At 60.1% G+C, this 66990-nt stretch overlaps 3 protein-coding genes and 2 long non-coding RNA genes across 11 annotated transcripts in view; 2 read left to right on the top strand and 3 right to left on the bottom strand.

Moving 5' to 3' along the window:
* Positions 1-4055: 4055 nt before the first annotated feature.
* LOC144377975 (uncharacterized) lies at positions 4056-14027 on the bottom strand. 5 transcript variants are annotated; one of them, XM_078051053.1, is made up of 7 exons: positions 13447-14027; positions 12124-12262; positions 10697-11788; positions 9741-9906; positions 8816-8894; positions 6432-6563; positions 4056-5787 (listed from the first exon to the last, which is right to left on the bottom strand). In XM_078051053.1, exons 3-7 carry the CDS (start codon positions 10717-10719, stop codon positions 5501-5503), a joined length of 687 nt encoding a protein of 228 aa, XP_077907179.1. In that variant the 5' UTR covers positions 10720-11788; positions 12124-12262; positions 13447-14027; the 3' UTR covers positions 4056-5500. The 5 variants fall into 5 exon arrangements, 2 of the variants coding, with proteins under 2 accessions (XP_077907179.1, XP_077907178.1); XR_013439359.1 differs by having other exon boundaries at positions 8816-9906; positions 11446-11788; positions 13447-13997; XR_013439358.1 differs by having other exon boundaries at positions 8816-9906; positions 10736-11788; positions 13447-13997.
* A 425-nt stretch (positions 14028-14452) lies between these two features.
* Positions 14453-26811, top strand: LOC144377976 (uncharacterized). The gene is made up of 2 exons (XR_013439361.1): positions 14453-14742; positions 16659-26811. It is a non-coding gene; the product is annotated as an uncharacterized LOC144377976 (long non-coding RNA).
* A 4887-nt stretch (positions 26812-31698) lies between these two features.
* On the bottom strand, positions 31699-52740 carry Jag2 (jagged canonical Notch ligand 2). 3 transcript variants are annotated; one of them, XM_078051054.1, is made up of 26 exons: positions 52630-52740; positions 52061-52411; positions 45383-45440; positions 43732-43983; positions 43590-43650; positions 40604-40734; positions 40386-40505; positions 40126-40239; positions 39823-39936; positions 39570-39683; positions 39444-39490; positions 39173-39346; positions 38275-38425; positions 38036-38188; positions 37856-37969; positions 37609-37722; positions 37418-37531; positions 37210-37326; positions 36808-36835; positions 36649-36734; positions 35989-36102; positions 35800-35915; positions 35175-35423; positions 34537-34668; positions 33342-33498; positions 31699-33189 (listed from the first exon to the last, which is right to left on the bottom strand). In XM_078051054.1, the coding sequence occupies exons 1-26, from the start codon at positions 52687-52689 to the stop codon at positions 32699-32701; spliced, it is 3732 nt and encodes a 1243-aa protein (XP_077907180.1). In that variant the 5' UTR covers positions 52690-52740; the 3' UTR covers positions 31699-32698. The 3 variants fall into 3 exon arrangements, with proteins under 3 accessions (XP_077907180.1, XP_077907181.1, XP_077907182.1); XM_078051055.1 differs by lacking the exon at positions 39570-39683; XM_078051056.1 differs by lacking the exon at positions 52630-52740 and having other exon boundaries at positions 36808-36958; positions 52272-52396.
* Positions 52741-58089: 5349 nt separating this feature from the next.
* Nudt14 (nudix hydrolase 14) lies at positions 58090-65399 on the bottom strand. The gene is made up of 5 exons (XM_005334631.4): positions 65264-65399; positions 62435-62478; positions 61746-61810; positions 61338-61575; positions 58090-58422 (listed from the first exon to the last, which is right to left on the bottom strand). Exons 1-5 carry the CDS (start codon positions 65342-65344, stop codon positions 58182-58184), a joined length of 669 nt encoding a protein of 222 aa, XP_005334688.2. The 5' UTR covers positions 65345-65399; the 3' UTR covers positions 58090-58181.
* Positions 65400-65500: 101 nt separating this feature from the next.
* The window catches only part of LOC120886471 (uncharacterized), a 7951-nt gene continuing 6461 nt past the window's right edge, over positions 65501-66990 (top strand). Inside the window, exons 1-2 of the long non-coding RNA XR_005729435.2 lie at positions 65501-65625; positions 66370-66990. The exon at positions 66370-66990 is cut by the window's right edge and continues 6461 nt beyond it. This is a non-coding gene — a long non-coding RNA (uncharacterized LOC120886471). The remainder of the gene's footprint in view (positions 65626-66369) is intronic.

Genomic DNA, 66990 nt, shown 5'->3' on the forward strand with positions numbered 1-66990 from the left:
GCGGGGCCGCGCGCATACCGGCGAGGCCAGGGCGCTGCCCCCCGGGGAACAAGGGTCCCTTCGGGGGCGTGGACCCTGCCCGGAGCCCCTGTGGCTGCTGCAACCCCCGGCTTGCTGGGGTGGGTCGCAGAACCCCAGAAAGTGACTTGGCTGGCCTGGGGCTGGGGGTGAGGCGTCCCCAGTTGAGCCCGCAGAGTGTGTGGGGGAGCTTCCGCACCACGCCTAGAAAGACCTAGGAAGGGCTCCTGTGTTCCTGCCCTTCCTCCTGGCCTGTCACCCTGCCTCAGCCCTTCAGTCATTCAACAAAACAACCCCAGGTGTGCGAGGACACCCTGAGAGCCCTCCAGGGGCTGGAACCTTGGCCCATGCCCACTCCTGCAGGGCCACTCCCGTTCGCAGGGCCTCCTGGCTCCCTTGCACTGACCCCTCTGCACCCCACCCTGGTCTGGCATAGGACAGACCACCACTCCTTAGGAGATGAAAAACAAGAGGTACAGATGGGAGCACGCGCATGGAGGGCACAGAGGAGGAAGAAGCAGGAAGTGAGCGTGTGGGGGGGAAGAGGGGGGTGGAGTGAGGGGCTCTGGATTCAGTCCTGAAGGGGTCGGGTGTTCCAGGCAGAAGGCACCCGGAAGCAAAGGTGGACTGGTGAGAATCACCTGGTGAGAGCCTCAGCGGCTGGGAGAGAAGGCTGAAGGGAGAGGCCCCTGGGCCCCAGCATGGCCAGCAGGGCAGTGGGGAGCCATGGAAGGTGTCTGAGCAGGGCAGCAGCATGGTCAGGTTTAAATTAGGGAAACATCACCACAGCGGACACGGTGAGCATGATTCATAGTCTGTAGAATGACCCATCTTCAGGCTGGACCTATAGCTACTTAATAAGTTCTCTATTGCTGGCATTAATATGGTTTCTAGGTTTGTGCTTAGAGATGATTCTTCATGAGAATCACATTGATTTCTTGCACATTGACACATTAAAACCAATTTCTAGGAAAAAGGAGTTTTTTGTTTTGTTTTTTCTGGGTACTGAGGATTGAATCCAGGGTGCTCTACCACTGAGCTACATCTCCAGCCCTTTTTATTTTGGGACAGGGGTTCACTAAGTTGTCCAGGCTGGCCTTGAACTTACAATCCACAGCTTCCCAAGTTGTTGGGCCACTGCACCTGGCTGGAGCAAGGACTCTTGGTGTGTGTCCTCAGGAGCTGACCAAAGAAGCTGGACCCTCTTCATTCTCATGGGCAAACACAGACCTACTAATATGGTTGCGCCGACTGACTTTTAAAATGGTGCTTATCTTTAAAAATTTCTTTGAAAAACAGTGAGACCAATGTCTTCTGGGTATGTATTAGCCCTTTGGACCTCTCTTGCGATTTGCCCAGAGCCCCAGGGAGGCTCTGGTTCATGTCCCTGATGAGCATGGAGCCCCTTGCCCAGGCCCATTGCTGTTCCAGCCACCGAGAGACCAGGGGTGTGCTAAGCCCTGAGGAGTCGGCACACCCCTATCTGTCCTGTCACTGCTGGAGGTGACCCCTCTGAGAGGGAAGGGTCCTGGGCCCTGTGTGTCCACTTGCTAGAGGGCTGCTGTCTACAACTCGTTTCCCAACTTCCTCAGGCTCAAGCTGTTGGCCTTCTGTCCTGGGGCTGCAGCTGCAGGTTTCTAACTAACTGATCAGCTAACTCCCACTGCCATGCAGGCTGCCCACCGTGGCCGGCTGCACCTGCTCCCCTGGGTGCTGGGAGTTTGCACGGAGGGGTCCCAGCCAGCTGTGTGCAGGTGGCTCTGCCAGCTTTCCTTTTGTGGCTTCTTCTTCTGGTTCCTTTGTGATCTCTCTCAATATTTTTTTAGTTGTAGATGGACACAATGCCTTCATTTTATTTATCTTTATGCAGTGCAGAGGATGGAACCCAGTGCCCGACACGTGCCAGGCAAGCGCTCTACCACTGAGCCCCAGCCCCTGGGATCTCTCTTTTGGTGCTTGGTAAATCCTCAACTTTCATATCCACACCTTCCCGTGGACTTAGCAGACATTGAGTTCTTTAACAACCCACCTGCAGTCCAGATGGAAGGAAGGTGCAGGTGTGAGCCCCAACCCTGGCCCTGTGTGCCAGTCCTTCCTTGGATGGGGATAAAAATGTCCATCACAGAGCAGCAAGAGGGTTTATCTGGGCAGCAGGCGCCACGACAGGTTGCTGTATTTGTCAGCTTCCCAGAGGCAGACCCAGGGCCCCTGCATGGGCCCCAGCTCCCCCTGGGCGGCCCTGACCCTGCTCCCCCAGGGTCTGCCAGGCTCCTGTGCTACCTGGGCTTCGAGTGTCTTCCTGGCCTCTTGCCTTTCCCATGGCCACATCTCTCCTCCTGGGTCTCCTCGTAGATGCCCCAGCTCTGCCCTCCGTCTCGGTGCTGCTGACTCCCACACCTCTGCTCCCAGCCCGAACCCTTCTGAGCACCAGCGAGGGTCTCCAGCAGGTCTGCAGACTCTTCCCTAGCCACAACCCCTCCGTCAAGCGCTCATCCCCTGAGCCCAGGCTAGGGGATGCCCCTTCCTCTCCCCATGGTCATATCCACCTCCTAGACCTCTGTCCACCAAGCACAGAGCACCACCTAGTCCCAGCTGTCCCCGCCCTACTGCATTCCAGACTCCTAGTCACCTGCATTCCAGCTGCCAATGGAGCCTCTCAGATACATTTGAATGCCCCTCCTTTGCTTTAGAGGCCACCATAGGGGCTTGCGCGCGCGCGCACACACACACACACACACACACACACACAAACACACACCCCTGCCTAAGGACCACCCCCTGCTCCTGCTGGGCCACAGCCTCAATGGGGCCTTGCTCCATCCCACTGCCCTCTGTGCCTGGCTGCTGAGGTGCTGGCCTGGTGTTGAGAGTGAGCTCTGCTGAATCGCACACTGTCCCCCTGTCTCTCCTCCAAGTGCTACAGGCCCTATGTCCCTGTGACATGCTCCTGGTGTGCTGTCCCAGCCCCATGCACTCCTCTCCCCCCACCAGCCTGAGTGCCTGGACATCAGCTGAGAAGCCCTTGCCTCCGCCTACCCTGGCTCTATCCCAGGCCCCTGACCATCTTTGTCTCCCAGCCCCAATCCCAGGCCAGACCCTGTGTCTCCCCTACCCATGGCAAAAAGAGCCCTCAGGAATGTCCTGCAGAATGAGAGCTGGGGCAGGGCCAGGGCCTGTGGCTGGCTTGATGTCACATAGCATATGCAGAGATAGGTGGCTGAGTGGAAGGGAGGACCCCTGGGCCTGATCCCTCCAGCTTCCCATCTCCTGGCACAGCAAGGGCTGGCTCTTCACTCTGTCTGGCCCCCTCCTTCACACACGCATGCACACACACAAACCAAGCCGTTCGGCTGAGCCAGGCAGCTGGCATGCTCCGGCATGCCCTGGCATTCCCACTTCATGGGCTGGGAAGAACACAGGCAAGGCTGGTCACCACCCGTTGTCTTAGGAGCTCAGGCCATGGAAGGCCGGGCAGAGAATACCAATTTAGCCCACTGACCTGTGACCAAGCATGCAAGAGAGGGTCCAGGGTATCCTGTCCTCTGAGCCACAAAGTTCAGCATGGGAAGGGTGTTCTGGGGGAATGCCAGGTCTCAGCACCTCAGATGGCGGGGCCTAGGCCTAACATGCAGGGCTCTGGGGGCCACAGCAGCTCCCTCCAGTGGGATCAGCTGGGGTCAAAGGCAATCCCAGCGGGGCTGGGTGCTCACACTCTCAGGGCCCCGTTGCTCAGCGCCTCTTCCAGGCCTCCAAAGCCACAGGAATTTGGGCAGCAGAACCCAGCATGCATGGCCAAGGTAACCCTGGCCCAGAGTGCACCAGCCGTGCCTTCCCAGCTGGGCCCCCAGCCAGCAGCAGGGCAGAAGCTGCTGTCTACTCCCGCCTTCTGTTGAGGCTTGTAGAGAGGTTTCTGGTTGTTTGTTTTGTTTTCTCCCATTAAGGACTTGTGGATTCCATACTTAATTCCCAAATATTTTATGATTTTTGTTCTTTTTGAAAATAGCATCTCTTCCCATTAGATATTAAGTAGCTTAAAAGAAGGTCATTAACTTTTTTTATTGGGCAATCTTGCTGATTGACCTCTGATTAGTTCTGATTATTGATTGATCTGGTGATTATTTGGATATTTCAAAGAAAGTTATCACGTTACCTAAAAAGGAATGGCCATACAATTTTGTCTTCCTTCCTCTGCTAAACTCCCGATTTCTTTTTCTTGTCTTGTTACATTGGCCAGGATGATGCTGAATAGTGAGCATGAGCATTTTCCAATCTTAACAGGAACTCATGACAGTGTCCCTGTGACAGTGGCCAGTTTTACAGGAAGTAGACCTTCTTAAGTTGAAAAACTCCTTCTGGTTCTCATTCTCTAAGTTGTTTTTTTTTAAGTCATGGGTGTGGATTAAACTTCACCAAATACTTCATCCTGCGTCAATGTAATGATTATGTGACTTTTCTTCTTGAACCCAGTGAGTTTCTGTATTAAAATTTCTGATTTAAATTCTCCTGGCATTCCTGAGATAAACTTATGTGACCTTAGCACTGTCTTGGATTTTAGGCAGCTAACACTTTAAGATTTTTGAATTCATGCTTAAGTTGAAACTGGTTTCCAATTTACCAGTTTCCTTTCCTAGCTCCCTGGGAGCCCTGTGAAGTGGTCAGATGCTTTCCTTCCAGATACTTCTCTTTGTGGAATGACTCATCTCTCCTGTGGATTATCTGCTCTCAGAGGGTTTGACAAGTGGAACCTGGGACTTTTGATGGGTGGGGGCTTTGGGAAGTGTGTGTGTGTGTGTGAGAGAGAGAGAGAGTGTGTGTGTCCCAGTCTGTCCATCCCAAGGGGATTCAGTTTCTACTTTAACTTCTTTTATATATATATAATTTTAGTTGTAGATGGACAGGATATCTTTATTTATCTTTTTTAATGGTGCTGAGGAGCAAACCCCGTGCCTCACTAGCTACAGCCAGCCCTCTATGTGAACTTCTGAAGTGGTCAGACGCCTGGTTTGTCTTTTCTTGTCTCCATTTCTTAATTTTCTGACAGTCTATGCATTTTGCCTAGGTTTTCAAAGTATTCCTTCATGCTTATGTTCTAGAACCATCGGCACCTCTGTCTCGTGGGCTGGACAGGTGGGAGGAGGAGGGTCTTGCTTTTCGGGACCTTGCTTGTCCTCAGATGGGACTGAGCGCTCCCTGCCCTCCAGCGCGCCATCTGCCAGGTGGCCTGGCCGCCGGAGCCTGCCCTGGAACTGCCCCTCCGGAAGCCTTCTAAAGCGGCCTTCCTTTTCCTTTCATCACGTTTCTTTTGAATGTTCTTTGATCTCCAGTTGTTTGGAGTCTCTTCTTCCTCAGCAGCCGGCTTGGCTGCTCTTGCGGCCAGGGGCTGTGCGTAGTGGGACTCCGCCCTTTTCGCTGGGTTTGACAAGTGGAACTTGGGACTTTTGATGGGTGGGGGCTTTGGGATCCATGACCGTGGTGTGGTGCATCAGGCGGTGGCAGGACGCGGGGCGGGCGACCGCGGTTCCCGGGGAGCAGGACGCAGGGCGGGCGACCGTGGTTCCCGGCTTGCAGGGCCGAGCTCAGAGCCCAGAAGAGGCTCCTCACAGCAGCCCCAGCGGCGCTCCGTGCTGTGGGACCGTGTGAGCCACAGTCGGGCCCCAGCTCCTGCTTCTGCTCCTGCGTCTGATCGGGTGGCAGGGCCTTCTCGTGTCCCACCCTGTGGCACCTCTGCCGTTGTCCTGATGCCCATCCCCGACGCTGGATGGAAAGGACCTGGTGACATTAAAACACATAAACCTGCTATACTGCCTGCTCTGGGGGCAGTTGCTTCCCTCCCCTTTATCCTGTAATTTGTAATGCACTTTTTAGACAATCAGCTTGAATTTTCTTCACCATTTCCATTTTTTCTTTTTGCTCTCGATTTTCCTCTATTTTTGTTATTTTTCTCCTTTATGTTCCTGCTGATTCTATGCCTCTCTATCGCTCCTTGACAGCCTGTTTGTTTTCGGCTTTTCTTATTTTCAGATAAGCATACATATTCGAAGCTACCTAACTGTCCCCAATGCTGTCGTGAACAGATCCCAAGTGTTTCAGAGGGCAGAGGCTTCCTTACGGTTAAATGCTATGTGTTTTGTAATTCACCCTGTAAATTCCCCTTTAAAGCTTATTTAGTCCCTTTTTATAAATAAAAACAAGCTTCTGAGTGTGGCATTTTAAAAAACCCACTTCTGTTCGGATTTCTTTGTTGAACTTTCCATCTTATTAACAGAGGCGCAGTCCTACTGTGAAGTTCACCATGGCACCTCCCGCAGCAGCCACCCCCTGCAGCAGCCACCCCCTGCAGCAGCCACCCCCTGCAGCAGCGCCCTCGGGCTCCCTCCGCCCTCCCCCAGCGGCCGCCCACACCACACTCGCACTTTGCACCGCTTGGCTGCTCCAACGAAAGGCTAAGTGCTCCCTGGCTTGTGGCTCTGCCCTTCCCAGACGCTGCACCGCCCTGCGGGGTTGTGCCACAGGGGCTGCTATCTTGCAGTGAGGAGGCAGGAAGGCTGCAGGAAAAGAAAACGGAAAGAGGATGCTGAGGACGCCCCTGTGGAGAGGTTGAGTCAGGACCCCTCGTGGGCTCGTGGGGGGAAGAAGCCTGTTGGTGTCATGTTCAGCTGGATTTCTTTTACTCAAAGCCAAGTCTTCGCTAACATGGAAACTGCACACCCTCGTTTTACAAGGGTCAGGTACTGACCGTCAGCTCCTGGTTTCACTGACCACCTGTCTCCCGTGGGGTCTAGCGCTGTCTCCTGCCAAAGACGGTGCAGCCCACGATGGTAGTGCATCAGGATTTGTGTGGCCAGCCCTGCTGGCCCTTTGAGACCTTCCCATCTCTGGGTATTACCAACAGGAAGCACACTGGAGGACAATTCCTGGCCGAGGAGCCAGGAACACAGCTGTCCCACGATGGCTCAGCTCTGCTTTTCCGCCTCAGTGTCGGGCCTCCCTTTGGCTCTCACACCTCCCTCTCCAGGTTTCTTCCTGGGATTTGTAACTTTGGGTGCTAAATGGCCTCTTTTCTCATAATCCTTCCTGCTAACCCATCGACCGGTTGTGTACCTGCCAACCGTGATGTTACTTTTGTCCCAACCAAAGAATTGAGAGAGTGTTTGTGATAGAATTTAAGTTGATCCTCTTGGACTTGTAGGGATTGATCATATCATCTGTAAAACGTGATCTTGTATTTCTTCCTTTGCGTTTGGATACCTCATTTCTTTCCATTTTTCCAGTTGCATGAACATTAATAGAATACCCCCCTTGGGCTTTCCACCTAAGGGTGTGTTTCCGGCATCTTCCCCATGGGTATGGCAGAGGCTCTGGGGTCAACATAAACTATGGCATCATGTTGAGAAAGCTTTGTCAAGAATGCATGAGGACCTGGCCAGGCAGAGTAGCTGGATCTAGAGTGACCCTCCCACCATAGTCACTGCACAGCTAGCTGGCCCAGATGTGCGTGGTCATTATTTTCGGGGGTGGAGAAAGGACAGTGGAGTAAAAGTAAAGGGCCCTCTTTACCTCAGGTTTCCCTCCAAGGGAAGAGACCTGAAGCCAAAGCAGAGTTTGGGGCAGTGGCAGTAGCTGCCTTTGGCAGAGTGGGTGCTGGGATCGAGTCCCTGAGGAGTGAGGGTGTGGAAGCCTGCCTGGGGCTCCCCCCAGAGGCCCAGCTAAGGCCCAGGCTGGACGTGTGCAGGGAGCCCCTCCACCAAGCCCAACAGGCAGCAGCTGCTGTGGGCCAAGGGCTGAGGGCTGAGGAGAGAAATTACCCACGGGGAGGGCTGGTCAGCCTCACCATCCTGAAAGGCTGGTGCCGGGGTTTCTGTTCTCTCAATTAAAAGGCTCAGGGGTCACTCCAGTTGAACTGGGCTAACTGGGCTGCACAAAATAACCACACTAGAGACAAAATACCTTTTTCTTTGGGGTCGCTATGACGGCTCCTCTAACCTTAAGGATCCGCAGGAAGAGAGAGAGAGAACACACACACACACACACACACACACACACACACACACACACACGCTGACCCTTTTTACACCCATGCACGGAGACACCGACCCTCGAACCCAAGAAGGGTGGGGAAAGCTCTGCCACATTTCTGTGCCTCAGTACCCAGCCGGGGAGTGTGACTCAGTCACGTGTGAGGTTGGTCTCCCACAGGCTGGAGTGGACAGACCTGGCCAGGCCCCTTGGGTCACCAGGGGAAAGTCTAACGCCATTGTGGGGAGCAGGAATCACTTTCCAGAGTGAGGCCAAAGCCCAGGTCTAAGAGCCACCCAGAGGACTGACTTGTGTCCAGCTTGTCCCCGAGTGCTGATGGACCTGGAGGACTGAGTACAGTGAGAAGAAATGGCAACTTGATCTAGCGTGTGACTAGTCTCCAAAGCCCCCTCCCATTCAGCACTGAGCAAACTGGCAGAAGCCCAGGGACCAGGAGCAGGATGCAGCCCCCAGCAGTGCAGCTCCCTGGGTGTGGCTCAAGGTCCTGGCTGTGGGCTAGGACAGGCAGGACCTTGCATGCCCTGGAAATCCAAAGGCTGCGAAAGGCAAAGAGAGGGTGATGGAGCAGCAGGATCTTGGACTAGGCTGATTAGTGAGGGTCTTGTGCTGAATGAGATCAGTCCATTAAAAACCAAGAGTAATGAAACACACCAACATGGAAAAGCAAGGAGAATGAAGAGACAGGGAAGCAGGTTTCAGACAAAGAGATGGGAGAAATCTCTAGATATGGACTCTAATGATACAGAGTTATGTGACTTACCTGGCAGAAAACTCAAAGCAACTCTCATAAAGTTGCTCACTGAGGTCAAGAGGCCAATGTGTGAACATTGTGAGAATTTCTGCAAAGAGAAAATAGCTTAAAATACCAAACAGAAGTCATAGAGCTGAAGAACACAATAACTGGACAAAAAAGTCTGCTGGAGAGGTTCCACAGCAGAGCAGACCAACGCAGAGGAAGGACCAGGGGACCCAGGACAGGGCTCTGGCAGTGGCCATGCCTGTAATCCCAGCTGCTTGGGAGGCTGAGGCAGGAGGATTGTGAGTTCAAAGCCAGCCTCAGCAACTCAGCCTCAGGGTCCTAAGCAACTCAGTGAGACCCTGTCTCTAAATAAAATGCAAAAAAGGGCTGGGGTTGTGGCTCAGTGGTAGAGCACTCGCCCAGCATGTACACGGCCCTGGGTTCATTCGCCATCACCACATAAAAATAAATAAATAAAATAAAGATATTCGGGCTGGGGATGTGGCTCAAGCGGTATTGTGCTCGCCCTGCATGCATGCGGCCCGGGTTTGATCCTCAGCACCACATACCAACAAAGAAGTTGTGTCAGCTGAGAACTAAAAAATAAATATTAAAAAGATTCTCTCTCTCTCTCTCTCTCTCTCTCTCTCTCTCTTTCTCTTAAAAAAAATAAAGATATTCTGTCCAACTACAATCATATATATTTTTTTTCTTTTTTCTTTTTTTAAAGGGCTTTCAGCCCTCACTCCCACTGAATGAGAAGAGAGCGTGAAGCGCACTGAGAGCTGTCGGTGTCAGCCACCTCAGGCCCTCAGGCAGCATGGCCTCATCCAGCTGCACCGAGTGTCATTTCCGGTTCCTGCAGTTTGTGGAAGCCCTCCCACTGGACAGTTGGCCGATTCCACCCATTTACAGAGACAAGGATCGGATCGAGGCTATCCACGACCTCTGGCTCCAAGGGACTTTCATCGATTTCAACGCCAAGGAGATTCGCATCTTCAGCGCCCTGGCCTTTATGGCTATAATTCTCTTGTCCCCCAACCTGACCATTCCTCCTTCCTTCGTACTCGTTGTCCCTCTCCAACAGGAAGTAGCCAGACGATTTCAACACCCTGAGTCCAAACAAAAACAAGAAGGGAGGAATGCTGTGTTTTCAGGAGACCTTGACATTGGGTTTTATTTGCCCACTGGGTCTCTCCCCACTGAAGTTTCTGTCTCTGCAGAAGAATATCACACAGTCCCTGACCCCTCCACCTCTTCTCTCAAGGGCGCCAAAGTCAAAATTTTTTTTCCAAAAATTCCCTCAAGACACATTGTCCGATCACCCTTTCCTAACAAACCCCGCAGTCACCACCATTCCTGAGTCACTGCAAGTCAGCCACCGTCATGTGGCCTAAGCGACACTTCCTAAGCCAAAACTGGCTCAGGGGGCTCCTCTCTGCCTCTCCTTTTCTTCTCCTTCGGGCAGACCCCAGTAAAATCTCTCAGTTAAAAAAAAGGGGGGGGGGGCAACTGGTGGCCGCTGAGACTGTGATACAGGACAGCCAATTCCTAAGTCTCTTTGCTCTCCTCCCCTGCCCTGCCACCACTGATTCTGCCCCTAGTTACTGTCCCAAGACAAACGAAGACATGGGGCCGCAAACACCCCGCACAAGGGTGCTTGGGTGCAGCAGCTTTGCTCACAGCAGCCAAACCCTGGAAAGACTGAATGCAAGGGGGACTGAGAAGGAAAACACTCCCCAAACAAGAGGGACACCGCCCCCCCGACCCCCCCCGACCCCCCCCCCGACCCCCCCCCCCCCCCCCCCGGCCCACCAGCCCCGAGGGCCTGTGCCATGGCAGGGCTGGGTCTCAGCCGACTGGCACCGAGTGAAACTCCGCCAGACACACAAACACACGCACTTTGTAATTATACTTGAACTCATGCGTTCCTGAGCTCACCGGCAAAATGAATTTGCAGTGAGAAATATCAGAACACGGTGGCCGGCAGGGAGGGATGATCTTCCAGGGGCAAAGTACGCATCTGGAACTGCCCTGTGTCTCCGCGGGGGTTACTGGCTTGGGTGCATGCACTGGTCAAATCTCCTTGAACTGTACACTGAGAAGACACAGCCTAGTGCCCGTGACTTTTGTGAGGATTGGTCTTTGAAAACTGGTCTGCCTTATTTGGGTGCTTGGGCTTTTAAATCTCTTCAGGCATCTGTTGTTATATAATTAAGATTATTAATCATAATATGTTGTTCTTAGAAATCATCTGTTTAAGTCAGGCTTTATTTGCTTGGCATTCAAAGTGTTTACTTACAATTTTTTTCTAGGTTTTGGACTATTTTCTTCTTTTGTATACTTTAACTTTCTTCTCTCCCTTATTGGGTTATCTAAGTGTATCTCCATGTCATTTTGACTTGCCCCCAAATAATTAGCTCTTAGATTTGTCTACTAGTTCTAGCCACCCTTTGGTGTTCAAATCCAGCCATCTTTGTTTTTCTCTCTATTATCTGGTCTTTTAAAAAAATCTGTCCATTTTCCTTATTGCAACCAGGGAACCCATATTTGTATCAGCATCTCCCTCCGTATTGCTCCGTTTTCTGTCACAATGACAAAAATACCTGCACCTAGGTAACTTATAAATAAAAGAGGTATATTTGGCTCACAGTTTTAAAGCTGATGTCCAAGATTGAGCAGCCCCATTGATTTGACCTCTGGTGAGGGCCCTAAGGTCACATCCCAGCAGAGGGCCTCATGGCAGAAGCACTTGTGAGAGGGAGAGACGATGTGGCAAGACAGGAAGCTGGGGCAAAGTGCCAGGTACTGAGGGACCCCACAAGAAACACGTGAGTCCCTCCCAGGGCAGCCATGACCCCAGGACCTCCGGCAGGCCCCACCTCCTACCAGCCGGCTGAGGACCACGCTCCCGACACAGGAGCCCTTGCTCTCTCCTGTCCAGAGTGAGGCCCACTTGTATCTCCAGGGGGTTATTGGCTGCAGGTGCACACACTGGTCAAGAGAGAGGGTGAGAGAGGGGGGTGCTTTTCTCTACATGTTCCTCCAAGTTGTGGTGAGGCAAGCGACCTGGGGTCTCCTGGGGGCCCAGATAGGAAAGGAGCGGTTCCTTTCCCCTCCTCGGGCCCCCTCCCCGGCTCCCCAGCAACCAGTTTCCTGGGCTGGCCGCTGAGGCCCCAGCCAGCCAAGGGGAGAACTGGCACACCTCCAGCTCCTTGAGCTGCACCTCAGGGGCCATCCCGCCACACCCCAGGCCTGGCGCTCTAAACGACAAGACTGCAGCACTTTAGATGTGTGAGCCTTCCCTCCCCAAGTCAGGTCTTACTCACCCGGGACAAGCCAGGTCTGACTCCAACTGTGGGCTGACAGGCAGGAGGGGCGGCCTGCTCGCAAGGCAGCTGCACAGTGGGGGGGGGTCAGAATGGGGACTTCCAACAAGCCAGGGGGCCTCCGGAAGGGGACTTTCGCCTGCTCGAAGAAGGGCCATGACCTTGGGTCCCTCCCGCCCGGGCCACTCACCCGCGACAACACTGCCCACAGAGAGGACCTGGGGAGGAGGTGGATTCAGTCTTCCTCCTGCAGCCTGTGGCCCGCTAGCCCAGGATTCCCAGGCCTTGACAGCGACCTTGGGTTTCCTAGACTGTGGTTGGGCAGGCCAGCACATCCCACCAGGTTCCCAGAGCCGGTGGACTGGTTCTCATGGCCAAGGACACACCTTTCCTCACGCTTCACCCCAGGGCCTGGGCTCCGGCCCTCACCCCCGTGGCCTCAGATTCAAGCAGGGCCAAGACCAGCCCGACTCAGCCTGGAGGGTCTGAGCCTGCAGACCCCGGGGGCTCCAAACGCTAAGGGAGTCGCCGTCACCCTCCAGCCGCCTTATCTGTCCTTCTGGGGAAAGGCTCAAGTGTGCCAAGATCCAGCTCTGCCCCCAAGGAGGCTGAGCCGGGAGCAGAGCAGAGACAGGCAGAGGCAGAGGCTCTGTGGGGCCAGAGGAGGGGGCTGACCACCCCAGTCAGCAGTGCCGTCAAGGAGAGGGTCCCTCAGTCCTAGAGGGTCAGCTCGAGGGGGCCATGGTGCATGGTCCTCATGGGCAGGAGAAAGGGCACACTGCTGGAGGCCACTGGACAGGAAGTCCAGGTTGTCACTGGGGATATTCCTGGGTGCGCTCATGACGAGTGACCAGGTGACAGGGCCAGGCTGCCGCAGTGTCCATCTTGGGGCCTCCCCTGTATGAACCCCAGGTGGGGGGTAGCGTCTGGTGTCCCGAGGTGATCTGGGGTGTCCGTGTGTCCGGGTGCTCCTGGCTTAGTTTAGGGTGTTCACCGCGCTGTGCCCCTGGTGGAGCTGCGGGTGGTGGGTGTTCACTTGGGCAAACAAGGTGCAGACTGGCTCTCCCTCGGCACCGGTCCCCAGAATGCAGCAGCTCATGGCAAACTGCTGCTTTACAAGGTCTCCAGCCTGGTGACCTGTTCTGCGCACCGTGGGGTGGCTGGGCAGGGCCTGGCCTGCTGTCCACTTAGAGCTAAGAGGGCAGAGAGGGAAGGGGAGGGGGTAGGGGCTGGGCAGGGCCTGGCCTGCTGTCCACTTAGAGCTAAGAGGGCAGAGAGGGAAGGGGAGGGGGTGGGGCAGGAACAGCAGAGCCACAGCTTTACCTTAGAAGCGGCTGTTTGCGAATGGGCACAAGTCCCTGGCAGCTCCTGCAGTCAAGAGGTGGGTCAGTCTCACAGGCCCCTGAGCAGGTACCAACCTCGTGACCAGCGCTACCCAAAGGATGCGTTTGCAGGGGGTGTGGGGCCTCTGCTCTGCTCTCCTGGGGAGCAGGCTCCAGCCAGCCTGGGACAAGAAGACGGAGGCGCCCAGCCCGAGAGCAGACTGCTGAAGCTGTGCGCGAGGCTAATAAGAACCTGCCAGACCCCAGGGGCCCCCTCCTCTAACCAGCAGCAGGTCACAGGCCTGTGGGCAAAACCAGGCGAGAGCACAGAAGAACCGTCCGGCAGGATGGCCAGCCCTCAGGTGCTGAGCTCTGTTTGCTGGGGAAGTTCATTGCACAGCTGAAGGTGAGAGGTGCACCCCTCCAGGAAGCCGCCACTCCTGCTGGGAGGGTTCCGGGGCACCAGCAGATGCTCTCCTGGCTTTGGCTCCAGGACAGCAGAGCTGTAGCCAAGACCAAGGGCAGACAAACGGGTGTCCTCGCAGACAATGCCCGGGTGAGACCGGAGGCTTCTGCAATGGCAGCCCCGGAAAATCTGAACACCTTGCCAGGCTCAAAGGTCGCGAACAACAGAGGCAGCAGAGGACCAAGTCCAACTCCTTTCTCCTCCCAAGGTCCCCTGAGGGTGTCTGCAGGAAGGACTCCCCCAGGGCTGACCCACCTCAGTCCATCACAGCCTTGTTCCCAGCCAGATTTCACCTCCACCAGATCCTCTCTGGGTCTTTTTCCAACCCAACTTGGCAGAGGGAAGAAAGGCCTCCCCCCAGGTCTCCCAAGATCCAGGGCACAGGGCGAAGCTCTCCTTGGCCACCAGAAACCTCTGCAGCTCTGCTCAGAAGGACCACTGCTAACTGGAAATGCTGCCCGCAACCTGTCCGAAAAGAAGGGTAATGCACCGTAACAAACTGAGACTCAATTCAGCAAAGGACACCGCTAACTCTGAATTCAAAGAAGAAAATTCGCAACATATGAAATGGAAAAATTCACAGATTCAACCATTTAAAGCTTAAAAACATGTCAGCGAAAGCTACCGTAGGCACACAGCTAGAGCAGCCTGCTCTGCCAGCAGGGGGCACAGATGATGTCCCATGCTTTTGCTCCTTGTGGGCACCCCACCCACTCCTGCTGTTGGGAACCCCGTCCCCCCGCTGAGCTCTGAGTGCAGAGCCACTTGGCCCCCCCCACCAGTGTCTTCAAACGCGGTGGTACAGCCGTCCCTCAGAAACGCTGCGCACAGGTGGGTCCTGCCATCATACCTACCCATGGCTGGGACCAAAAGATAGGTCTGTGACCTGGTGCTTTCCCACTGGGGGGGCTGGCCACAGTCAGAGAGAGAGTGGACCTGTCTTTAACCCAGGGTTAAAGGCTGTTGTCCCCTGAGCAATGGCACCGGGCGGTGTCTACTTCTGTGTGCTGGGTGTTAGAGGAGGAGGGAAGGCGGGAAGCCGGAGAAGGGAAGGCACCGGACATGGATCAACAGATATTGCAGCCACAGGGCAGAGCTGTGGGGCCCAGGTGCACCTGGAGGCGCTGGAGATCTAGGGTGGCCAGGTGACACCGTCAGGGCTACAGTGTGTCCCCGGGCGGGGCCTGGAGGGCTGAGGTTGAGTTCACGCACTTGCAGTCGGCGCAGGTGCCTGGGATCCCAGCCCAGCGTCCAGGGTGACCAGGGCTGAGGGACCCACCTGTGCACTGTGCAGTGACTGCTCCCAGGACACTCGGAGACCAGAACCACCTGGGCAGGCCCGGTCAGGGGCTCTCCTCCCAACACAGAGGCGTGGAATTTGCACGTGTGATTGGTGACTGGAAGGGGTGGGGTGCCCTCAGCTCCCACCCTCAGGAGCCTGTAACCTGCTCTGGGCTTCTAACTGTCCAAGGGGCGGTGTGACAGCAGCAGTCCTCAGAACTGGCACGCGGTGTATGCACTTGCAAAGCTTGTCACACGAGCTATCCCTGAGGCCGGCTCTGCAGTCAGCCCTGCTTAAGGGGAGAGGAGCTAAGGTCCACTCCCTGAGGGGAGCATCCACAGGCTGTAGAGGTGCTGGGTGGCCTGCTGCACAGCCAGCCCGAGCCTCCCCTGAGCAGGTACCAACCTGGTGACCAGCGCTACCCAAGAGGATGCGTTTGCAGGGAGTGGGGGGCCTCTGCTCTGCTCTCCTGGGGAGCAGGCTCCAGCCAGCCTGGGACAAGAAGACGGAGGGGCCCACTGCACCAGAGAGGGGCCAACCCTCCATCTGTCAGTGCGGGCTGCAGATGCAGAACCAGGGAGCCCTCCTGGCTGGAGCCCAGCTGGCTTGGTGAGGACACCCTCCTGCATGACCTGTACTGACCCCTTCCCAGACCCCAGGCTTGGAAGCCACTGTGGGCTGAAGGCTATGCCCCACTGGGAGAGCCCTCGTGAGGGGCCAGGTCCTTGGAGGAGGCCCCAGAGCCGTTCCCACACACAGGCCTCAGCCGCTCGGTTAGGGTGGACCTGTTAGGTGCTCCAGGGTGGGGCAGGGCAGGGGCTCTGAAGCACAGCCGAGGTGGCGAGGGGCACAGGGCTGGGAGAGGGTGACTCCTGAGACCCGCACCTGGCACTCTTGGCACAGTGGATGTGAAGTAAGGGGTGCATCCCAAGGGGCCACCTGGAGGTGGCTGGTTCACCAGGAGGACCCAAGGCACCCCTGAGAGCTGGCGCACACTCGGGGTCTACCACCGTGGGAGCAGCCATGGGGAGAGAGCCTGGGGCAGCAGTGGAGTCACAGGCTCAGGCTTCCAGTTGTGGGGGACAGCCGGATGGGTCATGGTGGCCAGGGAAGCTCACCAGAGTCTCAGTGTCCAGAGAATCTACTGGGGTTCTGTGGCTAGTGGCCCTTCCTGAGCCCAAGAAGATACTAGGTAAATCACGTTGCCAGCGTAGACCACCAGGTGCAGCCCCAGGTCCCCAAGGAACAAAGACCCCCCCATCAGGCAGGACATCACAAGCACCTAGAAATCACCAGCCAGGCTCTGAGGGCAAAGGCAGAACGCCCCCCCGGGAAAGCTGATTCCTTACACACCTCTGAGTGAAGGAGGTCGGAGCCGGGGGGCTGCTTGCTGTCCAGGACATCTGGAGGGCAGCTGGGAGTTCAAGGTCATCACCCACCTAATGTCCTCTTTCTGAATCTCCAGGTCCCACTCTTCTCACTGATGACTGCCGCCTGTGTGACCTGATGATGCTTCTCCTGCCTGCAGCCAGCTGTCCTCGGTCAGTGCGGGGCGGCCAGGCAGGTGTCAGAACCACCCCAGGAGCTCTTCCCTGGCCACGCTGTGCCTGAATTTCCTCACAGGTGTCGGCGGGAGTCCACCGTGCCCATGGTCATCCTTATCTGCACTCAGCAGCGGTAGGAACAGCCCCACTTCCTCAGCACTCCCGAGACCCATGCCCTGTCCAACATGCGCGGTCACTTCCTCCAGGCTCCCTCAACAGCAGGGTGCACAGGCCACGCCCAGCGCCAGGGCGAGGCCTCAGGCACTGGGCCTGGCGGGGTGGACAGGGAGAACCGGAGCAGGTCGTCCCAGAGTGGAAGAAGGCACCGCACATCTCTGTGCTGGACAGCCTGGGACCGCTCCTGTCACCACAGTCCCCAAGCTCAGCCAACTCCCTCCCAGCAGGCGCTGCCAGAATCCAGCTGGGTGCGGCTCATTGTTTGTGTGTTTCAGAAACTGACAAGCTGATCCTAAAACTCATGTAAAATGCCACCTGAAGGTACCCCAGCATCACCTGAACCCTGTCAATGTGGACAGCTTTGATGTCTTGTTTATCAGTTAGACAGAAAGTACCCCAAGTAGCCAAAGTGAGATGGATCGAGCCAGAGGCCTCCGGGTCCTGAGGTCAAGACCCACCGCAAAACTCGGGCACAGAGGAAGACAGACAAGCAGATCAACAGAGTGGAGCCAGGAGTCCAGAAATGACCCCCTACGCTCCCGGCCTCTCGATGTCCAGCAGGATGGCAGCCCGGGAGGGGCAGAGACTGTTCAGGACCTGCATGCGTGTGCCAAGACCCAAGGGTAAAAAGCAACCCATTGAGAGTGGCCAAAAGATCTGAATGGAAGTTTCTCCAAAGGACATGTCCAGGTGCTTTTGAAAGTGCTCAGAACGCTGAGGGACAGCCAAGTGCAGACGGCAACCAGCACAAGGGGCCACAGCCGCAGGGTGGCTGTCCTCACCCACAGCCAGGCTGGGAAGGTCGTGGGGACGGTGCAGCACTGCTCTGGAGAAGTCGAGCAGCTGGAGATGCCAGCAGACGCACCAGACCCTCGGGCCCAGCAGGTCCCACCCCAGAGGAGTGAGGCCACCGTCCCCAGCACTTGTCCACCAAGGTTCACGCACCTCTGTGTGTGATCACCTGCTTGTCCCTCCCCTGGTGATAACCTAGTGTGGGCCCCTTCAGTGGAACACAACATGGCAATGGAAAGGAACCAAGTCCTGGTACAGGCACAGCTTCACACACTCAGCAGAAGGAGCCAAACACCGGGGACGGTGGCTGGAGCAGCATGGACGCTGCCCGGGTGCAGGGCGAGGCCCCTGTCTGCTCCCCTGCAGCGCTTCATTCAGAAGCCCACAGGGAGTGACCTGGGGTACTCAGGTCAGCACAGCCAGCTCTCAGTCCCTCTCCATTAGAGTGAGGTCGCTCCTGCCTTGGAGCCCAGCCAATGAGTGCCAGCCCAGATCAAGATGAAGGACACTGAGGACAGAGGCCAAGCCTCCCTGTCAGAGGGCCTCTGCAGTCCAACCTGCTCCTTCGCCAATCTGTGGGAGGCTTGCACAGTGCACCAACCACACCTCCTGCTCCCCAGAATCAAGCAGCCAGCCTCAGCTCAGACCTTGAAACATGAAGCCCATCCTGAAGCCATGCTGGTCCTGCATCTCCCTGATAAAATCCCCATCCTCTCCCACCATGACAGTTGACAATCACCATGGCAACAACCAGAAAGGGCCTTAAAAAGAGTGTAGGCGGTGTCACCAGAATCCCCAGAAAATTTCTGTGCTTGGAAAGGACAACCCAGCCTCCCCTCCTGCTTTCCCGTCTGTGGCTTCTCTCAGTGCACCAGTGCAGGAGTGGGGCTGTGGGCTCGGTCCCCCCGCTGCTCCTGTTCTCTGGCCCAGAGGAAGCTCCCTCCATGCTGGCCAGTCTGGGCTTCACAAGCTGGCCCTGCGACCTGGGAAGGGAAGGATAGAGTCCGTGTGGGCATCTGAAACATGGGCTCCACTCCCCCTCTGAAGCCTGCTGACGGCTTCCCGCTCTCCCCTGACCCTCTGGCCCTGCACCTGAGAGACCTGCAGCTGGGCCCCATGGGAAGCCAGAGCCCCAGGCCACAGCCTGTGCCGACACGCCCCTGTCCAGCCCCCCAGCCAGCAGGAAGCCACGGTCCTGGCTGAGCCTCTCCCTGGGGATGCCCATCATGCCCGGGAGGAAACCTCAGTACCCCCTTGGCCAGTGCACCCTGGTGAGCCTCAGCATGGGGACCAATACAGTGGTACAGCCCCTCACCCGTGGGGCTTTTCCTGGGTGTGTACCTGGTGCTCATCCCTGTCTCGGCCTGGTGCAGACAGGAAATGGAAGCTACCCCATGTGGCCCAACAGAAGCCACCCGATGTTTTTTGTACAGAGCACAAAGGGGGCTGGCAGTGCCACCCAGAGACCCCCGATGGGGGAAGCTGCAGGATCCCTGCCGACAGCCACGCCCCATTGGCCATGATGCCCCTGCCCTGCAGACCTCACAGCCTTGGAGCCCGCGTCCCTGCAGCCTCACTGCCACTCCCGGGAAAGCAGCCTGGTTCTTCCCTGCTCCTGCATTCCAGACCTGCACTGGGGCCTCTGGGGACAGAGCCCACCTGGATCCCCTTGGCTCGGGAGCCTGGGACTCTCGGGTCCTGTGGTGCAGGAGGAAGGAGGGAGCCGGCACAGCCAGAGGCGGGCCTGCATAACCCTGCGGCCTCACGGGCAGAAGAGTCGACCCACAGCGAGGAGACGTCCGCATGGGCTTTCTGGTCTGGACAAAGACCTGAGGAAAGCCGCCCGTCAGGAGGAAAGGTCTGCTCTGGCTGTCTCAGGTTCCGGCCCGGGGGACTGGGCTGGTTGTTTGGGGCCTGTGGGAGGCAGAGCATCATGACGAGGACCGCGGGGACCTCCTGGTGGAGCACAGCCGCTCACCTCCTGGTGCCCAGGGTCCCAGCACGCCATCAAGGGCACGCCCCCAGTGACCTGCTTCCTCCCACCAGGCCCCGCGCCCTAAGGTTCCACCTCCTCCCAGCAGTGCCACAGGCTGGGGACATGGCCTTTGGGGACACCTGGGTCCCAAGCTGGAACAGAGTGGAGCTGGCCGTCTCCTGCACAGCAAGTCGGGCTGAGGGACGGCAGGAGCTCAGAAGGTCCCATTCCGCAAAGTGACACTTGGGACTGAAATGACAAGAGCACGTGGAAGCAGTCCAGCAAGGAGAGACGCTGGTCACTGACAGCTTCCTGGCCCCCGACAGGGCACAAGCCAGGGGACAGAGGGAACTCTGGCCCCCGACAGGGCACAAGCCGGGGACAGCAGCAGTTAGACATCCGGGTTCCTTCACGTGTCCCAAGGCTCCTGCTGGGGTCTGGCCTCAGCCCCGGCTTCCCCACAGAGCGCCCAGGGCTAGCCGGGCCCTGCCTGGACCTTGGGCTCCAGGGAGGCAATGGTGAGCCCCCTGGCCGGGAGGTGCGGTGGTGCCAGAGCAGGGGGTGCTGGGCCCGGCAGGGCCTGGAGGGGCACTAGGGCTGACTCATGGAGCACTAGGCAGCCCAGCTGTTGGGGGGCAGCAGGAGGCTGTCTGGGGGGCAAGAGGTGGCCAGGGAAGGGAGGGTTTTCAGGTTTCAGAAGGGGGAGGTGGAGGAAGCAGGGTTGGAGGGCACGGAACCACCCAGCCAGGGCCTCACGTGGGCCAGCCCTGGCTGGGTGTCCCTGGGCCCTCCTGCTTGGCAATGAGGGCCACTCCATGGGCTGCTGTGGCAGGCCCTGGCTCTTCCCTGGGCCTTGTGCCACAGGGGCTGGGAGGTTGTGGATGGATGTGACCCCCAGGGCAAGGGCTGGGTGCGTCCAGGGACGGCTAGGGAGTGAGGAGGGTGGGAGCCATCTGCCCCCTCTGCTCCGCTGGCACTCGGGCCACCCAGGGCTCCTCCGAAGGCCCAGAGGAGGCTGCTGGCTTGTCAGCAGCTGTGACAGGACCCAGAGCCTCCACAGAGGCCACCCAGCACCCTGCTGGGGGCCGAGGCAGCCGCTCCCTTGGAAGCAGCCTGGCAGGGCCACCCGCAAGCTCACGTCCAGGAGCTGAGCAGAGACTGCTGGATGGCGCAGGCAGCAGCTCACTGCAGCGCCCCTCTAGGAGGCAGAGGCTGAGACAGAGCCCAGGACCTGGGGAGGCTGTGGTCAGCAGAGACAATGCGCTCCAGGATTCACTGCAGGAGAGCGCGGGGAAACCCCGGGAACTAAAGTTGGAAAGACACTCACAAAGGCATCAGGAAGCCAGAAGTACTCAAGGTAGACCTGACAAAGGACAGGCCAGCCTGCGAGCAGAGTCACCAAGCACAGACCCTGCCGAGACCTGGTGAGAGGGCTCTGTGATTGCCGCCCTCTGACCTTGTGAGGATGCGCAGGAACAAGAGAGCAGAAAGTAGGCTCCAGACCCCAAGGCCGACCTGGAGGCTCCAGCGGCAAGATGGCACCCCCGCCCCCGCCTCCCTGTCCCTCTGTCTTTCAAAACGCTCCCCGATGAACAAGTCCTACTTCACAACTGGAAAAAAGCAATTAATCTTAGACCAAAGCACAGTGGCAGAGGGCTCGCCTGACAGGCACAGGCCCCGGGTCTGAGTCCCAGCACTGAAAGAGGAAACCGTTAGCCAGGAGCAGTGGCACACTCCTGAAGTCCTGGGAGGCTGAGGCAGGAGGATCCCAAGTTGGAGGCCAGCCCAAGCAACTTAGCAAGATTCTGTCTCAAAATAAAAAATAAAAAGGTGGGGGATATGGTAAAACGCCCCTGGATTCAATCCCCAAGACAATTAAAATAACACATAAGTAAAAATCAAAATCAGCAATGGAGGGTCACTGAGGGCCTCCCCAGGCCAACACACAGGCGGCGTGTTCAGGGGCACAGGCTGCTTCCTCCAGGTGTCACCTCACCTCCCGGCTGGAATTCCTCAGCTGCTCAGCAAGCCAGTCCCAGGGCTTCCTGAAAGTCACACTGGGACTGCTCCCCTGGTCCAGCTTGCAAGGACCTCAGAATGTCCCTCCATCCCCACAGCAAGTGAGATGCTGAAGTCACACGCAGGAGGGCATGCTGCTATCCCCAGAGCTGGAGTGGCCACCGTCAGGTAGAGTCAGGACGCAGCCAGGCTCCGGGGCGCTGGGTGGGAAGGAAAGCCCTTGGCCACGGACACCCTGCTAGAGGCTCACTGCACACACGGGGGCCGGTCACAGAGGGCTGGCCGCACCCCTGTGACCGAGTGCAGCCCCCTGCAGGAGCTGGGCCGGGTCCTCACTGTGAACACTGGGGTTACCCTGGGGCTTCCAGCATGAGGCACCCTCAGGTCTGACCTGCAGCTGTCCTAGAGCCCACCCGACCTGGGAAAGGGGCAGGCCCAGCCCCCGCCCACCCAGGGGCACTGATGAGAAGCCAGGCACAGGCTCCGTAGGGGGACACTGCCCCGCTCCACACCTCTGCCACACCACTGACCACCCAGGGCGAGAGACTCTCTCACCTGCCGTCACACCCAGCTTTGAATGCAGAATGACACACAGTGACAGCAAAGCACAGCTCAGAGGGACAGAGTGGCCAGGGAGCACCACAGCCCTCAGTCCAGGGACGTCGGTACCTGGGAGGGAGGAGCTGCGGTCTTGGTGGGCAAGGCAGGCAGCACCCCATGCAGCACCATGGCGGAAGGCAGAAGGCCCACGGCTGGCGGCTGGACGGCTGGGGGAAGGGTCTCTGCTTGAGGGTCTGACAGCAGGCTCGGAAGTCAAGAGAAGGGAGATGGGACAGGGCACCCAGGAACAGAGGGGCAGCCACCAAAGGCACCCCGCAGGGTTGGGCGGAGGAGGACAGAAAGGGCCCACAAACCACTGGAAGCAGGAACAGAGTCCCCGGTCAGCTCTGGACACCAGACCACAGACCCAGGAAGCTCCAGCAAAGGGCAGAGCTTCATGGAAGGTGGAAACTCCTGCTCTGTGAAAAGACCCTGCCAAGGAATGAGGAGGCGAGCCACAGGCCAGGGGACGTGCCTGCACAAGACACGTTCGACAGGGACTATCCCCAATACACGAAGAACCTGACGGCTTAACCATGCCGGTTGCAGCCAGAGGGACCGACCCCGACAGAGGCCTCACTGATGTGCAGACGGCAAGAGAGCACACGGAGAGCTGCTCCTCACCACCTGCCACTCCCCGGAGGTCACGGCGAGGTGTGGCCAGTGAGTTATCCAAGGGTTTTTCCTAAGGTTGGCCTTATATATGCAAATTCTTCATGTTTAGAAACACCAGCGGCTCCTTAAAACGTTGATCTACTCTCATCTACCAAGATATTTTCTTGCATCTGTTAGGTTTTATTACTTAGGGAAAACATGTCTTAAAGGGACCAGGTGGGTTTTAAAGTCTGTTAAGTGCTTACTCCATAACTGTTACATAAGCAACTGTTATGTATACATCTGAGAACTGTTCGAGCCTCTTCTAAGTTTTAATATAAAAGTTATACTTAGTTAATGAGGACATCTGGTTTCAAACCTAATCATTACTGGTTTCTCCATGTGTTAGAAGTATTATGTTCTTTAAGTATGCAAGCCTTTTAAAATGCAAAGCTTAGGAGAGCATTTTACCACATTGGTGTTGCCAAACTAAAATGTCTGTCGCAATGTCTCTTTCAGATTTATAGACAAATGAATTGCAATGATTTAGTTGGTATTGATGCCACTTAATGTTTTGTACATGGATAAAGCAAACTGTTGGCAACTCTTGACACTAGGATGGGAATTTAAATATATTTTTGGAAGGTGATAAGGAGAGTTTGGTTTGCTTAAGAACTCCCTCAGCTTTCCTGTTTGATGTATGCTTCAGGTGTACTGTTTGTTGTATTATGTTTACTGATATTCAGAAAGTTTCAGAAAATAGGATGTGGGGACTTTGTAAAGTGATATTTAACTAGCTCCTTCAGTTTTCCTCCACCAGCCGAGCCATCTGCCAGGATGTGTCACGGTCTTGCTGACCCCTGAGGGACACTTCCCTCTCCAGTGGCCAGCTTCAGAAGCAAAGCACTTTACCTGAGGTGGTCAAGAGCCCTGTCTCTCCTGGCTCTGCCTCTTGCCTACTCAGGGAGGATGGCTCTGCAGTAGGCTGGAATTAGGCGCATTTAAAGTTATGTTCAAAGACAGGATTTCTTTTTTTTTTTTTTTTGCTGTTGTAAAGATTACTGTGGTCTCAAAATGAAGAGTGGATATAATACATAACTAGGTAATGGTTTGGGATCATAAAAATTATATTTTTTGGTGCATATCTATTATGAAACCTGAATATTGGGCTGGGGCTGCTGCTCTGTGGTAGAGCGCTTGCCTCTCGTGTGTGAGGCACTGAGTTCGATCCTCAGTACCACATAAAAATAAATAAATAAAGCAGTTGTGTCCATCTACAACCAAAATTTTTTTAAAAACCTGAATATTTTTGTTCTAGTTAATTCAATTTTGTATTTTCCTTGTAAAACTTTATAAATGTTGCCAGTTAGTGTTTTGAAGTAGCATTGCATCAGATAGAATGACCTGAGTTAATTTGAGACAATAAGCCATCGCTACAGGACACGGTATAATGCTGACTTCCAGTACTAATGTTAACCCCAATTAATTACAGACACTGAAATTAAAACCCAGTGCTCCTACTTCAAGGCTGGTGAAACTGACCTGCTGGATGTTTAATCCCAAAACTTGGAGACCAAAGTCAAGGAAGAAAAAGGGCTAAGGAAAAGGCAGCCAATATTTTGGCCCTTGCCTGCTAAGGTCAGCAAGGACCCAGGGATTGATGGGACCCCTAAAAGGGTCCTGTAACTCAGGTGAGTCATCCAACCTTCTGATCAGGGGGATCATGAGGACCCCAGAGAACAGGAAGCCGCCCAGTGCACGTTCTGCCAAGAGGAGGGTCATTGGAGAGGGAAGTGCCCTGATGGGTCAGCAAGGCCCTGACCCATCCTGGCAGACGGCACAGCTGGTAGAGGAAAACTGAAGGAGCCAGGAGGCTTCTCAGAGGTCCCCAAGAGTGGACTCTGAGGAATCTCCGCTGACCCTAAGAGTAGATGGGAACAAGGTCAACTTGACCACCTGGCAGGAGAGTCTGACCCAAGCACAGCCATACTTGGGCATTTAGAAGAAAAGCAGCAGTTCTTTTAATGTAACAGAGATGGACATTTGCGTCAGCCCTCCCGAAAGCAAGTAAAACTGGGAGGTGATAAAGGAAGGGTCTTCATACGGGAAGTCCTGATCAATATCACAAAAGGCTCTGTCAGGCCACAAGTTTGTTCTGAGTCAATCTGAGACAGATCTGTGCCCTTTTTGGCTGGTGTGATTGTCATGAGCTGCTGCTCAGACTCCCCTCCTGGAGTCGGTACTTCATCACGCCAGCTGGTGACTTGTCTCAATCCAGACCGGAAAAAAGACAAGCTTCAGTTGATCTGGAAAGTGCTCCTCGTCACCAGACGCTATCTGAATTGCTAAAAGGGGAGGACTCATTATTATAGGCAATTGCCACCTCAACAAGCCAGTATGTCTAGGATGCAGGGCAGGACCAAAGGGCGCAAGAACAAAGGAAAGTGAGCCCCAAAGGTGTAAAGGGGGTTTGTGAGAACTAGGAAGCCCAGTGGTCCATATTCGGAATACAGCGTCCAGCCTTGACTGTGATGTCACATCCAGTCATTTTAACTACAGCCCCTCCCTTTCCCGCCCCAATTAGATCTAGCCAGTTGTGTAGGTGTAGCCCCAGCTCCCCCATCAGAGCTGGGGCTGAGCGGTCTGGGGACACAGCGGGCGCACTCCGCCCAGGTGTGCTCGTGAGCCAGGTTGGGAAAGGTTTGCCTTGCTGGGCCACTTCCCAGCACGGGCTTGATTCCTTGCTGCACCAGGTATTTCTGACAGTATTTATCCAAACTGAACCCACGCCCACAAAAGCCTGCACACTGATGTTCACAGGACTTTGTTGACAGTTCCCACCAGGATGCAGGCCAGCCCCCCCCCCGCCTGACACCGTGGTGCGTGCAGACTGTGTTGTGCAGATGCTGGAGACACCAGTGACGTGGAAGGGCTGCTCCTGACTGCGCCCACCCACAGCCTCTGGAAAAGGCAGGACAGGAGAAGAGGATGGCTCTGGGCCAGAGGCAGGAGGATGGCCAGGAGGACAGCCAGGCGGGGCACAGGGGCCAGAGGCAGGAGGACATCCAGGCGGGGCACAGAAGCACCTCAGGCAGCCAGCCTGGACACAAGCCACTCTGCATCTGCCCAAATGCATAGGGGATGTGAGAGGAGGGTGGCTCTGGGTGGTGATGTGCCTTCCCGAGTTGGCCGTCACAAGCCGTCACGAAGGGACTACCCTGGCAGGAGAACAGGAGGCTGAGTGGGGCTGGGACTGGGGCCTACGAAGTTCTAGTCTTAGAGTTCAAATTCATTGTGAACCTAAACCACTCCAAAAGTCAATTTCACTTAATTAAGAGGAACACACACTCCCCACAGCCCAGCACTGCGTGCGGGGCCTTTGCTCCACAGAGGTGAAAACACACATTCACACGAGCACCCATACGCCGCCCGCCGTGGGAGCAGCTTTATTTGTTGACAGTTTTGATTTTGCTCTGGGGTGCCGGGAACAGAGCCCGGGGCTTTGCGTGTGCAAGGCAAGTGCTCTGCCCTGAGCCACACCAGTCCCACGGTGGCTTTTTCCACAGACCCCAAACTAGAACCAACCCGTGTCTTTTGCAGGGGGAGTGGCTAAACAAACTCTGGTAGATGTACACCATGGAGTGTTGCTCAGAAATGAGAGGGTGAACTGTGTGCTCACAGTAACCTGGAGGGCAGGTTGCTGAAATGACAAGACTGTAGAGTCATGTCCCCCGGGGGCATCTTGCCCATCTGTACATCAGTCTTGGCCATGGGGTGGTTTACAGCTCTGTGTGTGTGTCAAAAGCTATAGAATTGGGGCTGGGGCTGGGCTCAGCGGTAGAGTGCTTACCTATTATTGATTCTCAGCACCACATGTAAATAAATAAAATAAAGGCCCATTGACAACTAGAAATACATATATGTGTGTGCGTGTGTGTATATAGAATCATGCACGACACATCCCAGAAAACAAGGGCAACCAGAGCTGCTCAATCTGCATGGCCTGGAGGTGGTGACCGTCTCTTTTTGGCCAGGCGTGGCAGCTGTGCGCGCCCCACCAGGAGGGCAGCACGGTGGCCAGACAAGCCCCTGCACTCCTTTTGTAACTTCCTAATTGTTTCAAAATTAAAAATCAAAAACCAACCAGACCTCAGTAGTTTTCCTGGGCACAGATTAGCAAGCTGACTCTGAAATTCACACAGAGATATCGGGGCCCTAGAGTGGCCTGAACAGCCTTGGAAAAGAATCCAGAATCTGATTTCAAGACTTGAGGCAGTTGCTACGATCCCAGTTGCAAGTTCAAGGCCAGCCTTCTTTTGAGACCCTATCTCAAAAGAAAAAGGAAAAAAAAAAAGAAAGAGGAAAAAGATTACGTCAAGACTTATGATAAAGCTAAAGTAATCAGAATAATGTGCTATTGTCACAAAGTCAAAAAGATCATGTGACTTTGTTTTTTTTTTGTACTGGAGATTGAACCAGGGGATGCTTAGCCACTGAGCCACATTCTCAGCCCTTTTTTATATTTTGTTTAGAGACAGGGTGTTGCTAAGTTGCTTAGGGCCTCACTAAGTTGCTAAGTTTCTGAGGCTGGCTTTGAGCTGGCGATCCTCCTGCCTCAGCCTCCAGAACAGCTGGGATTATGGGCGTGCAGATCGTGTGACTTCTAACAAGCGTGTAAAGGTACAGAGCGGAGAAAGGAGACTTCTAGCACACAGCCCATAACAAGTGAGTATCCGTGTGAAGTAAAAAGACCTGTGGTCCACAGCACTCACCATATGCAAAACCAACTCAAAATGGATCGCAGACCGAAAGGTCAATCAAAAATCCATAACAATTTCTAATTAAAAAACAAGAGAGCTGAGCTCTGAGCCCACCACACCCAATGCAAAGCCTTCTGCCCTGCATGGACACGGTGGGGCCTGCTCAGGCCCATCTCCTGACCTCATCCAGAGCCAGCCTTGGGTGGAGGCCCTTTGACCACCCGAAGACCTCTAGTTAGGAAAGGGAGTGACCTGGGGCCATTGGAATAATGAAGCTGGTGACCATGGGCTTGGGGCCCGGGCAGCCTCCCAGCCATCTTGTGTCAGCCTCGCCACCTGGCTTCTCTGCGGAAGCTCCCCCCAGGGTCAGCACCAGGTGGAAAAGCTGCATGAAGAAGGGATCCCTGAGGGCCACACCCTCCAGCCCTGGGCTAGCTGGACCCCCACAGGGAGGAGAGCTTGTCTGTGGCCTCCTAAGGCCACTGCTGGACAACCAGGCTTCCGCTGACCTGCACTCCATGCGCATGCCCTCCTCAGGATCTCGCCCCCTCTGGCGTGCTCCCCCAAGGCCACACCCTGGCTACTTCTGCAGTAAGCATCTGGGGCCAGGGGCCACAGCATGTCGGGGGCACACCTTCCTCCCAGGCTGTCCCGTTGGTGTAAGGGTCTGTGATCCCCACTGCTCCCCATCTGAGACCCCCCTAGTCATACTGACCGGGGCTCCTTGGGGGACCTAGGCCCGGGGGTCTGATGAGGAAGGGGTGAGCCCAGCTGGGACGTGGGCAGCTGGACTTGAGCCTATGGCCACCACGGGGCCCATGCCGGCTGCATGTGGCCTGGCCTGCAGGGGTTAATGGGCTTAGCCGCCCTGGGACAGATTCCCGTGTGGAACCTCCTCTCTGCACCCTGGGGCTGGTTTCTTCGGAGACAACGGCCGTCAGAGCTGTCGCCAGGCAGAACCAGCTGGCCTGGTCCCCAGGGCCAAATGCCAAGGAAGCAGCCAGCCAGGAGGAGCCAGGCATGTGGCCCTAGTGGCAGTGGGTGCTAGAGGTGCTGCTCCAGGGCCTCAGAGCTGCCCACACACAGCCAGCAGTGGGGTGCCCTCTCCATCCAGTCCCAGTCTCTGCCCTGCCCTGACTCAGGGGACGGGGAAGGCAACCTGACCCAGCCCGGGAGCCAGGCATTCCAGGTGTGTGTGTGAGGCCCTGCCCTGCGTTGGACTGGCAGTGTTGGCCACTGAGCACTGGTCACTCACCTGCATGCAGTGGTGGGGACATGTGGGGCGGGTCTGTGTCCTCTGCTGCCCAGACCCCAGCCAGGTGCCCACCACTGGGTCTCTGTGGCTCCCTGAGCAGCACCCAGACCTTTCCCCATCCCTGGAGCCATGCAGCCAGCCCCCACCTGACCACGAGGAGCCTTAGCCGCCCTCCAGGCTACCCGACCTGTGCTGCCTACCCCGGGACCCCTCTCTTTTCGGGGTCCTGCTCTTCATCCCCTTAAGGGATTCGCCCGCCCTCCCTGCCCCCCTGCCCAGCGTCTGCGTCCTCAGCACAAATGAAGTCTCCTGCTGTGCTGGTCACGCAGCCACCAGACCCCAGCTGGAGCAGGCCAAGGGCACAGGACAGCCTGGCCACTTGGTCAGTTCTCATAAGTCCCATGCCTAGGTTCAGACTTGGCCTGATGCTCTTAAACCCACTGTCCCAGGTCAGGGCGGCTGGGCACCTGCTCCTTGATGGTGGAGCTGCCCCATCTTTCCACAGACACCCCCCTGCCCAGCCCTCCAGGCCTGTCAGCCAGGGGAAACCAGATGGGAGGGACACCCCTGGAAGAGGCACCCTGCTGAGGGGGGTCAGGGATGACCTCAGGCTTGCAGGACCTGTAGGAGTGGCACCAGCCAACTCAGGTGGCCTCGGGCACCAACACTTCCCACCACTGCCTTCTTCTTGGCCAGGTGAACCCTGGGGGCCAGCAGCACCCTCGGAGGCAGTGAGCAGCCAGCTTGGGTGAGCAAGTTTTCTTCTGATGGACTTGCTGGCAGGGAGGCCCTCTCTGGAGGTGAACCTCTTACCCCAGGAGGGAAGAAGCCGCTGAGCTTCAAGCTGGCAGGGTGGTTGCACTCTGGGGGCTGAGTGGCAGAGCTGGGCTCTACTCCCCAGGGCCAGTCCTCAGAGCCTCACCAAGAGTGGGGCCAGCATTGGAAATGGAAATGAGCCCATCACCCAGGAGGGACTAGAGTGCAGGACCAGTGTGGAATGCGCCGGGCCCCATGCCTGGGCCTCTTCATTGTGGCCATCTGCATGAGTTGGCCATGGCCAGGCTGGGAAGAGCACATGGACAGCTTGTTCCCACCCCTGCTGGCATCAGGTCACCTAGGCAGGGCACCCTTCCTCAGCAGCCGACCAGCCTGAGCAGGGGATGTGGAGAACTGAGGTGGGCTTAGGACACTGGACGGCAGGCTCAGAGGGAGCGGCAGGCCTGTGTGCCTGTGTGCACCAGCAGGCAGCTCAGGGATCCTGGCCCTACCAACCACACTCTCTCATAGGTGCCCCACCAGTGACATGCCTCAGGACAGCCTGCCTTTGTCTGCGCGTCCACTTTCCATTTTGTGTCCCTCTAGGCCGCATTCTGTATGATTTATCCTGACAGCTCTTCTAGTTCACCTGCTCTCTCTTCTTTAGGGTCTGAGAGTAGTTGCCAAACTGCTCCTTGAGGTAGGGTTGGGGCATGGTCATTTCTAGACAGTCCACTTGGTCTTTTCAAACCTGCTAAACAGCTGAAGTTTCCCGTTGAGCATCAGCACTTCCAGTCCTGTGAGCACAGAGAGCACACTTGTTTATAATCTGGTATTTTTCCCAGTGCTGAGGATGAAACCCAGGGCCTGGGTCTCATGCTAGGCAAGCGCTCAGCCACAAGCCACACCTCAGCCCTTGGATCTGCTCCTGAGCAGCCCAAGGACATGCCCCGGGCCTCTGCAGGCCCTCGGGGCTCGTGGTCATGGCCAGACCCCCCCCACCCCAGTGCCAGGGTTTGCTGTGCTCTGCTCATTGACACTGAAAAACCACTGATGGGGCAGGCAGGCAGAGGCCTAGGACAGAGTCGTGTTTGTTTCTACTAGGCACCTAGGGGACCCCAGGTCAGGAAGACACCGTTTAGAAGGAAACTCAGAGCTGAGGAAACTTTTGGCCAACCTGGTGGTGGGTATGCAGGTCTCGTGTCCACTCAAGTCCTGGCATGAACCACACACAACTCCTCAGGGCAGACTTCCCACCTGGACTGCCCAATGGCTCCTCCTGGGGACAAGAGAGGAGGAGGGCTTACCCCTGGGGTCCAGCCAACAGTGAATAAGCTCCCCCCACCAGCTCCTGCACCTGTTCCTGCAGACCTGGCCTCACCTAGAGAAGCGGCTGGCAGGAGGACACAGGTCAGAACATGGAGACCACGCTCACGGCAGTCAGACCTGCGGATCCCTGGAGAATTCCCACAGAAACAACCCAAGGACAGGTGTCCTGAATAATCCCTCGTGGTGGCCAGCAGGTCAGGTCACCCAACAAAATGTACAGAGAAATCGATCTCCCGGGCTCCGGTGGGGCTCCTTCTTCCTCAGCCATGGCTCCTGGCTTTGCTTCTCACCCTCCACCAGCCCCTGCCCCTTGCAGGAGGCAGAACAGCTTGTGCACACCTGGGAGATGCCCTAGGTCAGCCGGACACACAGCCACTGTCACGGGGCTGCGCCTTCCCTTAGGTGCAGTGTGGAGATCAATCAGGACCCAGGTGTTTTTGCATTGCTATGTAGATAGTTCATAAAGTCCTTTCTTAGCTATTAGGAGGTGGGATGCCAGGCACCCAAACCCCATCCAGGAGGGGTCCACCAAGCCTGCGTCAGCCACCACAGGGCACCAAGGCACTCCAGGCCAGGGCCACCTGTGGGGCCCCAGACCAGCAGGGCCACCTGGCCCGACACCCACCACACCCCACTTTCCTGCACCTCTGCCCCAACTCCAAATAAAAAAGCAACAGCACCCAAAGAACAGGGAGGCCAAAGCGTTTAAGTTATTAAATCAAATATACAGAGTGATTCATTTAATATGTACATATGTACAGAAATGCACTTTCACCAGGGGCCAGGGTCAGCAGGTGGGCAGCGGCCTGGCGCCCACAGCGAACGCTGACAGTTGCAGGGGGTCTATGTGAAGGCACTTGTCACAAGCTTCAGTGCTGCCGCGTCCCAGAAGGGGAAACCGAGCAGCGGGAAAGGGCACTTCTGAAAGCACAGTGCGGCGATCTGAGGGCAGTCTGGGCAGGAAGCAAGGACGGCAGGCGGACGGGGCCCACGCCGGGCAACGGCTCTGCCCCCAGCCCTAGTCACGCAGGACCTCCAGTCCCACCGACCACCAGCAGCCACAGGTCCCAGCGACAGCCGGGGCCCACACAGACAGCCAGAGGCTACGCTGTCAGCCCTGGGTCCCAGCCATAGCCACGGACCCCACTGTCAGCCACAGGCCCCACAAGAGCCAGGGGCCACACAGCCACAGATCACCCAGAGAGCAAGGGGCCACACAGCCATGGACCACACAGATAGCCGAGGCCACACTGTCAGCAATGGGTCCCAGCAACAGCCACAGGCCACACAGATAGAGAGCCAGGGGCCACGCTGACAGCCACGGTCTCACGGGCTCTTTGGTCTGGAGCCATAGAGAAACCCAAGTGAGGAATAAAAAAGAAGATTCTGTAAACAGCACACAGCCTCTGGTGACAAAGGCCATACCACCCGGGGAACACGCTGCCCGCTCCTGCCACACAGCACGTGCAACGCAAACTTTACAAAAATAGCCACTATCTGAGAATACTCCGTTGTTCTCTGCCTGACAGTCATCGAATAATTTATACAAGGTTAAAGAAATGTAGAAAATAAACATTTTTTTGTTTTTGGTGGTTTTTTTTACACAAAATAAAGAAACTATGCACATGGCCTTGGCCTCCCGTGGCTGGCAGGTGGCGGGGCCCCGGCGAGGGCTCCTAAGTCCCGGCCAGCGGGCGGCTGTGCCTAGTCCTTGACAGCACAGGGCATGTCTGTGACATTCCTGACGGCGCGGTTGTCCACTTTGGGGCCTGAGGCCCAGAGGGCAGGCCTCCCCAGCGAGCTGCTGGGCTCTTTGGTGAACTGACTTGAGAGGAACTTCTCCGCCTCCAGGGAGTCCACCTCTCTGCGGCCCAGCTCCTCGTCCTCCTCCTCGTCCCCAGCGCCCCGGAGGCCCGCGGGGCCGGGCAGCGCCTCTCCCGCCCTGCGTGGCGGCGTGAAGTTCTTGCACTGGTATAGCACATCCTTGTGGCTCCCTCCACCTGGGCCCCCGCCCGGCCGCTCGATGGGGTTCCGGATGGGGTTGAGTGGGGCCCACTGGTTGTTGGCGCTCTCATCCCGGGGCAGACGGCTCCTCTCCCGCTCTTTCCTGCGTTTCCGCGTCCACCACACACAGATGACCACACAGGCTAGCCACAGCACACTGAACACGCTGCACAGCACGGGCACCAGCAGACCTGGGCGAGGGAGGGGCTGAGGAGCTGCTGGGGCACCCCCCCCCACCCCTGGCAGGCTCCTGCAGGGTAGGGCTGGAGGCTCCCTGTCCCCCACCCAGCCCTCTGAGCCTGATCTGCCCGGTGCATTCCCATTGGTCTGGGGTCCTGCTCACCTGTGGAAGAGCTGCCCATGACGACCGTCTCCACCTTGACCTCGGTGACCGCCAGCAGCAGGGAACTATTGCCCCGCTGTGTGATAGCAGCCACAAGGGCATGGGCTGCACTCTGGATCAGGCTGCTGTCCGCCAGGTCCCGTGCAGGGCTGAAGGACTGCAGCAGAAGATGGCCTGTGGGGACGGCTGGGGACATACTGTTCTTGTCCCTGAAGCCTGCCCCAGAAGGCCTAGGCCCTGGCTAGGGGGCCACCAGCAGGGGGCGCCATAACCAGGGCTGTGCTGCCCGTGGTGAGGGCCTGAGGGAGCCTGGGGCCCAAGGCTTCCCTTGTGGGGGGCTCATGGGAGAAGAGCCCCTGACCCAAGTGCTGTGCAAACCAGCGTTGTCCCCAGGCCTTGACCTCTGCCCATGCGCCCACGCTGGCACCCAGTCTGCACCTCAGGAACTTTCCACCCTTCGCTCTTCCTGACCACTGTCCCTCCCTTGTCGGGCATCCCTTCCTGTGGAACCTTCCCCTTGGTCAATCCCACCAGCTGACAGCTGCTAGCCACTTCTTCTCGGGCATGCCCCTACCCAGGGCCCTCTCCCCAACAGCCCCAACCTCTGTGGCTTCAGATAGCACACACAGGAAAGGACTTCTGCCGCCCAGCTGATGGGGTGCTGGCCATCACTGTCCATGCCTCTGACCCAGTACCTGCCCAGCCTGCTACCTGCTGACCCACTTCTGCCCATTCTGCTTCTGCAGCCCAGGCCCAGCCCTGACTGAGACCTGAGTCCCCCAAAGCCTCTGTTCACTCCTTCCACACCACACAGGGCAGCCACTGCCCTGCCCACAAACAAGCTCCCTGTGGACTGCTTTTGGGTGGACCTGCTCTGGACCTGTCCCTTGCCTCTGGCCCTCAACAAGCTGACTTCACAGCCTCCCACAGCCATCAGCCCCTGCAGTCTCTCCAATCTAGCACATCCTGGTATCCTGTCATCACATCCTCCAACCTTGGCCCTCCCACCCTTCCAGGGGCACTCAGATCCCAGGTGGACATCCCCAGGTGGAAGTCCCCAGGTGGGTGGCCGTCCAGGCCCACAGTGTACCCACTGCTCTGCCCTCCTGCCCTGCTTACACTTCTCCTCAAGCCTCCTTGGTTCCAAGGGACTTCAGCATGTCACAGGACCCCTAAGGGCTCAGGATGCACTTACCATGGCCACCTCCACTGCACTGGCCCCTGAAGAGGCCCGGTCACAAAGCAGCAGAAGCAGGCGGTCGTGGGCCACTGCCCTTGTGGCAGGCAGAGAGCGGATCCCAGAGCAGATAGCGTCCACGGTGGTGCCCTGCAAAAGTGGGCAGCAGGTGAGTGGGGCCTGGGACTGGCGGCTTGAGGCCAGCAATCCCTCAGTGGCCATTGGCTCATGGTGAGACACATCTTGCAACCTATCAGGGGAAGCAGAGCAGACCAAAAGGGCTGGCCCTGCTGCCCCCCCCCATCCTGGGGCAGCAGGTCCACCCAGGGAGATGGGGAGGGGAGGAGGGGCTGGAGGGGCTCAGGTTCTGAGACCCCAGGGGGATGGGCAGGTCATCTCTGGGCACCCAGATGACTAGGGCAGGACCTTGGCAGGAAGGAGAACTATCCACAAAGCTGCAGGCAACAACCTAGATCAGGGCAGCCCACAGCCACCTGTGGTTCAGGACCCAGATGGCCAGGTAAACAGGAAGCCCAGCCTGGACCTGCTCTCCCAGCCTCCCCCATGCCCAGTGGCACCCAAGATGTAATGACCCCTTCGTCTGAGTCCACAGGAGCACAGGCAGCCCTGGGCTGTGGGAGCTGTGCACCACTTACCCGGGGCACCTGGTCACCATCGAAGCGTAGTGTGAGGCGTGCACAGTTGTTGTCCAGGTGGCCAGAGCGCGGCAGGCAGGGTGTGCTGGGTGGCAGGTGCTCCCCTGCACCACACTCCCCCCAGGCCTCGCAGGGCGGCTGCAGGCACTGGCCTGGGGCCTTCTCTCGGCACTGCTGCCCGGGCGGGCACTGGGCACTGAGGGCGGCAGGCTGGCCAGACAGCAGACAGGGCTTCCACCCACACCACACCTGGGGCAGGCATGGACACCACAGGGACAGAAACCGATGGTTGGGTCAGCGGGTCCACCATGCAGCCCTTCCCCCACCATCCAGGCCCTAGGAGCCAGGCTGAACCCCACAGTTCAGAAAGCTTTTCCACCAGAGCAGGTGGCCCTGTGAATCCAGGCTTAGCCTCAGTTTCCCCAACTGCACAAGGAGGGGTGGGGCCTGACTGTGCCCAGGGGCCCTCCCAGAATGTCTCAGAAGTAGGTACCTCCAGCCCTGACCCACCCCCGCCCAGCCTCCTGACATCTCAGAGCAAGCCTTAGGATTGCGGATGCCTGGGGTCAGCATCTCAGCAGACCCAGCAGGGCAGGCAGGCCCGTGACTCCAAGCTGGGCCCCACCTTGCTGCAGTCTCGGTGCCCGTCGATGCAGCGGCAGCTGTTGCAGTCTTCCAGCCAGGAGCTCCCATGTGGGAACGGCGTGCCCCGGGACCAGCAGGACCTCCCCAACCCTATCACTGCCAAAGAAGAGCAGGGTCACAGGGGGTGTCTGGGCCCAGCCCTACCCAGCACCACCCCCACCAAGCCTACCTTCCTGGCATCGGGGGCCAGCTCGGCCAGGTGGGCAGCTGCAGCGATACCCGTCGATCTCATCCACACACGTGGCCCCGTAGGCACAGGGTGAGGACTGGCACTCATCGATGTCTGCAAGAAAGTGGCTGGCACTCAGGGGCAACAGGCTGGCACCAAAGCAGGGCCTGGGATTTGGGCAGGGTCCCCATGGGAACAGCCCTGGGCCTGCCAGGCTCCCTCAGCAGGGCCACCTGCCCACAGCAGCCTAAGCTGGGATAGCGGCTGCCACTGTCACTCACCAGCCTGAGGCATTCCCACCCCCACACCCTCCATCTGCCTCTGGGACGAGGATGCACAGGGGTCTCCAGGCACCAGGCCTTCCTAGGATATTCCACTGCCAGGGTAGACCCGGTGGACAATGGCCCTGGGCCACAGCTAAGAGGCTATGCTGTGCCTTTATGGCCCCCTGCCTCCCCTCATGATCCTCAACTGGTCCAGGGCAGGGCCACCACTTTGTCACTGGAGGGCATGCCCTAGGACACAACAAGACCATAGTTGGTGCAGGAGAAGCAAGACGTGGATGTCTGGATCCCCAATCTTGACACCCAGGCTGGCTGGAGGGGCCCCCAAGGTGGCAGCTCACACCCTGCGCCCACCCAGCTCGCCTAGGCTGCTCACTGATGCGGCAGTCAGGGCCCGCGAAGCCAGGTGCACACTCGCAGCGGAACCAGTTGACCCCGTCCACACAGAGGCCACCATTGTAGCTGCAGGGAGAGGGTGGGCATCAGGGTGTCCCTCCCTCAAAGCCTCCACCCCACCTCTGGGGCTGCCACTCACCAGGGCAGAGGGTTGCAGTCATTGGTGTCTGGATTTGAGGGAAGAGAGAAGACCATTGGTCCAGTGGCCACCTGCCCAGCACACCTCCACGCCAGACCTGGGTGCCCAGGCTCATGGGCACACAGATACTGTCCACACCAGCCCCCCCAGGCTGTGGGGCAGGAGAGCGGTTGAGGAGTCAAGAGTTCAGGCAGGGTCGCCAAGGAGGTGGATAAGGGGCCTGTGAGCAGGAGCCCTAAGCTGCAGGGGGAGGGCTTGGGCAGGAGTGCACCTCTGGGGGAAGGGTGGGTGTGGGCAGGTGGTGGGAGGAGGAGGTCTGGGATAGGAGTCTGATGGAGAGATGTGGACCCCCACACACACTGGACAGGCAAGTGGTCCCTCACAGCCCGCTCCCCAGCTCACTGTGCGTGCAGGTGCGGCCTTCCCAGCCCTCCCGGCAGATGCAGGAGAAGGAGTCCCCGCTGCCCACGCAGGTGCCCCCGTTCAGGCACGGGTTGGGCAGACAGCTGCTATTCTCAGCTGTGGGAGGGAGGCACGGTCGGCTCAGACCCCAGCCCGGGTGGGGCAGCAGGGACTGGGCGGCTGTGTGCAGCGGGTGGGGGCTCCTCACCAATGGTGCAGGTGCTGCCCTTCCAGCCCGGGGGACAGGCGCAGCGGAAGGTGTCCCCGCTGTCATAGCAGGTGCCGCCGTTGCTGCAGGTGTAGGCGTCACACTGGAACTCGCCTGCGGGCACACGGCGGCTCAGCAGGCAGGCCCGGCCAGGGCAGGGTCCCGGCGGGCAGCTGCAGCCGCGCACTCACGCGAGTGGCAGGTCTTGCCCTTCCAGCCGCCATCGCAGGCGCAGTAGAAGTCGTTGACAAGGTCGTGGCAGCGGCCGCGGCTGTGGCAGGGGTCGGGGAGGCAGTCGTTGGAATCTGGGGGCGAGGACGCCGGGTCAGCGGGAGCACCGGCGGGGGGGAGGGGCCAAGGACCCCAGCCCACCTGCCTGGAAGGGCGCAGGCTTGCGGGGGGCGGAGTCAGGCCCTGGAGGGGCGGGACCGCACTCACTGATGTCGCACAGCTCGCCCTCCCAGCCACTGGGGCAGAAGCAGCGGAAGGCGTCCACCTCGTCGATGCAGGTGCCCCCATTGCGGCAGGGCTGACCCAGGCAGTCGTCAATGTCTGTGGGAGAGGGCGCGTGAGTCCCAGCGGCCGGCCTTCCCACCCCCTGCCCCTGCAGGTACTCACTCTCATGGCAGTAGGTGCCGGTGAAGCCGCTGTCGCAGACACAGGAGAAGTTCCCCCCGGGCTGGCTGACACAGTGTCCGTGGGGGCCACACACACCAGAGGGCCTCGAGCCAGGCACCCGGGACCCTGCCTCCAAGCCGCAGCCATCGATTACTGTGGCAGAGGGACAGCAGTCAGGCCAGCGGTGCCCGGGCTTGCCCCACCCTGACCCCACTGGGCCTGAGGGCTACGCCCTGCACCTCTGCAGCCTCCACCAGGGCAGGGTGCCCTGGGCACCGAGCAGTTCTTGCCGCCAAAGTCCTCAGGGCAGGCGCAGTAGTAGTCGCCCTCCAGGTTGTAGCAGCGGGCACCATTCAGGCAGGGGCTTGGCTGGCAAAGGTCCACGTCCACCTGTGGCCCAGGTGGAGCATGTGTGAGCGCCCAGCCCCGACAAGGGCACCGCCAGGCCTGTGTTCACCCGAAGACAGATCCCTGGGGAGCCCCAAGGCCAGGCCACTGCTCCACCTAAATGACTTGACGCCCAGCCCCAGGCTGGGCAGTGCCAGCCAGAGCCTGGAGGGAGGCCTGCCTGCTTGAGACCACACTGGCCATCAGCTGGACGGAAACACCTGTGGGTCCCAGGGCCCTCCCAGCCCCTCGCCTTCACAGCCCGAGCTTCCTCTGCCTCCCACAGCAGCATCCGGCCTCAGCTCCTCCCGCTGGCAGGAAGGCTAGCTCCCGACCCCACATGCCAGGCGCCCTCAGAGCCAACACTGCAGGTCCCTCCCCGGGTCACTCCATGCTCACAGACCCGAAGCCAGGCCTTTGTTGGGCAGAAGGCCAGAGCAGAGGCCAGTGTGGCCAGGGCAGGGGAGGGGGTCTAGGGAGTGGCGGGGGGGGGGGGCTCCAGGGAATGTTCACTGCTGCTCAGGACCCACTGTGACCCATGACACCCTCGCGCCCAGGCACCCTGCCTGACCTGGGGCCCTCTCGGGCTGCCCACCTGCCCCCTCCATCAGATGGGGCTACTCTACCCAGTCAGGCTCTCAGGGACTTGGGGGACCAGGTGCGGGAGACACTCCTGGACCACTCTGGGGAGCTCCCACTACAGCCCCTGCAGGTCCCTCAGGTGGCAGCACGGCTTGCAGCAGGCCTCACCTCGCAGAAGAGCCCTGACAAGCCCTTGGGACAGTGGCAGCGGAAGCCATCCACCAGGTCCTCGCAGATGCCACCCCCACGGCAGGGGCTGCTGGCACACTCATCACGCTCCAGCTCGCAGTGCCGGCCTCCAAAGCCTCGGGGGCACAGGCACTGGTACCCGTCCACCAGGTCCTGGGCGGGGCATGCAGGGCCATGAGGCAAGTGCCTCACAGCCCTCCCGCCCAAGCCACCTCCCGGCACCCCAGGGGCAGCGGCCACAGTGCCCTACCTTGCAGGTGCCACCGTGCTGACACTGCCCACGACAGTCATTGACATCTGGGGGTAGAGGGTCCAGGTCAGGGTCAGGGCCCCCGGCATGCCCCAGCCCCACCCGCCTGCGCCCACCCATACTGACTGATGTGGCAGTTGATGCCCTTCCAGCCCGGGATGCAATCACAGTAATAGCCGCCAATCAGGTTTTTGCAAGAAAAAGCATTAAGGCACGGCTTCCCTTCACACTCGTTGGCGTCTGTGAACGAGAAGGGAGCCGTGGGGCTTGGGCCCCACTTGCTCACTGCACCCTGCACCCGGCGCCCGCAGCCCAGCAGCAGCCGCAGCCACATGCACAGCCTGATATCCATGCGCACGTGGCCCCGGGCAGCCCTTACCCAGCTGGCAGGTGGCCCCCACCCACTGCTCAGGGCAGATGCACTCGAAGCCGTCCACCTGGTCCACACAGGTGCCGCCTGCTGCACAAGGGTTCGAGGCGCACTCGTCAACGTCTGTGGAGGGGGAGAGGCAAGGCGTGTAGCACAGTCTGTGTGGGGAGGGGCGTCCCCTGGTGGGAAGCAGGGCTACATGCCTGGGTCTGCCTGGATGTCCTGGCCATGGCATCCATACTGCTCTCCCCAAGGTGCTGTCCTAACCCGGAACCCCTCAGGGCCACCCCAGACACAAGCATAGGCACTCACCCAGCGCACAGGTCGGCCCACTCCAGCCTGATGGGCAGTGGCACTCGAAGCCAGATGGCACCTCATGGCAAGAGCCCCCATTGGCACAGGGGTTGGAGGCACAAGCGTGCTCAGCTGCAGAATCAAAGTGGGGGTGAAAGGGTGGCACCCAGGACCCACTGCTGAACGAGGGCTCTTCCCCGGCCCACAAGGCCCAAGAAGTGCTCCCCAGAGACCAGCCCTAAGCCTGGCCAGAGTTCTGGGGTGGCTTGGCAGCGTACCCCGCTCGCAGTTCTTGCCGGAGTAGCCATCAGGGCAGGCGCAGTGGTACTGGTCAGGCTCAGCGTTGATGCAGGTGCCCCCGTTGATACATGGGTGGTGGTTGCCACAGTAGTTCAGGTCTGGGGGCATGGACAGTTCCTCAGGGACAGAGCCTGCAGTTCCCACTTCTAAGCCGGGGTCTGGCCTCCACCCCTGCCCCTTCCCCACCCCAGGCTACCTTTATCACAGAGCAGGCCACCCCAGTTGGTCTCACAGTCACAGTGCCAGGGCTCCACACAGCTGCCGTGCACACAGCCAGGGTAGGGGACACACTCGTCACAGAATCTGCCCTGCCAGCCGTAGCTGCACCTAGGGAGGCCAAGATGTAAGGTCCATGAGTGGCGGCTGAAAGTGGCCGAGAAGCAGACAGTCATGCAGGCCACCCCAGGGACAGTGGTCTGGCTTTTGAACCAGAGTGGCTTCAAGCCAGGCTGGGGTTAGGAACCTGCCATCCAGCCACTGCCATGGGCACTCCCGGCTGCTGGCTGTGGACACTCGGCCCCAGCTGTCCCGTCACTCCTCCCCGAGCTATTCTGGGACTCAACCCTGAGCCAGCCCCAAGCACAGGCGCCGGCAAAGGAAGGCCCTGCCCACCGGGGCGTGCACACCAGCTCCCACTCACCAGGTGCGCCAGGCCTGGCAGCTGGCAGCTGCTACGGGGCCCAGGCAGGCCGGCCAGGCATCAGGAGAGGCTCTGCCCACCCTGGCCGTGTGACCCCGGGCATGCACATGACCTTGCTACTACTCAAGGCCAGTAGTTATGTCTCAGTGAAGCCCGTGAAGGGCATGCCTCAGGAATGCTGTGGCCACAGGCTGCCTGGGCAGCCCTGCTGAAGGCCACACGGAGAGGCTGCCGCACCAGAGGAGCTCCCTGGAAAACGGCCCCAAGGGCCCCTTGGTTCTGAGGCCTTGATGCTTAGGCTGGGCTCTGCCCATGCTGCCCACCAGTGTCCCCTCGGGCAGCCCTTCAGGTGTGCAGGCGACACAGAGCCACCAGGTCAGACTGCCTGGGGTCCTACAGCAGACGCCCTAGGTCCCAGTGGGCTGCTCTCCAGGCCCCAGGGGGACTCCAGGGCCCTTCCCTACAGCACTCATGTCCCACAGGACGGGAATGACGTCCAGGCCTCGTCACTTCCACGCCGGCACCTGCCACAAGTTATTTTTATAAGAGGAAAGACCACAGCCCTTCCTGAGCTGCCCTCGGCCCTGAGGGCACGGGCCCAGCTCACCCAGGCTCACAGTTGGGAAACTGAGGCTGAGAGCAGGGGGCTCCAGGGTCCAGCCCAGGATGCGCTGGGCAGGTCCATGAGGCCTTGGGCCCCACCTGGCGTCCTCCCTCCAGGTGACACTGGGAGATGAGGCTCAGGGTGGGGCCATGACTTGCCTTGGTTCACCCGCCAGGGAGTGCAGGGCCGGGCTCGGAGCCCAGACCTCGTGGGTCCCAAGGGCACGCTCTTGGCCCTGGGCGGGGCAGCCCACGCCACGCAGCTTCCCGCCAGCAGCTCCAGGGCCTGGGGAGGCGGCAGGAAGGCTCAGCCATCTCCCGTCTCCGCAGCAGCATCCGGCTGGGGAGGGGAGTGTCCTCCGCTGAAACCTGAGCCTGGGCTGCTGGAAGCAGCTGCCTCACCACAGGGCCAGCAAGAGGGTGGGTGGGGCTCACCTACTGGCCCCAATGCTGTGGCCGTGAGGGGATGGCTGTTCTTCCATCTCCTCCTGCCTCAGTTGGGCATTCAGGCCACGCAGCTACCAACCACCGGGGCGCTGGTACAGCTGTCACAGTGGTGCACTGCACACAGAGACCAGGGCTCTGACCGAGTTCCCCACCCGCCTCCAGCACAGGTCACAAGGGAGGGCTGAAGTGGAGGGAAAAAGCCATGCCTGGGCTGAGTCATGAGGCCACCCCTCACCCCATACTGTCTTCTTCCACCCAGGATGTGGCACCTGGTACCCCTCACAGGACATGGGCTCACTCTGGGCCAGAGCCTCCTGTGTTCCCTGCAGGGCCTTGAGACCACCAGCTAGTCTGAAACCCCATTATGTTCAAGGGACAGCCCCCAACCTGGCTCCCCTCCCTCCCTGGGACTGAGCGGGGCTACTGATCCATCTCTTGGCCAAGGCACCTCCGTCCCCAGCCTCGGTCCAGCCCCAAGCCCTGAGGTCCCTTCCCTGCAAATTTGGTGCTGTGTGACCTTTTGTGCTTCAGTGTCCTGGACTGGAGCGAACCTGGCCCTCAGGGGAACCCTTCCAAAGACATCTGGAGGCTCCACGCAGCCTCCCTCCAACTGTAGACCCTCTTCTCCAGCGGCTTCCAGGGCCTCTTGCAGCACCCACAGTGTGAGTGTCCAGCAAGGAGCACCCCAGCCCATGCCCACGACTTGCTCCACAAAGTGGCAAAAGTGCCCTTGAAGGGTACCCAGTACCCCTCACCCTGATCACGTTGGCCCCACACCACCGAGCCAGGACCCCCTCTGTCTGCACCCGATGGCAGCAGCCCCCACACCTGCGTATCTTCACCTGTTGTGGGGACTTGTTCCTGGTCTCTGCCCTCAATCTGCCCAGCCCCAGAGTCCACACCTGTATGCACAGGCGCCCATTTCTGGGCAGACCTCTCCATGCTCACATTCACTGCTTCTCAGCTGGCCTGCCCAGCTCAGGCTATAGGCTGGGGGCTCCTTCTTGACCCCACACACTCTCTCCTCCATGTATCAAACCCATTTCCAATGCTGGTCCCTAGGGAGCCTGCAGGACTGGCTTGCCCGGCCACCTCCCACTGGGCCCTCACCCCCCCCACCCACCTGGCCACAACCCGCAGCAGCCTGCTCCCCACAGCCCCCTGTTCCACCGTGCTGCCTCTCCTTTCTCCTGGCCTCCTTTGCTGCCTCTCCCCCAGTCTGGCCCCTGGTGCTCCCCAGAATTCCTCCTGTACTGTGGACTCCCAGTCTGCTAGTGGCTCTGAGGCCTCTGACCCTTGGGGGCATGACCATTTGGCTGTCCTCCCCAGGCCTCTGTGGTTCCATGAAGCCACCACCAGATACTCCTCAGGCCCTATATAGCCACATGCCCCGCAGGGCAGGATGGCCTGTTCTGCATCGAGTGGCTGACCCAACATGGTGCCTGGCGCAGGAGTATGGTGGACAGCGAGGGGAGGGCGGCGCAGAGCTCACCTGCACTCCCCAGGCACTGCGCATCCTCCGTGGAGCAGGTTACATCCTTGCTTGCACACGGCTGTGAACAGAGGAGCGGAAGCATGGCTACAGCAGCCCGCCCGGCCCACCCCGCCCACCCACCCCTGCCCGCGGCTCTCACCTTCCTTGCACTCCTTGCCCATCCAGCCGTCCATGCAGGCCTTGTTGCCATACTGGTCGCAGGTGTAGTGGCCAAAGAAGTCATTGCGGGGCCGGCAGAACTTGTTGCAGGTGGCACTGTAGTAGTTGTCATCGCATCGCACGCGGATCTGCAGCTCCAGGTGCGCCACATGGCCGCTGAAGTGGAGGCTCTTCCAGCGGTCTTCGGGGTTGATCATGCCCGCGTGGGACACCCGCTCGATCAGCAGCTCCTCTGCAGGGGCAGCAGAGTCAGCCAGCAGCCCAGCACCTGCCTCCCCCAGGAGAGGCAATGGGCCCAAGGAACCAACCCGTTGGTGGCCTCAGAGGCACTGGGGCAGCAGAGGAAGCCACAGATGCTGACATAGCTGGGCACATTCTCCAGCCAGGCAGGAAGCTCAGGGCCCAGGGGTGCCCAACTTGCCCTGGCCCACCCCCAGCTCCCCCTGGACACATACCGCACACCAGTGGGGTGAGGCCCACCAGTACAGCAGCCAAGGCCATGAGGAGCCCAAGTCCCCACACCTGAGCCCCACTGCTCCACACATGGCCCTGTCCCCATGCCAGTACCCACTGGTGCTGCATCCAGCCCCAGCCTCTCCCAGCAGCCACCACTTAGAACAGCCTGCCTTGGACCCCAGACACAGGGGGGTCAGGCGCCCCGCAGCTGGGTCTCATGTTGGAAGGAGCTGCTGGGCGGGGGCACCCTGAGCCAGGACACTCTGTGATGCCTTTCCCTTTGCCTTCACACCAGGTTGCATCAAAGAACCTTCAGACCCCACCTGGCCCTCGCCATGTTCAACAAAGTCTGGGGTCATCATTCCTCTGAGCCAGCCACCCCCCGCCAGGCCTCACGCCCTCAGCCCAGCCAGCCTTGTCAAGGACCCTGACGAACTTGCCTGGGCCTCTGTCCACCTCTGGCCTGAGCTTCTGGCCTCCACACATCCCCAGCCTCGTCAGTGGTGGCCCAGGCGTGGCTGACTCAGCCCACACAGCACTGCCTGGAGGCTCCCCCGGTGCAGTACATCCAAACCACACCAGCCCCTCGCCCCGCTCCGAGACCCCGGCCCACCCTCAGCTCCTACTGACAGCCTGGCCACACCTGTCCCTGCCTGCCTTTGGCCCACCCTCACGGGCAGCCCAAGCTGGTGCCAACAAGGAAAGGCTGGAGTCTGGCCTTGCCGACCCTGTCCTCCTGCAAGCAATCGGGGCCTGGCATGGCTCCTCAGACGCCAGGTGCTGCCCACCTCCAGGCTCCATGCCTGCTGCCCCTCTGCCTGGGAGGCTCTTGTCCATTTGTTCATACCACAGGGCCAAGACCCTCACATGCCAGCCTGCAGAAGCAGCCACTGGTCCCCCATTCCAGGACAGAGGGCCAGGGAGGAGACCATGAAACCAGAGGGAGACACTTGAGGGGTGCCCCACTGCACAGCGTCACCAACCAGGGCCCCAGAAGAACACATGCAGCAGAATGGTGCTGGACAAGCTGGGAGTGAGGAGCAGGTGCCCCCCAGCTCTGCCAAAGCACAAAGGTTGGTCCCCAAACAGCAGCTCCGTCCCCAGATACCGGCCTCCCCGCGGCCGAGTGCAGCCTGCAGCAGCCACCCTCCTGGCCCCCGCCCAGGCGCACTCACCATCGGGGGTGGTGTCGTTGTCCCAGTCCCAGGCCTCCACGATGAGGGTGAAGGAGCGCTGCAGACAGAGGTGCAGTCAGCCCCAGCCAGGAAGCCCCCGCCCCACACCCTCCGGCCACACCTCCACAGCCCTGCCCTCCTGGCCACACAGGTCAGCTCCTCCTCGGAGCCCCGGAGGCCACATCCAGCCATCCTGAGCTGACTCCAGTCAGCAGGGAACTAAGGGGGATGACCCACCACGGTGGCACAGACAGCCCACAGGTGGCCTGACAGGTGTGCTCCATGTGAGAGCACCCCATGGCAGGACACCCGAGGTCCCAATGCCAGACATGCTGTGCCCGCCCTGCTGCCCCTCCACCAGGCACGTGGAGTCACCCCCACAGGCCAAATTCAGGTGCTGCCCCCCAGACAGCAGCTTCACAGCAAACAGGCAAAACCCGTAAACGCTTCCACCCAGGCCCAGGCAGGTGCAGATGAGGAAACTGAGACCCAAGTGGTCCTGGGCCTGCCTGGCACAGACTCTGCCAGGGCTGCAGCTGCCCCACTATCTGGCCCTCCTGCTCAGCCACAGGTGCAGCTGTGTCGGTCACTCTGGCAACACAGACCTGGCCTTGCAGAGGGAGCTCTAAGCTGCTCGGCCGCACTGCCCCTCAGGAACTTTGTACAGCCCAGGACCCTCTGTGGCTGCGTCCACACTGCCCAGCACCATCCTCAGGGCAACCATGAGCCCATGAACAACCCTAGGGTCAACTGGCTCCATCAAGCCAGGGCCCCTGGGATAGCAGGTCTGACCTCAGTCCACCAAAGGGACACTGCACAGGGCATCTGGGGAGGCGCCCCCTCCCTGCAGCCGGGCTGTGCTGGGGAAGCCACACAGCCCCAGAGGCCCACTCTCACTGCCGCATCCTCCCATCAACTCCAACCCTAAGCCTGGCACCCTCATCCATGCCTGGCACCTAAGAACTCAGCTTCCCCAACCCAGTGCCCACCAGCCCCAATCATGCTCAGCCTCCACCACCCAGCCTGGCTTCAGGGACCCCTGCCTGGTGACACCTCAAATATGGACAGCTTAGGCCAGCAAGGGAGCAAGGCCACAAGGAGGGATCACCTTGCCTCCTTCTAGAAGCTTCCCAGTGGGGCTCACCATGCCTCTCCATTCCACTTTTTAAGTCTTTCTTAAATTCTCTTCCCAATGCCTGCCACGCCCCCCACCCCTCACCCCCACCCCCCACCAGCAACTGCCCTTCTCCCAGGGCTCCCTGTAGCCACGAGGACTCCCAGCCCCACCCATGGGACCCAGGCAGTCCCCAAACACCCAGTCCTTGTCTGCTTGATAGCAGAGACCTCCTGGGGCCCATGGCTCCCGTGTTCACAGCCACTACCTGGGCACACCACTTGTCTGCCTTGGGGCCCACACGTGGACACCTCTGCCTGGCAGTCCTATCTGCCTCCTGGGGACAGTCGAGGCTCCAGCCCATTCCCAGGCTCCACTTGTCCCCTGCACTCATTCACATCAGGCGTGGACCAATCCAGCTCCAGCACGGAGGAGAACTCCTATCCTGGAGGCCTGGAGAGGGGCAGGGGGTCGGGGACTGCTGGGCAATGAGGCGGCACTGTGAGCAGAAGGACCACACTGCAGGGCTCAGAGCAAGGACAAGGGCTGGGAGGCAGCACCAGGCAGCATGCCACACCTGAGGGCCACAGGTGACTTTGTCACTGACACTCCGCAAAAGAGAGGCCACTGGGGGTCTGAGGCCAACAGCTCCACAGTTGCTCTAGTTGCTGGGCAGGACATGGAATCATCAAGGCCAAGAGTGAGGACAGGGCCAGAATGGATCTGAGACCACCCAGTGGGCCACGCCGACTGGCCAGGGCCCAACAGCTCCAGTCACACCTGGGCTGCAGGGTGAGCAGGGAGCTCCTCCCAGCTCCCAGGAAACCCACGCCAGCCGCCCAGGTAGGATTACCGCCTCCTTCGCCTGAGCCTGGGGCTCCAGTTACACACTCCCACAGGGACATGAGCCCGCCCGCCCCCCGCCCAAGAGGGCCCCACCGCCCGCCAGCTGGGCTCCCTACACCTGGGCGGCAGGAAGTCATCCAGGGAGAACCTGAGCCGGCAGGCGGGATGGCACCTGCCTCTCGCCCACCTGCCAGGCCCTGCAGGCCCTCCCAGCCCCTCTCTCCCACCCACCAGCCTCTAAGACTCCGTTTCCTCCCCTGCAAATGACAACCTGTGGCCCGCGGTCTGGGGCAGGGTTCTGTGGAACCCTCCGGACAGAAGTAACAACGGTGCTGTGTGGACACAGAGAGTTCCTGCTGTTCCGAGGGATGGGGCTAGGGGGCCATGGGGACTTGGGACCAGCAGGGGAAATGGGTGGACTGGGCACAAGTGGACTGGGCACAGGTCCAAGACCCCCACCTGCCCAGGTTCCCCAACAAGCAGGAAGAGCCCAGAGCCTCCCCCCAACCCAGCCCCAGAGGTCCCCAGCCAGAGGATGTCATCACTGAAGGCCTTGCCACACATGGTCACACTCCTAGCCAACCCCACCCCACCCCATGATGACCTCTTCCCTGTACAGAGCCCCGAGGCTAAGTCCAAACCCATCCCACCCCCAGACAAGGCTGGTGGGGTGAAAGGCAGATGTGGGACCAAGCGCGCCACACCAAGGCCACCGCCAGAGGCACCCAGGCCAACACAGCCTCAGGCTTACTGCCCAGGCGCAAGCCTCCACCTGGCTCTCTCCACATCCCCAGCGACCCCAGAGCACAGCGCTAGGTGCTGGAGCCAGGAGCTCTCAGCAGATACATTTCCTGAAACCCGAGCTTTGGAGAGGCTCAGGCCTCCACCACCATTGTCATCCAAGAGACGGGGGAGGGCCCCCACCCCAGGCTCCAGAGACCCACCAGTGACTAGCCTGAGAGCCCCCCAAACTCCCAAGCCCTCACTAAAGGAGAGAAGCGGCCTAATTCAGGCTGAGCATGGGTACAGGGATCAGTTGAGGTTGGCGACCACCTAAGGTTGGTGATTGAGGACCTCTGTCAGCACCATGGCCTTCAGTTCAGGTCCTGACTTGGCTCTCCAGGATCCCATACTGGCCCGCCCACTCCCCATTCAGTCCAGACACCACAGAACATCCAGGAAGATGCCTGGGAGTTGCGATCCCTTCCCAACCAAGCCGAACCTGCACACCCACCTTTGCAACTTACCTTCTCCTCAACTACACCCTTAAGGCCCAGAGAAAGATCCCCAGCCATCTGCAAACCCCCTACTAGCTGGGCAGCCCTTCCTCCTCCGGGGTACAAAACAGAGCTCAGCTTGCCTCGAAACCCCCCTGAGCAGGACTCCTGGTCCCAAATGAGAAGGTGTGGAAGGGTCAGACAGGGCAGTGCCCACCCCACCCCAACCTCCTGTGTGCAGAGAAGGCGCATGGAGGTGGACAGGATGAGCAAGAGGCCAGTGTTGCACCAGCCCCTAGCTCCAGGCAAAGCAGAGGGCAGCTTGGACCTCACACCTGCCAAGGGCAGCTCTGGAGCACCTATCAGCACAGCCTGGCTGGGGACTCATAAGGCTGGGCCTCCATGGCCAGTTGGATGCATTGGGGCTGGGTCCTGTGTCCACACCCCACCAGCCCTGCCCCTGGCACTCATGGCCCCAACCAGCCACAGAGCCCCTCCCCAGGGGTCTCCCCTGGTCCTGAAAACCCTGCCAGTCCTCTCCTCCCACCCCCAAGCACACCTAGGCCTTTGGGAACCTGGGCTTTCTGCTGAATAGCCAGTAGGGGAGGGGAAGGCTGGGAGCCAGGCTTGGGGCTGCAGCAGCACCAAGCTGGGTGCCTTCCCTAGGGTCCTAGTAGAAGGCACTGCTGCATCCACCTCTGGTGAGGACAGCCGAGCCCAAACTGCTAATGGCCATGGATTTCAGCTCCTGGAGTCACCAGAAACAGCCAGCCCCCGCCCTCCTTGGCATCTGCAGGGCCCTTGCCCACCCGGGTCTTCCTACACCCCCAGACCTACCCGGGGCCCATGATCTGCCATGCCACCACCGGCAGCTGCCCTCTGGTACTTGCAGTGCACATACCAGGAGGGTCTACCTCCAAGGAAGCAGACTGGGGACAGGACCTCACTCTGCACAGGGCTCTTGAGCTCAGAAGGTGGGCGAGCCAAGCAGGAGTGGCCTCCAGCTAAACCACCATGTCTCCTCCCTGATCAGTCCTCTGCAGGGTGGGACCCTGGCTGTCCAGGTCAGGGCCAACTATTGACCACCCTATACCTCCTCTAATCCACCAGGCCCCACAGGAAAGCTACCTGCTCCTCTGAAACCCTCCTCTGGCCACTGCCACTCAGAGTACTCACTCACACCTGTGAACAGCCACAGGCCAGGCATCAGGACCAACCCAGGATGACACCAAGCTCTGAAAGGCATGTGGGGCAGGGCCAAGAAGATAGCCCCCACACACGTGCAGCCGGCCAGGGCTGCACCTTTCCACATCCAAGACCCCAGGCTCATCAACTTTAAGAGGCTGAACCTCAAACCAACATGGAGCCACAGGCCACAGACAGCCCCAAGCAAGGTCATGTGCAGAGTCCAAAGTAGCTTCCGGTCGACCTCCCACCGCTGTCTCATTTCTCAAGAGGCCCACCTCACATCCACTCCTCCAAGGAGCCCAGGGGTCTCCGCTGGTCCTAGCTAGGACTTTGCCCCACCCTCCAGGCTGAAGCACCTGCCTCAGTCCCTGGGAGCCTAGACAGTCCTCACTCAGCCAACTCAGAGCCAAGTGTCCCAGTGGCCACCTTGATTCCAAGTGCCCCCCAGTTCATAGGACAGAGCTGAACTTGTGGCAAGCTGGAGAAGTGTGGCCGCGGGGCTGCTGCTGGCTGAGCGGAAATACCAGGGTGCTGGCATCACCATGCCAGTTCCAGGCCTAGCAGCCGGGTCGCATGGCGGGAGGGGAGAGGGGAGCAGAGCCTCCGCCATGCGTGCTACCACCCCATGGCCCTGGCCCTCCTGGAGCATTGAGGGAGGCAGCTGGAAGCAGGAGGATGGGAGGCAAGGTGGGACTGAGACCCAGGCCCAGACACCAGGGAAGGCGAGGGCCTGTCCCATCCCATCCCACACAGACTGGCCGCCTGGCGGGGCAAAGAGCCACGAGGGACACGCGTTGGCCCGTCACATTCCTCCAGGGCCTCCCTGCCCCCATGCCACTGCTGCCAACTCCAGCAGAAAACACATCCTCAGGTAGCGATCTGGAGCTGTGCTGGCTCTAGCCCAAGTGCAGATGACAGGCTGCGGGCCCTGCTCAGACCTGCCCGATGCGCGCTGTGGGGGCGAAGGGGGCTGGGCTGGTGGTAACTGCTGGGGCCCGCCCATGCCTGCCCCTGACCTTTTCCATCTTGGGGACACATTCCCCACTCTGAGGGCTCTGGGTCAAGGAATACCAGGGGTGCTGAGCGGTAGGGGAGAGCAGGAGGGGCTGTGGCAGGCAGGCATCCCCAGTGTGGGCAGGACCAGGAAGGGTGAAGATGGAGAAAACCAGGGCAGCCCACAGAGGGGATGTAGCCTGGGCACAGGGGAGAGCCTGCTGGCCAGCCTTGATCATGCTTGGCCCCAATTTCCAGGCTCTTTAAGGCCCAGGACGTCAGGTGGGCACACTCCTATGCCTCCCAGGGGCTGGGCCACCCAGAAGACCACAGCCAGAAAAGGCCCTTGAGTCCCGGGGCACCTGCTCTGTCCACTCCCTAATCACAGGCCCCAGCTGCCCCCACCACAGCAAAGACCTACTCAACAGCCATTCCAGTTCCTGCCCCTGCTCAATTCCAGGCCTGCAAACAGCCAACAAGCAGATAAGAACCTACAAGTTCTGGTGCCTCAGCCCTCTGCATCCTACTGCCCAAGGCAGCCATGGGCAAAGGCCTGTCTCCCAAAGCAGGATCCCCATGTCCTCCTCCCAGCATGCTCAGGATGCCCACGCTGGGGCTCTTGTCTGACTGGCCAACCCCAAAGAAGACAAAACACCCCCTAGCCTCAGCTTCCCACCCTCCAAAACAACAAAATCAAAACACAAACGAGAAGCTCCACAAGGATCACAGCACTGAGGGTCACAGCACTGGGGCCCACTGTTTCCTCTGGGCATCTTTATTCCAGCAGCAGGGACTTCCGCCAACACACATGCATTAGGCCCTCCCGACCCAGGTCCCAAGTGCCTGCCCGTGCCCCCGGGCATCCAGGAAACTGCAGGGCGGTGCAAGCTGGCCAAGGGCCCGGGGCGGCTCCGCCAGGGCCTGCCCCAGACTGGCCCCAGCACGCGCGACGCACATGCCTCCGCCGCCTGCCCGGCCCGGGGCGCCTCGCGCCTCCCCACCCAGACAGACACGAGCGGGGCGTCGCAGGCACACGCCGAGGGCTGCCGCGCACGCGGACCGCTCTGCCCGCCGCGACCCCGCGCCCGCGCTCGTCGGCCCCGCGGCTCCTGCGCGCCCACGTGGCCAGGCGCGGACCGGCCCGCAGAGCACGCGCCTAGGGACCGCCCGCCGCGGGGCGCCCCCTGCCGGCCCCGCCCCGTCTGGGTGAGCGCGGCCAGTACCCCGCGGGGCCGCAGGTGCTGGAGTGCCGAGCTGGGCTCAGAGCGCTGAGGGAGGGGTGGTGGTGGAGAACAGGGTGTGGGGAAGGGGCGCACCTACCGGCCAAGCGAACTGGAAGGGGATAACGACGAGCCCCGGCTCCGGGTCACCACCAGCCCGGGCCCGCGCGCGCGCTCGGTCCCCCGCAGCGCCCGCCGGCGGCAGGTAGAAGGAGTTGCCGCCCAGTACGGGCGTGGCGCCGTGGCCGTAGCTGCAGGGCCCCGTGGGCGTCACCTTGGCCTGGTACTCCTTCAGGCACACGCGCACGTACGTGTCGCACTCGTCGTGGCCGCAGCCCCCCGCGCGCGTCGTCCGGCCGTCGCCGTCACAGCAGGCGCCGCTCAGCAGCTCCCCGTTCACGTTCCGCAGCGCGCTCAGCTGCAGCTCGAAATAGCCCATGGGCCGCGCCACCTAAAAATAAGGCGGCGGGAGAGCCGAGGGAGGCGCGGGCCGGGGTCGGCCCGCCGGGCGCCCGGTTGGGGGCAGCCCTGCTGCCCCGCCCCCACCCCGATAGCCGCGCGCAGCCCCGAGGGCTTCGGAACCGCTGCGGCCCCGAGGCGCCCTCCTGGCCCCGAGGGGCGGCCCGGTGCGCCCTGTCCGCGCCCCTCGCCACTGTGCGCCCAGCTTACCTGCACCCAGAGTGCTAGCAGCAGCAGCAGCCACCGTGGCAGGCGCCCCCGGCCCCGCATCGCCGCCTCGACCCCGCCCGCGGCCCCGCCGCCGCCGCCGCCCGCGCCCGCTCCGGCGCCGCGCCGGCCTCCAGCGCCTGCCCGCCCGCCCTCCAAGCGCCAGCGGCAGAAGCACAGGCGGCGGCGCGGGCGGGGTCGAGCGCAGCGCCGGGAGCGCGGGCTGCGGGCGGGCGTGCAGGGGCGGCGGCGGCTCCGGCTCGCTGCGGCCGCGCTCCGGCGGCCGGCCCGGCTTCCACCCGGCAGCGGTGGCGGCGGCGGCGGCGGCGGCGGCGGCGGGTCCCAGCCTCGGCTCTGCGCGCCCGCGCTCCCGGCACCGCAGCCAACAAGTTCGGGACGAGACTGACAGCTCGCTCGCCCATTCGTCACCCGCGCACCTGCATATGCATGAGGGGGCGGGGCCCCGCTGCGGGGTGGGGCCGGGGGGGCTGGGGGCGCCCAGAGCTTTAAAGGCGACGAGGGCGCGGCCTGCTTGCTGAGCAGCGAGCTGCGGGACGCCGGGACGGCAGTGCTGCGGGCCGCGTCCCTGCTCCAGCCCCAGCCCAGCGAGGTGGGGCTGGCACAACAAGGCGGCCTCGGCTGTGCTTGAGTTTCCCCCCGCCCTGGGGTCAGGAGACAGGAGGTGGGACGCCCCCTAAGGTCACCGCTGTGGTCCTCTCCCATCAGTGCGCCTCCACCGCACTGTTGCAGGTCCCAGAGGAGATGCCGCCTGCTGCGCAAATCCTCTCGGCCGAGGGATGGGCGCGGCCCCGGGACTCGAGGGGCTCAGCCCCTACTGTGCGCCCCTTTCCCCAGAAAATCTTACCCAGCTCATCCCTCCTGCCTCCTCCGTGACGGCTGCAGGGGGCGCTGCTCCCTTCTGACGCCCCGGCCCTCCCCTCCGCGAGGCACGCGGGTAGAGCCGCCAGTTCACAAATGTTTCTGGGTGCAGGCTAGGTGCCCAGCTCGGCACTGGCATGGGGTCGCCAGGCCCTGCCCTCGAGGAACGCCCAGGCCAGAGGTCCGGGCTTTGGGCGGGGGGCGCTAACAAAAGCCATGGAACATGTCCAGAGGGCTGTCTGAAGAGTATCCTCCTGCTGCCAGGTTGCCAAGCCCTCTGTCCCATCCCTCTGCCATCACTTCCTTGCACTCTCCCTGGGTGACCTCTCTGCTCCTTCTACCCAAGGTCAATACCAAGGGCTCCTTGTCTGCAAACAGTCTCTCATGCACTGATCAGGACCCCTTCCAGCGCTGCGGTCACCATGATGGTTGGATATCCCCATATTGGAGAAAGGTTTCTGATCCCACCCCCACAGTAGCTGAGCCGTCCTCTCCCCTGACTGCTCCCCAAATCTCTGGTCCCGGGGATGGGTGTTGATGGGTTGCCCCTTTCCTAGACCAAGTCTTTGCCAATGAGGGGGCTTCCTGGAGCAGAACCTTTGGAAGCACAGATGCCCCCTAGATTCAGGGGCTGGGCTGTCAAGAGGGAAGAGGGCATAGAGGTGCTGCCCTCCCTCTCTAGGCTGTGCCTGGTAGCCTGCCCTGGGGAACCAATGCCCTGGGAATGGCCCCACACCCTATTGACCTGCCCTGCATGCCCCCTGCAGGAGCAGGGGCCCCTGAAGGAGAGGGCTAGAGTCCCTGATGACCACAGCCTCTGTTTCTGCTTAAAGAGCTCCACCCCCACCTGAGTCTCCAGCTTATGGCGGGTAGACAGGGTAGGGGGCACAACACAAGCCAGGCCTGGCCACACACAGAGACCCTGCCAAATAAGGGAATCTGAGATGTATCCAGAGCCTTTCAGTCACTTTCTTCCTGCAAAAGGGGGCTCTGAGTGGGGATGCTTCCCCTCCTTCACTCACCTGGAGAGGGGGTCCCATCTCCATCCCTGCCTACGCCCTCTGCCCTGCTACCCAGGGAGGTCTGGGAAGTCCCTACAAGTGGTAAAAAGGCAATCACAGCTCCTGCCCACGGTCAAGGACCTTTCTGTTCAGGGGTGCATAGGGACTTAGACAAATAATGTAGAACAACAAACCACTTCCCAGAAGCTCTGTGGAGACCCAGAAGGTGGGCATTCAGGTGAGGAATGGAAACAGCAAGTGTCAAGGCCCTGGGGCCAAAGACGCTTGACCTGGCAAGGGCCTGGGTGGGAGTGGCAACTAGGCCAAGCCACTTGGAGACTGTAGTCCTCCTGCCGAGAACAAGGGGAAGTCTGAGAGCAGCTGAGCTGGGCAAGATGGCAACTTCCATTTTCACCAAGAGCCCTGGCTGCAGTCAGGAGAGGAGCACAGGGGCAGGGGCAGGGCACTGCCACAGTGCAGGTGACAAGGGCTGGTAGCCAGCTAGCACCTGGCAGTGTAGGGGCTGAGAAGGGGGAATGCATAAGGGAGACAGAATTCAGGCGACAATCTCCCTTGCCCCCCTCCCCTGCCTGCTGCCCTAGTTTCCTGTGCCCAGGCAGTTCACATAGAGCTGTGAGCATGGCCCTCCCAGGAGCGGTGCTCACTGCCCCTAGAGAGGCAAGCATGGTCAGGCGCAGTGGCACACACCTGTAATCCCAGCGGCTTGGAAGGGTGAAGCAGGAGGATTGCAAGTTCAAAGCCAGCCTCAGCAATAGTGGGGCGCTAACTCAGTGAGACTCCTCTCTAAATTAAATACTAAATCGGGCTGGGGGTGTGGCTCAGTGGTCTATGCCCTGCGTTCAATCCTTGTACCAAAAAAAAAAAAAGCAAGTGTGCCCAGCAGGGAGCAGGCAGCTTCCCGCTGCTGTCCTGCCTTTTGAAGAGCTGGGAAATGGTGATCTGGCCCCTCCGGCCTCCATCCAGGCCCTCTGGGAGTGAGACCTAGGTCTCTGTGGCCAGGGCAGCTAGTGAGCATCTGAGCAATACCAGGGGTCAGTCCCTGCCTTCCTGCCCAGGATGCCACCTGCTAGGTACAGATGCCCCTCCCCCTCAAGGTAACCTTCCTCTCCTGCCTGCAGGGAGCCACAGCCCAGACCTGATGGTGTCCAGGAGGAGCCGCAGGTCCAGAAGGTGCCCTTGGGGAGAAACTGGGCACTATAAAGGGGCTTCTTCCCTCCTAGGTCCCTCCTGAGAGGGTTGCCACAATCCACAGGCAAGAAGTGCTGGGGAGGTGTGCAGGTTCCCAAAAGTCAACAGCAGTGACAGATTTCAGTACATGTGACTCTCGTGCTGCACCCTGCTGGCTTGAGGGGACTGGAGATCCCTGGCCACCACTCTTCCTGGAGTCTGCTTGGTTATGCTGCAGCCCTCGGAACCACAGTGTCCCTCTGTCTCTCAGCTTCACCCACCCGCTGCCTGGGGGACCCTTTCCAAAGCTTAGCTTGTGCTGGACAAGGCACAGAGCCACTTGGCCTTGCCAGGGGCTTCAGGCCCAGGGGACATTGCTGGGGACCAGGCTGGGACCAGACAGCCTGAGGTTCAGAGCTGACTGGGCTCAGGAGTGAACTGTGCTTCCGCCAGCGTCCTGTGGTGCTAAATATAGCCATGGGCCAGGGAGGGGAGTTTCCGGTTACAGCCCCCCCCCCCCAACAGTGCCGGGAAATCGATGCCAGCTCCATCAGGCCAGGCAGCCGCGCCTGCTGACCTGCCCATCAGGCTGCAGAGAAGACTGAGGGGATGAACTGCACCCAGATCCAGATGCCCAGGGACCACCAGGAGCTGCCAGGCCGACTGGAAGTGAGGGAGACAGGGTGGGGGCAGCTGGGGCCTGGACAGGGGTCCTCTCTGGGAGTCCTTCTGGGCTTCCTCTGGGCAGGTGAAGCTGGGTGGCCAGGACCCCACTGCAGCCCAGCCCAGTCTGTCTCTCCTGCCAGTCTTGTCACTTGCTTGGCTGGGCTTCCACAGGTCCCACCTGGCGGTAGCCAGCATTTACATTTGCATACAGGTGGTGCTGCCTGAGTGGGCCCCTCAGCACAGCCTCCTCAGGACAGCCTGATGCTAGGCCTCCCAAGGCCATCCAGCACTGTGCTGCAGGTGCCCCCTGGATTGCTGCCCAGGCCATCAGGAGGGGAGGGCCTGCATGCCCTCCACATTCAACCTCACCTGCCTGCCTGTCTGGCTGGGCCCAGGACAGGGCAGAGTGTGGGAGGGAAGGAGGCCCCAGCCCTGCACCAGCATTTGCTAGTGGACGCCATCCCTCCAGGTCAGGGCCTGGTCCAAGGGGACACTGGACACAGAGCACCAAGTCAGGATCACAGCAGAGCTCCTGTCCCTCTAGTTCCCGTTCCAACCTACCCAGGGAGACAGCACTCCTAGGTACCTCCACCTTAGGGTCCATGGGCCATGACCCTGCTGCCCCACCTGCCAGGGTGTGGCCCAAGAGCTCACTAGAGGGACTGAGGTGGGGAGGACTAAGCCAGGTGACCATCCTCAGAAAGTCTCAGGCTTGGCCTTCCTTAGAAAGCCACCCTGGCCCTTCGTCTGCCCCCACACCAGACAGATCACTTAGCATCTCCAGTGCCAGTAAGGACACCCGCCACAGTGAACTCTGCCTTGGTGACCTCAGCCCACTAGCTGGGCAGGCAGTGGTGTGCCCTCCCGCCACCCCGGTGCTCTAGGAGCCTGTGGCCAGAGCTGCCCCTCCGTGGCCCCTGAGCTGTGTGCATCTCGGTTGGCTGGAGCCTCCTGCCAGAGAGCAAGGCTAGCTCACGTGGGCCAGGGCACACGGGGTTTGCAGGCAGAGTGCACAGGCCAGCAGAGCCCCGATGCTAGGTCCTGGGCCTGGCTGAAGCAGTTCTGCAGAGGGCCCAGGCACCCATGCCAACCAAGAGTACTGCCCTGGGTCCTCATCATGGGGCAGGCCTGCAGACATCCCTCACACCCTGCAGACTGAGAGGGGGTCCTTCACAGATGTGCACAGTCCAGGGGCCATGAGGGGCAGCTCTGGTCACAGGATCCCAGAGGGGACAGTATCCCATTCCCAGGCAAGGCAAGGGACCTTCACTTGCCTCAGGGGCAGGGGGTGCACACTCTTTGGAATGTGCAGCAGCCATGCTGTCCCTCCCAATAGGCCTTCAAGGGCTGGCTCAGCCCCCACTCCCATGGGCACAGCTTGCCCTGTGGCACAGGGACTAGTGAGCCCACCCCAGGCCTATGATCTGCACTCCCTGAGCACCCAGCCTGGCACACCCTGGACTCTCTTCCCCTGCCCAGAGGAGGCACAGACTAGCCCCAGCCTGCCCTAGCTGACCCTGCTGTGGCTTACCCCTGGCCTATCCCCAGCCCTTTGCCACTTGTCTGCTCCCCAGAGCAGCTACCTCATGGCCTACAGCAGAGAGAGCGGAGGAGCTCTCAGGGGGCCTGTCACCCCCACCCAGACCTCCCCAGGGTAGGCTCACAGACCCCTGCCCTGCCCGGTCCTCTCCAAGCTTGCCCCGGGTCACAGACGTGGTGCCAGTGTCCATGAGCTAGAACTGCACAAGCTTTATTGGGTCTGCAGGGAGGAGGGTGAGTGGCCAGGACACTGCTTCTGAGTTGAAGCCCCATCCCAGAGTCTCACTGGAGATTCAGGCGGGGAGCCACCTGGCTGAGGAACCAGGAGATGCCAAAGATGACGCCAAGGGTCTTGGGGATGTCCGTGTTGTCCACGAAGGCCTGGGCACTGTCCAGAGGCAGGTGCACAACCTCAATGAGCTCACCCTCTTCCACCAGGCCTCCTCCTGGCCCGCCTCGCTGGGCATCTGTCACCTCTGCATAGAACATGGTCTGCCTAGAGCCGGTCAGTCCTACTCCAGACCTGTGAGAGGAGACAGGGCCTGCTGACCCACCGTGGTGGCCCTAGGAGTCACCCTGCCCCTTTGGCTTCTTTCCTTCTGAGCAGGTAGGACTCTGGGTTGCCCCATCCCTCCCCAGATTCCCACCCATGATGCGTATTCTGGTGCCACACACCCTTACATGGGGGGAACTGGGCACATGCTGGGGTGTGCCTTCCAGGACTGGCCTAAGTGTCAGAGGTAGGCGGGTTCTGCAGCTGTGATTTAGGACCTTTGGCTGATCTGAGTCTACCCCAAAGGACCCTAATCAGGAGAGGTTTCAAGGTCAGAGATGGAGAAAATGAAAGAGATACTGTCTTTCTGGCCCTCAGGACAAAACAACCTGCAGGTAGTTAGTATTAGAAGTTGAGAGTGGTCCCTAGCCAACAGCCATCAAGGAAACAGGCCCTCTGTCCTGTGGTCACAAGGAGCTGAATTCTGCCACAGCTATGTGAACTCGGAAGAGGACCCACGTCTGGATGGGTCTCTGAACTGCCTGACAACCCTGACCACAGCCTGGGGACATTTGGCAGAAGACCACAACCTTGGACTCTACTTGAGAGCCCCAGGAGCAGTGAGGTCATGAAGGGGTGCTACATGACACCACCATGTCTGTGGCAGGCTGCTCTACCGATGGCCCCTCCTGCAGCCCCCTGCCCCTCACCCTCTGGCCGTCTAGTCAGGGCTTCTTTCCCCGCTGGCCCAGCCCACAGCCCCCTCCTTCAGCTGCCAAGGTCTCTGCCAGACCTCTGTCTGTGGGAAGCCATTCTGACACGTGATTGGGCGGCTCCCGTTAAGGGTCTGAGGCACTTTGGCAAAAGTCGAAGCTTTCCCGGCCCTTTCCTGATGAGAGAACCCGTCCGTGTGGGGGTGTGCCTGACCACTGACCCCGGGGACCCAATCACTGACTCTGACCTTGGAGTGCTGCCCCCCCAACCTTCATTGGATGGAATTCTCCCTGAATCTCTTGTTCCCCAATAAAAGGCTACTCCCGGGCGTGTTCACTCTCTCTCTCTCCTGCTAGCCCTGAGTAATCCTTGCTGCCCTGCTGGGCGGTTACAGGAGCGAACCAGAGAGGAGAGCCGTCTCGGACCTAGCAATAGAAATAAGGAAACTGAGTCTGCGTGTTTATTTCGATCTCTTCTAACTAACTTTATGCCTAGAACCTCATTAATGAAACCACTGCGCAGGCCGCGTGGTAGATCTGTCTGCACCCGGGGGCCCCAGGCTGATGGGCAGGAGACAAACCCAGCAGGCCCAGTGGTCACAGGTGAGGTCAGCATGGGCCAAGGCAGTCAGGGTGTGGGACTGGGGCTCTCAGCATGGCAATGTAGGATGGGCTGGCAGCAAGACCCCCAGGACTGGCCATTGGTCCTCGGCTGGAAATGAGTGAGGTGTTTCTGCCTCACGGTGAGTGGGCAGTAGCCCAGACTGGCATGGACAGGGTCCCAAGTGGTGACTGCCAGCTGTGTAGATGGGATGGCCAGGGGCCAGGCTGAATTCCAGAACAGGAGGGGTGAGCAGGTGAGCATGTGGGCCACAGGGTGTCCAAGAGATGTCGGGGCTGGGGCAAGCCCACCCAGGAGGGCACACTGAGAGCGCCAGAGAGGAGACTGGCCTCAGTGACAGGCCTGCAGAACGGGGCAGTCCCCAGGTCCCCCAGCCCCACAAGGGGGCCCCCAAACCAACTCCCTGGTGGTTCCTCGCCCCTACTCCTATCTCCACAGGCCCCGACGGGCTCCTGCCAACAGCCGCAGCCTGGCCTGGGGGTCTCCAGCTTCCACAGGCTTGTGGAGGAGGCGGTCCCTCTGTGGCCCAGCCTGCGGGGCTGCCCCTCCCCAGGCGGGTTCCAGTTTCCCTCACTCCTTAGCTAATCACTGGCCCTCCTGGGCTTTGTTTTCTGTTCCAGCAGGTGAGCGCCCTGGCCAGATGTCCCACGGCCCCCAACCCTTCATGGCTACCCGGCATCGTCAGAGTCAGGCCGCAGCCTGTCTGTGAAACCTCTTGTCCACTTGCCCTTGAAACTCTGCCAGGACCCCGCCTGGCTCACCTTGTCCAGAGGACCCCAGCCCCTCTAGGTACCTCCCACCTCCCTTCCATCCCTGCGTGGTCCACTGCCCTGCCCACTGGCCAATCCCCTAAGCAAGATCAGGCCCCTTGGATTCTCCCTGTCCCACCACCCCAGGATAGAGGGGTCAAGGGCACGTGGAGGACACCTGCAGAGAAACCAGCCAGACCTTCACACTCACAACCTTCAACCTTGCGCATGGAAATCCTGCCTTGTGTGGAAACCCTGCGCCACCACAGGGCTGCACCTGGTGAGGTCCTGGAGCTCAAAACAGAGTGACCATGTGCTAGGCTGAGAGGTGGCAGAGGGACCCTCCTCCTGCCCCAGACCTTGGCTGGAGTCAGGGAGCTTTACCCCAATATCCTGTCTGGGAAGGTGGTCCCAGCCAGCCTGCCTCATGGAGGCCAGGAGGGGACATCTGGGCTTAGCTGGGATGGGTGCTGAAGCTCGGGCTTTGCCTCTTCCCCTCACTGAGAGCTGCCCCTTGGGCCCAGGACTGGCCTCTCCTCATTCCTGAGCCTCCATCTGAGAACAGAGCTGTGACTCACCCCACCCCCAGCGTCCCGGTGCTTAATCCCACAGGAAGTGAAGGCATCTGTCAGCAGCAGCTGCCACTGGGAGTTGGCCCCACGTGGCTGGCCCGCAGGGTGGGGACCTGCACCAAGCATGTTCCAGGCCCCAGGAACCCTGGGTTCTGGACTTGCTGAGGATCTGAGGTGTGTCGGTCCACCCTCTCCATCCCACGCGGAAAACCAAGAAGGAGTCTGTCCTACCCACACACACCTCTCCCCAGGGCCCGAGAACAGCAGACGCCCTGCCCCAGCCCCTCACCTGTACGTCACGACCTGGTGCAGATCAGAGGGCACCAAGCGGTAGCCACACTCCTCCCAAGCCTCCTTGCACACCACCTCCTCCAGCGAGAGCCCGGGCTGATCCACAAGGCCAGCACACAGCTCAACTGTCACCCCGGCTGAGCCAGGCAGCGTGGGCTGCAGTTCCCGGGGCTGGTCCAGGTCCACATCGGCCAGCGACCCTGGGAAGCGGCGTTCCACCTCACCTGCATACACAGCTGGCGGGGGAGGACACCGCCATGCGGTGGTTACCCCCAGTGACTGCTAGGAGCCTGACCCTCTCACCAGGCCTCAGTGTCTCCTGGAGGTCCCCACACCTGCACGCAGTCCCTCAACTGGAAGTGCCCTACCGATCCCTCCTCCCCACCTCCCACCCAGCTGGCCTCACCTGGCCGGAACTGCTTCACCAACACCAGGCTCCTCTGAGAAGAGTTGAACAGGAGAATGGTCACGCTGTGTGGGGGCGGGGAGCTCAGCACACAAGTGGCCCCACCTCCCCTCCCTGGGGGACCTGGTTCCCATCCTCCTATCCCCACATGCCCCCTCCCTCTTCCCAGCAGCCCAGAAAAGTTGGCCCCTTGCTCAGATGAGGATACTGAGGCCCAGCAGGGCCAGACTTGCTAGGGATACATGGTGAGGCCGGGATCTGGACCTACTGTATTCTGGCTAGCAGGAAAGGGGACAGGACATGCTGGGCAGCTTACTGTGTCAGGAGAGGCGTGGAGGCCGGGTACCTGACAGGACACTTGGCCCCTGCTAGCCGGCTACACGACTGGTACACCCCTCAGGCCACCTACATCTCCACCCAGGCTGCACCTCAGTGCTGGGGCAAGGACACCAGGCTGGCCTCCCAGCTCCAGGAGGCCCAGCCTGCTACCAGGATCCAGGTGGTCTGAGCCAGGACCCAACCAGCTGTCAGGCCTCAGGCTGACCTCTCTGGGACAGGATCGCCAAAGGCGGGCCTGAGGGAAGGGTGACTGAAGACCATGGGGAGGGAAGAAACTAGGGGTGGGGTGGGCCCCCAGCCCAGGGCTCCGGTGTTTCCAGAAATTCCCAGCCACCAGGCCAGGCCCTCACCTGTCATGGGTCTTCATGAAGTCCCACGACTTCTGGACACCATTCTGAAAGAGGCAGGGCAGTCAGGAGGGCCAAGTGCTGCCAGCATGGATGGAGGCCCTGGGAGCTGAGGCCACACAAAGCCACTCCACAGGGCAGCGACACCCACTCCTGGCAGGGAGCCCTGCCCACAGCCTGGCCCACGTGAGCTAGGAGCCTCGGTGGGTGGGGAGGAGATCAAGGGCAACCTGATCTCCTGAGGGGCAAAGGGAAGAAAGTTGTCCCAGGGGCACCAGGGGCTGCAGAGATGTACACTGTCACAGGTGTGGGAAGCATCAGAATCCAAGAAGGGCCAGCTGACACCTCAGAGTCAGGGCAGAGACCATCCCATGGAGGCACAGCAGAGGCCAGGTGTTCATCACTGAGGCTGGGCTACTGGGAAGCGGGAGACAGGAGGCAGGAAGGCCGGCTGGTCTCCTGAAAGGGGCCCAGCCCCCAGAGCAGCTGGGCTGTAGAGAGATCCCGCTGCAGAACTGACTCGCGGACGGTGGCTGGAGAGTGGGACATCCTTCCCCACCCAGCTCTGGCTTGGGCTGTATCTCACACATCCCACAGTCCTGCTTCCCCACAGGAAGGCTCCCAGTGTCCAGCAGAACACAGTGGATAGAGGGGCTGAAGGGACAGGGACTGGACACAGCAGACTGGGCCCACAGGGCAGCCAGAATTGACGCCAGTGGGTTGAGTGTGAAGGGCCCAGAATACCACCACCTGGACACCACTAGGCAAGATGTTCTCCCCCTGGAAGCTGGGGTGGCCAGTGTCCATTCCTCCCAGGGGTCTCTGCTCATGGGGCCAGACCTGAACCCTGCCCATGACTGTCCATCCCTGGCCTGCTTGGCCCACCTGCCACTCAGCCTCTGGGTCAGCCCCAAGGCCCTGGCCAGCCCAGGACAGATGATGGAGCTCCATCCAAGCTGTTGAACTGTGGTTAGGGTTAGGGTTAGCTCCAGAAGAAAGGGCGCACCCTGTGAGGACTTCCTACAGTAGGCACGGGAGGGAGAGGGCACTCCGGTCAGGGAGCATCACAGTAGAGGCCCAGAGGAGGCAAGCAGGCCAGATGAAGCCGAGCTACAGGCAGAGGTGTCGGGAGGGGCGTGGCATCAGGTTCCCAAGGAGAGGGGAGGGCCCACTTCCTGTGCAGGTCAGGCTGTCCCAAAGGTGGCTGAGGCACCACCCACAGGCAAGCCCAGGCCTGCTCAAAGACTGGCCACCCAGGGCCAGCTTCCCACCCAGGTAGGCTCCAGTGAGGGCCCCCCGCAGCCTACAGTGAGCCTTCAGTGCCTACACCTGTCATGGCCTTCCTTTGGGTAAATGTTGCCCTGTGTAGGTCTCAGGGACCCTCTCGTCTGAAGATCAAAACTGTCAGACCCTTAGGTACAGCAAGGTACAGGGGAAGGTCCAGAGAGACCCACTAAGACCCTGGGAGGGAGGCACAGGCCAAGGGTATAAAGGCAGTCCCATCCTCTTGAGGGCCAAGGTTTCCCCTGCTTCTGGTTCACTTTATCTGTCCACCAGGCCTCCCCTGGCCAGGTGAAACAAACAACCATGGGTTGTAGCTGTCCCCATGGTGTCCCTTGGCCTCTGAGGGAGTGCCACCTGGTCCCCCACATCACATCCACAGCCTGTCCCCTGTTCAGGTCAGCTTTGGTTATCAGACTCTCAGTGGAAATATGCTGATGGGCAGCCCCCCAGGGGCCACACCACAGCTTTTCCTGGGAAGGTGGAGAGACATCTCTGGCCATCAGCCACAGCTGGACCATGCCTGGACCACCCAGTACCCACTCACTTCCTACAAGGACCCTTGGGGGGCTGAGCAGCCACAACCAAGCACCCTCATATCCACCAGCCTCTCTGCCCCAGGCCAGCAAACAGGAAAAGAACAGAAATCCATGTCCACGTTTGTCCCTTGACTGGCCCCAGCTGCTCCCCCAGACCTGCAGTGTCCTTGGCTTCACCCTGGAGAGTGGAATTCCCTGTCCTCTGGAGCCATGGGACCACCACAGCAGGGAAGGGGAGGGCTGGGGCCTCTCAGGCTGGGCTAGCCAGAAAGGCCACACAGGGCTGGCAGGAAGCAGGCACCGGGAGGGACATGGTGTGAATCCATGGGCCAGGCGGAGGGACACCAGGGGTGGTATTAGCTGAGGCTGGGAGGGCAGGAGCACAGAGGAACGGCACAATGGTAGCAGGTAGGGCAAGCAGGCAAATACAGTGCCCATCTGGATGGGACCAGGCACTGGCCGATGATTAGGAGGAAGGTGGCCAGGTCTGGATAAGGGAAGACAAGGGCATGGGCTACTCATCCACCCACCAAGTGTGAGCCTACTATGTGTCAAGAGCGGTAAGTGCAGTCATGCTGTGGGGGTGATGCTGGGGAGGGCAGAGGTGTCTTCCCTGTGAAGACCCCTGGGAGCCCACCTTGAGAGGCTCCCTTTTCTGCCTCCTCCCTCCCAGCCTTGGTGCTCCAGGTTCCTTCCTCCTCTGCCCAGTTATCTCCTCCTTCCAGTCTTAGCCGGAGGGCCACCAACTCCAGGATGCCTGCCCTGACTTTCAGGGCGACCAGTGAGTCTGACTGCAAAAAGGGACAGGTGGGCCAGGCGGGAAGGCAAAGCTCCTTTGAAGGGGTGAGCGTTCACGTGCCAGGGCCGGCCCCCGAGGCGGAGCCTGGGGTGGGGGCGGGCCCGGGGGCGTGGTCTCTGTGGGCCGGGGCGGGGCGTCACGGAGGCGGGGCGAGCCGGCGGCGCGGCGGGTGTCGCGGGGGCGCGGGGGCGCGGGGGCGCGGAGCCGACTCACCTGGCGGTAGTGCAGCGTGAGCGGCCGCATGTAGGAAGAGCTGGCACAGCGGCCCACGGCCACCCCCTCGATGCGCTCCATGGCAGCGCGGGACAGGTCCGGCCCGGGCTTCCGCGGGGCGAGGAGCTCTCCCGTCGGGAGCTGGCGCGCGCGTGACTGTGGCTCTGGGCATGCCCAGTGCGCGCGGGGCGGGCCGTGGCGCCCAGGTAGCACCTACCAAGTGCTGCACGCGGGCGGGGCGCTGGTCGCCCCGGTGCTCCGCGAGCCGCGCGGAGGGTGTGAACCCGGGAAGGACTCGCCAGCAGACCTCGACCGCTGCCCGCTGCGTGGGAGCGTGCGGGCTGGGGCGCGGCGTGCGGGTGGTACGTTTGGGGGGAGGAAGGGAGGGAGCGGAAGGCCTGAACCTGGGGGGAAGTGAGCCCTGGGATGCCTGCCCTTCTGGGGTCTGTGACAACCCCATGATTAGGTCGTCCTAGGGCGGAGCAAGGGCGGCAGCCCTCCAAGAGCAACTCTCTGCTGGGCCCTGGCAGAGAGTTACCGGAGCCCGAGGTCTGGGTAGCCTCTGGAGCCAGGAGGGAGGACCGGGTGAACCCCGTAGGGGAAAGTGTAGACACCTCTCAGTCATTCTTTGGAAGGAGGGCTCTGAGAGGACTGGAGGAGAGATGAAGGGACTGGGGTGGAGTAGGGGGCCCAGGCAGAGCCTGGCTGTCTCTCCTCCAGATTCCCAGAAAAAGGAAGTGGCCTGGGCTGACAGCCCACCTGCTGCTTGGGGGAGGAGTTGCCGATTCCTGTCTGTCTCTGGGGCTGTCCCTCCACGCATAAGCCGGTTGCTGTTCCCGCTCCAAGAAGTCCCACCCTTCCAACAGCCTCCAGGCAACTGGAATTCTTCCCTGGACAGACCACATGTCACCACTGCCTTCCCAGGGGCAGGTTAAAACCACTGGGTGGTGGAGCTGAGGACCTTTGCTATTGACACTGTTCTTTGAACCGTGTCTTGGGGTGGGGGGTGGCCATGTGGATTTTAGATTGATTCCCAGGTCCCTGTTAGCTTTTGCTCCCCAGAACTTTAAAGCACTGTGTCCCTCCTACTCTGTGAATTACCACAGCTCCCCTACTCAGCTCTGCTTGGGGTCTCTGCAGTGGCAACCAGGTGACAGCTGGATCTGGAGTCTTCTGAAGGTTAAACCAGGGTGGGCCATCCTCAGGTAGGTGGCATGTGGCCTTTCCAGTGGCTAGTTGGGGCTTCCTCACTGCATGGATTCTCCATGGTATCTGGCTCCCCCTGGCATGTGTGTGTCAGGCCAGGCAGAACCGTTAGACTTCTATGACTCAGTGGTCCAGTGTCATGTAGAATCATTCTCACTGTGTCCTATAGGTCAGAAAGAACATTCTGGGCCACCACCTTTCCAAAGAAAGGAAATGTCACAAAGTAGGACCCGTGATCATCCTCTGTGACTGTAGGGGACTGTGTTTTCCAGCTTTGGCCTGGCCAGCCTAGTGTCCTGAAGGGCAAAGAGACCACACACCAGTGAGCCCCTCCCAGAAGCTGGCCTACCACAGCTGGGCAGGCCCAAGCAGGCAGGCCAGGGCAGGTGGCTGAGCAGGTGGCCCCAGCCCATGAGACCAGGCCCTTTGCCTCCCGCCTTGGTCTGAGCTGCAGCTGGAAGCTCTGTGATTTGTCTTCAGGATTGGAGCAACCACAGGCAGGAAGTACCTGTGCTAGAGTG

This window comes from Ictidomys tridecemlineatus, chromosome 5 (assembly GCF_052094955.1).
Source record: "Ictidomys tridecemlineatus isolate mIctTri1 chromosome 5, mIctTri1.hap1, whole genome shotgun sequence".
In the NCBI taxonomy this organism is placed as follows: domain Eukaryota; kingdom Metazoa; phylum Chordata; class Mammalia; order Rodentia; family Sciuridae; genus Ictidomys; species Ictidomys tridecemlineatus.

Excerpts from the sequence above, each read along its gene's own strand:
- LOC144377975 (XM_078051052.1), bottom strand. The coding sequence starts at position 12,281 with ATGGCCCTTCTTCGAGCAGGCGAAAGTCCCCTTCCGGAGGCCCCCTGG. Across the intron at positions 6,564-8,815 it reads TGCTTTGAGTTTTCTGCCAG|CCTTCCTGCCTCCTCACTGC; the intron begins GTAAGTCACATA and ends CTTTTCCTGCAG. Across the intron at positions 5,788-6,431 it reads GAGCAGCCAAGCGGTGCAAA|GTCCTTTCCATCCAGCGTCG; the intron begins GTGCGAGTGTGG and ends TAATGTCACCAG.
- Jag2 (XM_078051054.1), bottom strand. The coding sequence starts at position 52,689 with ATGCGGGGCCGGGGGCGCCTGCCACGGTGGCTGCTGCTGCTGCTAGCA. Across the intron at positions 43,984-45,382 it reads CAACGACACCACCCCCGATG|AGGAGCTGCTGATCGAGCGG; the intron begins GTGAGTGCGCCT and ends CTGCCCCTGCAG. Across the intron at positions 38,426-39,172 it reads TGTCAGGGCTCTTCTGCGAG|GTGGACGTGGACCTTTGCCA; the intron begins GTGAGGCCTGCT and ends CCTGGGCCACAG.
- Nudt14 (XM_005334631.4), bottom strand. The coding sequence starts at position 65,344 with ATGGAGCGCATCGAGGGGGTGGCCGTGGGCCGCTGTGCCAGCTCTTCC. Across the intron at positions 62,479-65,263 it reads TCACGCTGCACTACCGCCAG|AATGGTGTCCAGAAGTCGTG; the intron begins GTGAGTCGGCTC and ends TGCCTCTTTCAG. Across the intron at positions 58,423-61,337 it reads CACCAGGTCGTGACGTACAG|GTCTGGAGTAGGACTGACCG; the intron begins GTGAGGGGCTGG and ends CTCCTCTCACAG.